This window comes from Procambarus clarkii, chromosome 8 (assembly GCF_040958095.1).
Source record: "Procambarus clarkii isolate CNS0578487 chromosome 8, FALCON_Pclarkii_2.0, whole genome shotgun sequence".
In the NCBI taxonomy this organism is placed as follows: Eukaryota; Metazoa; Arthropoda; class Malacostraca; order Decapoda; family Cambaridae; genus Procambarus; species Procambarus clarkii.
This window is the reverse complement of record NC_091157.1, coordinates 19,127,835-19,199,923: the sequence shown is the minus strand read 5'-3', so window position 1 is coordinate 19,199,923 and position 72,089 is coordinate 19,127,835. Positions and strand designations below refer to the sequence as shown.

Genomic DNA, 72,089 nt, shown 5'->3' with positions numbered 1-72,089 from the left:
GGGAAGAGATTATATGTTCCTTAATGGAGCCCTGTTGCTTATGCATCGTTAAACGCCTAGAAAGAGATGTTGTTGTCTTGCCTATATACTGGGTTTTTTGGAGCTTACAGTCCCCAAGTGGGCATTTGAAGGCATAGACGACATTAGTCTCTTTTAAAGCGTTCTGTTTTGTGTCTGGAGAGTTTCTCATGAGTAGGCTGGCCGTTTTTCTGGTTTTATAGTAAATCGTCAGTTGTATCCTCTGATTTTTGTCTGTAGGGATAACGTTTCTATTAACAATATCTTTCAGGACCCTTTCCTCCGTTTTATGAGCTGTGGAAAAGAAGTTCCTGTAAAATAGTCTAATAGGGGGTATAGGTGTTGTGTTAGTTGTCTCTTCAGAGGTTGCATGGCTTTTCACTTTCCTTCTTATGATGTCTTCGATGAAACCATTGGAGAAGCCGTTATTGACTAGGACCTGCCTTACCCTACAGAGTTCTTCGTCGACTTGCTTCCATTCTGAGCTGTGGTTGAGAGCACGGTCGACGTATGCGTTAACAACACTCCTCTTGTACCTGTCAGGGCAGTCGCTGTTGGCATTTAGGCACATTCCTATGTTTGTTTCCTTAGTGTAGACTGCAGTGTGGAAACCTCCGCCCTTTTCCATGACTGTTACATCTAGAAAAGGCAGCTTCCCATCCTTTTCCGTCTCGTAAGTGAAACGCAGCACGGAACTCTGCTCAAATGCCTCCTTCAGCTTCTGCAGATGTCTGACATCAGGTACCTGTGTAAAAATGTCGTCAACATACCTGCAGTATATGACCGGTTTCATGTTCATGTCGACTAAGACTTTTTGCTCGATGGTACCCATGTAGAAGTTTGCAAACAGGACACCTAGGGGAGAACCCATGGCGACCCCATCTACTTGCTTATACATGTGCCCATCCGGGCTCAAGAAGGGTGCCTCTTTAGTACAAGCTTGGAGTAGTTTCCTCAGAATACTTTCTGGCATGTCAAGAGGAGTACAGGCTGGATCACGATACACTCTGTCGGCTATCATTCCGATTGTCTCGTCCACAGGTACGTTGGTAAACAGCGATTCTACGTCCAACGAGGCTCTTATCCCTGTGGCCCGTGTGCCCCGCAGTAAGTCCACAAATTCCTTTGGAGACTTCAGGCTGAAGGCGCAAGGAACATTAAGGAGTCAGCAGGCCGTTGAGTCGCTTTGCCAGTCTGTACGTGGGTGTGGGTATCTGGCTAATGATTGGCCGAAGTGGGTTTCCAGGCTTGTGCGTCTTGACATTTCCATACGCATATCCAGGTTTATATTCCCCAGTGATCTTTGGCAGGTGGAGTCCGGATTTCTTGGCGTTTACAGTTTCGATCAGTTTGTTGACCTTTGCTTTTAATTCGGCTGTAGTGTCCTTCGTTACCCTTTGGAACTTAGTTTGGTCAGAGAGTATGATGTTCATTTTCGCCAGATATTCGTCTTTTTTAAGAATGACATATATTGGCGACTTGTCACCTCTCCTGACAACTATCTCCTTGTTCTCACGAAGGCTTTTAGCTGCCGCTTTAAGCTCGGGGGACAGTATGGTGCTTCTTTTCCACAGCTCATAAAACGGAGGAAAGGGTCCTGAAAGATATTGTTAATAGAAACGTTATCCCTACAGACAAAAATCAGAGGATACAACTGACGATTTACTATAAAACCAGAAAAACGGCCAGCCTACTCATGAGAAACTCTCCAGACACAAAACAGAACGCTTTAAAAGAGACTAATGTCGTCTATGCCTTCAAATGCCCACTTGGGGACTGTAAGCTCCAAAAAACCCAGTATATAGGCAAGACAACAACATCTCTTTCTAGGCGTTTAACGATGCATAAGCAACAGGGCTCCATTAAGGAACATATAATCTCTTCCCATAACCAAACCATCGCCAGAGAAATCCTAGTAAACAACACAGAAATCATCGATAGATACAGCGATAGCAGGCGGCTTGACGTTTGCGAGGCACTACACATCAAGAAGTCAACACCAGCAATCAACAGCCAATTATTGCACAACTATATTCTACCCACCTCAAGACTCCGCTCCAATATAGAAGCATCAAGAAATATGGACCAATAGGCTTTCTACAAACACTTCTATTCAATACCCATTGTTTCTGTTCTGTCTTGTGTTGATACTTTTAATACCCTATTAATATCCCCTCCTGTTCTGTCTTGTGTTAATGCCACATCACCCTTCCCACCTCACTCAAATGTAGATATAAAATCAGAGATACGTTCTAATCAGTTGTGTATTTGTGAAGTCTTTGAAAATGTAATAAGTTTTACGAAACGTGCCCGTGTCGCGTCAGACTAGAAATAAAAATGAATTTTGGAGAAGTGATTTTTGATTTACCTCCAACAGTGAAGCGTAATGTACGAAAGATTGAGAAAATTCGTGTTAGAATTATTAATCTTACTTTTTCGGTCATATTTAATAATATATACATATATATATATATATATATATATATATATATATATATATATATATATATATATATATATATATATATATATATATATATATATATATATATATATATATATATATATATATATATATATATATATTTATATATATATATATATATATATATATATATATATATATATATTAGTTTTTTGAAGGAACTGGGTTCTAGGCTCATTGAAACAACAAGGGACCCTAGAGCTGCCAGCTTTCTTTTCCAGCGCCTCAGCGTGGCGATACAGAGGGGAAATGCGCACTGCATCCAGGGTTCCTGCCCGCCATCTGAGGAGCTGGAGGAACTCGACAACCTATGATAACCATCTTTGTAACCTATATGTAACTCCTTTTTTGTAACAAGGTTCAAATAAAGCAAATATATATGTGTACATACAAAAGAATGGGGGTGGTAGGAGAAGATAATATTAGTGTTCAGTGAGAGACCACAAGGTCTCCTCTGAATACTTTTTATTATCTTCTCCGAGGCTATGGGTCCCCACATTGGCACCAGAGGTGGTACCCTCACAAATTTAAAAAAAAAATAATTATATATATATATATATATATATATATATATATATATATATATATATATATATATATATATATATATATATATGTCGTACCTAGTAGCCAGAACTCACTTTTCAGCCTACAATGCAAGGCCCGATTTGCCTAATAAGCCAAGTTTTCATGAATTAATATATTTTCTCTAATTTTTTTCTTATGAAATGATAAAGCAACCCATTTCATTATGTAAGAGGTCAATTTTTTTTAATTGGAGTTAAAATTAACGTAGAAATATGACCAAACCTAACCAACCCTACCTAACCTAACCTAACCTATCTCTATAGGTTAGGTTCGGTTAGGTAGCCGAAAAAGTTAGGTTAGGTTAGGTTAGGTAGGTTAGGTAGTCGAAAAGCAATTAATTCATGAAAACTTGGCTTATTAGGCAAATCGGGCCTTGCATAGTAGGCTCAGAAGTGAGTTCTGGCTACTAGGTACGACATATATATATATATATATATATATATATTATTAAATATGACCGAAAAAGTAATATTTTTTCGGTCATATTTAATAATATATGTCTACAGGAAAGACTGCTACCAAAATATACTAATATATATATATATATATATATATATATATATATATATATATATATATATATATATATATATATATATATATATATATATATATATAAAACCTAGAAGTGGTACCACCTCTGGTGCAAGTGTAGGGACCCATAGCCTCGGAGAAGAAAATAAAGAGTACTCAGAGAAGACTTTGTGGATCCCCACTGAACACTTTGATATTTTCTTCTCCTACCACCCCTATTCTTTTGGTACGTGTGTATATATTTATCTAACTTTATTTGAAAATGTCATTACAGAAAAAAAGTTACAATATTGATTACATGCAGGGTACAAGGCTGCTTGTCACAAGTTGAACACCTCCTCCAGCTCCTCAAATGGCGGGCAGGAACCGTGGATGCAGTGAGCATTTCCTCTCTGGATTGCCACACTAAGGCGCTGAAAAAGAAAACTGGCAGCTCTACGGTCTCTAGTTGTTTCGATTAACTTAGACCCCAACTCCTTCAAAAAGCTAGCAGCACTTTTACCCCAGGCACCAAGTGTCTCTGAGGCAATGGGGACAAAATTGTAGTGGTGCTCAAGGTCTCTGTATTTACGTGACTTGGCCGCTTCCCGGTGATTGGCAGCTCCTCCTGCTTGTGTAGCACTGAAGTCAACATAGGTATTGGCTAAAGTTGAAACGCAAGTGTAGTCCCACACCAACTGTCTACCATTCTTCCAGGGGTTCACCGTAATTCCGTCTGGGCGACCGACAGGCTCATCAGAGTTGCGGGACATTAGGTAACGGGGCTCTCTCTCTGCTGGACAACCGGCTGTGGTAAGGCTTCTCTTAATAATGGCATTAACCTCGCCGTGTCTTGCATGCCATCCTCCCGTCCTTTGGCAAAGAAGGCCATGCCGTCCATATCTGTCGGCCTCTGCCTCGCCGCAAATACACCTGTATTCGGTGTGGATTGGGGCAGCGAGGCGGAGAGCCACGGCAATTCGGAGGGCCTGCGGTGTTAGACGGGTGCCAGTGGCTGACATTGGGGTTGCTAATAGGAAATCACCTGCATGGGGAGCTGCTACAGCTCTAAGTCGGGCAGTGTCATGTGGTGTTGTTGCAGCTTCTTAGTCGGCAATGGGGCGATCCCAGCTGGATTGCTTAAGGGCTTCAGAAGGTGGTGGTTGGGGTGCTGGTCCTGCGAGAGAAACCCATTTGGTTGTGCAGTCTGTGAAGCTGGGATCATGCACCCCTGCCTGTTGAACTAGGTGCTCAGGTAGGATTTCCTTCACCAAGTTGTCAGACCCCACTGAAGAGGACAGGAACGCTGGTACAGCAATTTGTGTTGCTGTGCACACGCCAAGGCCCCCGAGTCTGACAGGAAGGGAGGCCTGTTTCCACTGTGAGTCGCTGAGGGAAAGATTGAGGGCTTTTTCCAGTGTTGATTTCAGCAAGCTGTCATACTCTTCTAATTTAATATTGTTGAAAGACGGCGAACATCTTAGAAAGTAGGTCAGCCTGGGGAGGGACAAGCATCTGGTGATGAGGTAAAGTGCATCATGAGCATCGATGTCTTCAATCCTCTCGTTCATCCTCTTCAGGTCAGTGATCTTCTTACCAAGGACCCCGTCGATGGCATTACTTCCAAGAGGAGCACCTAGGAGTGTGCTGTCCTCAGGGTTGGTTGTATGAATGTCAGGCAAAACAACCTTTATTTGCTCAATTATGTGCTGGTTGGTGGAGGTTATTTCGCACTTGGAAGGGTTCAGGGTGAGGCCTAGGCTTGCTCCTTGCTCCTGAATTATTCTTATGTCGTCCAAGAGTGAGGCTGGGGAGCCGGCTAGAGTACCATCATCCAAAAACCAAATGTTGAGCTCACTGGACAGGTTATCGGTGACTTCCTTGATAACTAGGCAGAAAAGAAAAGGAGCAAGGGGATCACCTTGTTGGACACCTTCTTGTGATTCAATTTCATGTTCTCCAAAAAGCAGAGTTAGATTCTTGCTGTAGCATGAGTTTACAAACGGGTAGAGGGAAGGAAAAAGGCGATGAACTGCACTGAGTACTGCATCCCTTCTAACCAGATTGAAAGCATTTTTGAAGTCCAGCTTTATCAGGGCTTTTTCATTCGTAATGTTGGCAATGTAGGCTCTAGCTGCATGAGCCGCTGCCTCACACCCTTGGGGAATGCCAAACCCAAGCTGTTTTGGCTTCAGCATGTCGGCTGCTGCCTGACTAACTGCTCTAGCAGCAGCCTTAGCGACGAGACGCCGGAGTGAATTGCCCACAGCTATCGGTCTGATTCCTCCATCTTTTTTCCTCAGGGCACAGAGGGTAGCGCCAAACAAGAGAGGCCGTATGGTCTCTGGTATGTTGCCAGCTAGACATGTGTTGGCGAATCTAGTTAGTTCCACCAGGAGGCCCTGTGCAGTGTCTCCCAGTGCAGGGTTGAGCATTTGTTTGATGTGGTTGGGTCGTAGTCCTGTGAACCCACCTGCTGATCCTGGTGGGAAGGATAAAGCTGCTTTGTGCACCATGGATTCGAGCACACACAGGGGTTCTGCTCTGGTGACACTGACTAGGGGAACACTGTCGTCACTAGGAGCTCTGGGTTGGTGTTTTTCCCTCAGGGCTTGTGCTGTATCGGCATATATATATATATAATATATATATATAATATATATATATATATAATATATATATATATATATATATATATATATATATATATATATATATATATATATATATATGTATATATATATATATATATATATATATATATATATATATATATATATATATATATATATATATATATATATATATATAATATCTCCACGCCTCATAATTAGTTGTTGAGGAGAGAAAATGAGGAAGAGACAGGTAAGGAGCCAGAAGAGAGGAGGGGAAAGATGGTGGAAGGAGTGAATCCTGAATTAGATTCTGTTTCCAACAAGGAAGAGATTCAAAATTAAAAACTCCTCCAACAACTCGAAGTGGTAATGAAAAAGTAATTTTCAATTTACATCGCTCTTTCAGCATTTACCTTCAAACACGCCCCCCTTTACAACCTGTAGACAACAGTTCTCATTATGTGGCTGTTGGTGGTGGTGGAGGATGGCGCTTACCTACAAGTGCTTGCAGGGGGCAGCGAGCTCTAGCTCCTCAGCCCCCGGGTATTGTCTTTGTTGTCAGTGGTGAATTAACCTGGTAGCAAAAGTATTTGCGCTACGGGACCCGCACTAAATGCTAGCAAACTGTCTCATGAAGTCAATGTGTGTTGGAAAAGCTGGCCAAGTTCAGAGGTATGCCACTAGGCTATTGCCAGAACTAAGAGGCATGAGGTACGAGGAAAGGCTACGTGAAGTGCACTTCATGTCGCTGGAAGACAAAAGAACTCGGGGGGGAGACATGATCACCACATACAAAATTCACAGGCGAATTGAGAGAGTAGACAAGGATGGAATATTTAACACGGGTAGTTCACGCACTAGAAGACACAGGTAGAATTTTTGTCCCCAAATGAGCCACAGACACATTAGAAAGAACTTTTACAGTGTCAGAGTAGTTAACAAATGGAATGCACTAGGAAGTGATGTGGTGGAGACTGACTCCATACACAGTTTCAAATGTAGATATGATAGAGCTCAAGAAGCACAGGAATCTGTACACTGGTAGATTGGCAGTTGATAGGCGAGTCCAAAAAGCCAAAAGCTCAACCCCAGCAAGCACAGCTAGGTGAGTACAACTCGGTGAGTACATTCCCAGGAAGCAGCCCGTAGCAGCTGTATATAACTCCCAGGTTCCTATTTATTGCTAGGTGAACATCAGGGTGAAAGAAACTAACCATTTGTTTCTGCCTCTGCCGGGAATCTAACCAGGGGCCTTAGGACTACGATCCCAGAGTGCTGTCCACTCAGCCGCGAGGCCTCTAAGAATACGTGGCCGCCAGGGGATCAGAAACTCTGAGAGCAGATGGGAAAACGATTGTGATCATGACACTCTACGATCCCCCGCCAAACAGTAGAAGGCCCAGGCAGGAGTGTGATGACAACAACAAGGCATGTATAGATGAACTGCAGAAAGCTGCAACATTAGTTCACAGAATTAGAGCGAAACTGCTGGTCATGGGGGACCTAAAGCATGGAGAGATCAACTGGGGAGCAAAGTTAGTAAACGTTATAGACAGGAATTTCCTAACACATCATTTGAAGGAAGACACAAGGGAAAGAGAAGGGAATACACCGAACCTTTTAGACCTGATTTTCACCCAGAATGTAGACGACATCGAGAATTTTGGAACATGAAATACCTCTAAGGGCCAGTGACCATTGCATCCTAGTCTTTGAGAACATGATGGAACTTAAGATTATGACCAAGGGACAAGAGGTCTGGGAAAGGAGAGTTGACTACAGGAAAGGGGACTACAGGAGGATAAGGAACTATCTGGGAAAACTGCCGTGGAAGGAAGAAATTAGAGGAAAAACAGTCCAAGATATGATGGACCTAGTCAAACGGAAATGCCAGGAGGCCGAAGAGAGATTTATACCAACAGTAAAAGAAAACGTAAGAGGAAATATAATAACCCATGGTTTAATAGAGTGTCAGAAAGCAAAAATGAGAAGCAGGAGGGAGTGGAGGAAGTACAGAAGACAAAGGACAGAGGACAACAGGATCAGATGCAACTGAGGTAGGAACGATTATATTAACATAAGAAAAGTACCGGAAAGAAATTATGAGAACCATATTACGATCAGAGCGAAAAAGCAACCTAATTTCCTTCATAGCTATACAAGAAAGAAAATATCGGTGAAAGATCAAGTGACAAAAATAAGGAAAACAAAAGGGGGGCATATACAGAAAGTGACAAGGAAATCTGCGAGGCACTGAATTCCAGTTTCCATAGTGTTCACAACCGAGCCTGAGCAGCTCCCATTGTTAGAAGAGATGACCCAAGATGAAAGACTCTCAAATATAGAGGTGACAGGAGAGGAGGTAATGAAATGGCTGACAACACTGGATGCAACTAAAGCAGTTGGACAAGATAATGTATCACCGTGGATACTAAAAGAGGCAGTGCAGGCCCTTAGCGTGCCTCTAGCAAGGATCTTTAATAAGTCACATGTCGGGAGAGTTGCCCATATGCTGGAAAAAGGTAAATGTGGTACCAATCTTCAAGAAAGGAGATACGGAGGAGGCCCTTAATTAACTATAGACCTGTATCACTGACAAGCATCCCCTGTAAAATACTTGAAAGAATAATAAGTTAAAACTTGTTGCACGCCCAGAGAACATTAGGGTTGTAAACAAACATAAACTTGTGTGTGTGTGTATGTGTACTCACCAAGTTCTACTTGCGGGGGTTGAGAATTGGCTCTTGGGTCCCCCCTCTCAACTGTCAATCAATTGGTGAAGAGATTCCTGAGCCTAATGGGCTCTATCATATCTACATTTGAAACTGTGTGGAGTCTGTCTCCACCACATCATTGTGTGTTTGTGTGTGTACGTACATCCGCCAGGGGAGCAGAAATCACGTATAAGGAGTAGACGAGGCGGAAGAAAAGAGAAAGCGAAAGAGAGATACTCAGCAGGAGGGTGGGCGCCGCAGTTAGAGATTACCTTCAGATTCACTCACCTTTTTTTTCCCTCCACTTCCCTCCCAGCCCAAACTCCCCACCCATCACACCGTATCAGTGGGTGCTACCCCCCCCCCCCCCCCCATTAATTAGCGCCCTACTCCTTGCCCATTAGCTGCTAGTTCCACGCAGCGTTTTAGTGTGAGTAGAAACAGCTACCTCTGGAGCTCTGTCGAAGGCAGGAATTCGGGAATCCGGGAATCCTGTCTTACTCGAGGGTTTCCAGGCGATTACCAGGGGATTTGTCGAGACCCGGAGTGTAATCCTAACCCTGCTCTTCTCCCTTGGGATTAAGCACCCCCCCCCCCTCTCTCTGTCTCTCCCTCCCTCCCATCCAGTATCCCAAACCCCCCCTCTCTCCAGGACCCAGAAGCATCACCCGATTTGTGGTGTTTGGAAATTTTGGCGGGAAAGGAAAATGTAATTTTTGGGCTTTTTGTCGTGTACCAGATTCTTGTAGTCTGGTTACGTATGGAAATCTTCACTACCATTTAAAAAGGACTTTTGTGATGGTCATTTAAATCCTGGCGGGATTACCTGGCGGGTTCAACTGCCGGATACACCTGGCCGGTTCAACTGGCGGGTTCAACTGGCGGGTTCATTTGGCGGGTTCACCTGGCAGGTTTACATGGCTGGTTCACCTGATGGGTTCAACTGGCGGGTTTACCTGGCTGGTTCACCTGGTATAGTACATGGTGACCTTGTTCCTATGGAGTCCTCTCCCCTGCACCTTTCCTGGCGGGTTCGGCACCTGTAGTTTGGTCAGGTCATCCTGTGACATTCTAAGTCATCCTCCATCCTTGTCTTCCTCGCTAGTCTAGTAATATTAGGTCCCGTGGTGCAATGGTCGGCGCGGTCGGATCACACCCGAAATGTTCCGAGTTTGATTCTCATGGCAGGAGACAGAGAGAGAGACAGAGAGAGAAGGAAAGAAGAGAGAGAGAGTCGCTGGCATGAATATCAGGGAACAATATGTTTGTGTATATAAAGGTCGCCGTAGTACAGTTGGGTTCGTTCTCAACTCACAATCGAGGTTCCCGGGTTGCGAATCCCGGGCGGAACAGGAAATGGTTTCGGCGCATTGCATGTCACCTGATGCTTCTGTTTACCTAGCAGTAAATAGGTACCCAAGGAGTTAGTCAGCTTGTTGTGTGACTGACAGACTGTTTATATATATATATATATATATATATATATATATATATATATATATATATATATATATATATATATATATATATATATATATATATATATATATATATATATATATATATATATGACGTACCTAGTAGCCAGAACGCACTTCTCTGCCTACTATGCAAGGCCCGATTTGCCTAATAAGCCAAGTTTTCATGAATTAATTGTTTTCGACTACCTAACCTACCTAACCCAACTTTTTCGGCTACCTAACCTAACCTAGCCTATAAAGATAGGTTAGGTTAGGTTAGGTAGGGTTGGTTAGGTTCGGTCATATATCTACTTAATTTTAACTCCAATAAAAAAAAATTTACCTCATACATAATGAAATGGGTAGCTTTATCATTTCATAAGAAAAAAAATGGAGAAAATATATTAATTCATGAAAACTTGGCTTATTAGACAAATCGGGCCTTGCATAGTAGGCAGAGAAGTGCGTTCTTGCTACTAGGTACTACATATATATATATATATATATATATATATATATATATATATATATATATATATATATATATATATAGGAGTACCACCACTGGTGCAATTATAGGCAATTATAGGGACCCACAGCCTCAGAGAAGGGAACACAGAGCATTCAGGGAAAAACTTGCCATTTAACTCTGAATACGAAAGAGTGTTCGCTTCTCCTACCACCCCCCTTTTTTTTTATTATGGTGTACACTTTATTATGCAAGGTTATACAGTTACATATCTGATTTTATACAAAAAATGAACATTAAGAGGACACAAGAAAAAGTTCGCTTCCTAGAGGCTGTAGATTTCCTCGAACTCCTCCGACGCCGGGCAAGAACCGAGGATGCAGCAGGCATTCCCCATCTGGATCGCGACACTGAGGCGCTGAAACAGAAAACTTGCCGCTCTAGGGTCTCTTGTGGTGTCAATGAGCTTGGAACCAAGTTCCTTAAGAAACCTTCTTGCACTCTCACCCCATGGGCCTAGGGTCTCAGACCCTATTGGAACGAAGTTTTATCGTTGATCTAATTGGCTGTACTTGACTGACTTTTGTTTTTCTCTGTGTGTTGCTGCGGCTCCTGCTGTGCCGGCAGAGAGGGTGATGTATGTCGTTGCCAGGGTGGATACGCAAGTATAGTCCCATGCCAACTGCCTGCCACCCTTCCACGGACGCAGTGTGATTCCGTCTGGTCGGCCGGCAAAGCTAACAGGGTCACGGTTCAGTAGGTTGCGGGGCTCTCTCTCCGCTGGACACTGAGCAGAGGCAAGGCTTCTTTTAATGATGTCGTTGACTTCGTCGTGTCTAGTGTGCCAACCACCCAATTTTCCACAGTGCAGGCCATGCAATCCATATTCGTCAGCATCTGCCTGGCCGCAAATACACCTGTGAACAGTGTGCATAGGGGCAGCAAGGCGGAGAGCGACTGCAATACGGAGCTCCTCCGGATCAAGACGTGTGCCTGTCGCAGACATGGGGACTGCAAGAAGGAAGTCCCCTGCATGGGGAGCCTGCACAGCTGTGAGGCGTGCACGATCACTGGGGGGTTGTTGCTGCCTCCAGCAAAGCTGTAGCTTCTTTGTCTACAATGGGGCTGTCCCAACTGGATTGTTTCTTGGCTTTCGGCATGGCTGGTCTGAGTGCTGGGTCTGTCATGGCACCCCATTTCGTGTCGCATTCCGTGTAGTGGGGGTCCTGTATCCCCGCTACATCACTCAGGGTGTCAGGTAGAATTTCCTTAACCAAGTCATCTGATGCTGAGGAGGAAGACAGGAAGGCTGGGACAGCAATTTGGGTGGCGGTGCGGACACCCAAGCCACCGAGCCTGACAGGAAGAGTGGCTTGTTTCCACTGGCATTCGTTGAGGGAGAGGTTAACAACTTTTTCCAGCATGGTCTTCAGTAAGAGGTCATACTCTTCAAGCTTTCGGTTGTCGTAAGATGGGGCGCACCTCAGAAAGTAGGTTAGCCTCGGAAGGGATAGGCATTTGGCGAGGAGATAAAAAGCATCGTGGGAATCGATGTCACCTATTCTGTCTTCCATCCTCCTAAGGTCTGTGATTTTCTTGTCGAAGATCTTCTCAATGGCGTTAGACCCGAGGGGGGCTCCAAGGAGGGTGCTGTTCTCGGCCCTAATGACATGGGCTCCAGGCAAGGCAGACCTTATTCTAGCTACGATGTCTGGGTTGGAGGAGACTACATCACACTTGGAAGGGTTCAGGACGAGACCCAGGCTTATATCTTGCTCCCTTATTTTCCTGATATCTAACAAGAGGTGGTCTATGGTGAGAGCTATAGTGCCATCATCCAAAAACCAGATGTTGAATTCGCTGGACAAGCTTTCGGTGATTTCTTTTAAGACTAAGCAGAAAAGAAGGGGAGCAAGAGAACCACCTTGCTGAACACCTTCACATGATTTGATTTCATGTTCACCAAAGAGCAGTTTTGACTCGCCACTGTAGCACGATAGTATGAACTGGTAGAGGGGCCAGAAATGGCGATGCACGGCACAAAGTACTGCATCTCTTCTTACCATGTTGAAGGCATTCTTAAAGTCCAGTTTGAGCAGGGCCTTTTCATCAGAAATGTTGGTGATGTATGCTCGTGCTGCATGGGCAGCCGCTTCACAGCCTTGGGGGATTCCAAATCCTAGCTGGATTGGTTTCAGCAATTCAGCCGCTTGCTGGCTGACAACCCTCGTAGCGGCCTTGGAAATCAGGCGTCGGAGAGTGTTGCCAACAGCGATTGGCCTAATTCCTTCGTCCTTCTTTTTGAGAGCACAGAGGGAGGCACCAAAAAAGAGAGGCCTGATGACCTCAGGTATATCACCAGCCAGGCACATGTTGACGAACCTTGTGAGTTCCATAATAAGATCTAGTGCAGCATCACCAACCACAGGATTTAACATTTGCTTGATGTGTTGAGGTTTTAACCCTGTAAAGCCGCCTGCTGACCCAGGTGGAAAAGAGAGGGCTGCTTTGTAGACCTCAGATTCACCAACGGTTAATGGGTCTGAAATGGTGTCGGCTGATGGCGGAACGATGTTGTCGCCATATTACATATATATATATATATATATATATATATATATATATATATATATATATATATATATATATATATATATATATATATATATATATATATAGGCAGCTCCTATTCTATAACCACCCAATCCCACTCATATACTTGTCCAACCCGTGCTTGAAACAATCGAGGGACCCCACCTCCACAATGTTACGCGGCAATTGGTTCCACAAATCAACAACCCTGTTACTGAACCAGTATTTACCCAAGTCTTTCCTAAATCTAAACTTATCCAATTTATACCCATTGTTTCGTGTTCTGTCCTGTGTTGATACTTTTAATACCCTATTAATATCCCCCCGGTTATGTCCATTCATCCACTTGTAAACCTCTATCATGTCACCCCTAACTCTTCGCCTTTCCAGTGAATGCAACTTAAGCTTTGTTAATCTTTCTTCATATGAAAGATTTCTAATTTGGGGAATTAACTTAGTCATCCTACGCTGGACACGTTCAAGTGAATTTATATCCATTCTATAATATGGCGACCAAAACTGAACTGCATAATCTAAATGGGGCCTAACTAGAGCAAGATATAGCTTGAGAACCACACCAGGTGTCTTGTTACTAACGCTGCGATTAATAAATCCAAGTGTCCGATTTGCCTTATTACGAACATTTATGCATTGATCCTTTTGTTTTAAATTCTTACTAATCATAACTCCCAGATCCCTTTCGCAATCCGACTTCGCAATCACAACACCATCTAGCTCGTATCTTGTAACTCTATCATCATTACCTAACCTCAGAACTTTACATTTATCAGCATTAAACTGCATCTGCCAATCCTTTGACCATTTCAAAACCCTATCTAGATCAACTTGAAGTGATAGTGAGTCCTCCTCCGAATTAATTTCCCTACCGATTTTCGTATCATCGGCAAATTTGCAAATGTTGCTACTCAAACCTGAATCTAAATCATTTATATATATTATAAACAACAGAGGTCCCAGGACAGAGCCTTGAGGCACTCCACTTACAACATTTTCCCACTCGGACTTGATTCCATTTATACTAACTCTCCGTTTCCTTTGGTATAGCCATGCCCTAATCCAGCTTAATATAGCACCCCCAATACCATGAGACTCTATCTTTTTAATCAGTCTTTCATGTGGCACTGTATCAAAAGCTTTGCTAAAGTCAAGGTATACAACATCGCAATCCTTACCACTATCAACTGCCTCAACAATGCTAGAATAAAAAGATAACAAATTTGTTAAACATGAACGGCCATTTATAAAACCATGTTGCGACTCAATTATTAATTTATGTTTTTCAAGATGAACACGAATTTTATTTGCTATTATAGATTCGAGTAACTTTCCCACAATAGACGTTAGGCTAATTGGTCGATAGTTAGACGCAAGTGATCTATCTCCTTTCTTAAAAACTGGTATCACATTAGCAACTTTCCAAAACTCTGGCACTCTGCCTGTCTCTATTGATTTATTAAATATGGTTGACAGTGGGTCACAAAGCTCCTCTTTGCATTCTTTAAGCACCCTGGCAAACACTTCATCCGGCCCTGGGGATTTGTTTGGTTTGAGTTTTACTATTTGTTTAAGAACATCCTCCCTGGTAACTGCTAAACTCGTCAACCTGTCCTCGTCCCCACCCACATAGACTTGTTCGGATGAAGGCATATTGTTAAGTTCCTCTTTAGTAAATACAGATACAAAATATTTATTAAAAATACTACTCATCTCTTCATCACTATCTGTTATTTGACCTGTCTCAGTTTTTAATGGACCTATCCTTTCCCTAGTCTTGGTACGATATAACTGAAAAAACCCTTTAGGATTTGTCTTTGCTTGCCCTGCTATGCGAACTTCATAGTTTCTTTTTGCTTTCCTTATCTCTTTTTTAACATTTCTAACCAGTTGTACGAATTCCTGTTCTAAAGTGACCTCCCCATTTTTAATCCTTTTGTACCAAGCTCTCTTTTTACCTATAAGGTTCTTCAAATTCTTTGTTATCCACTTTGGGTCATTAGTATTCGATCTATTCAATTTGTATGGTATTCTACGTTCCTGTGCTTTGTTTAGAATATTCTTAAATAAGTTATATATTGAATCCACATCGAAATCCCCATTTAAGTCACCTATCGCTGGGTTCATGTCTCGCTCCAAGACCGGCCCCCACCCCATACCCAAGACTTTCCAATCAATTTGACCCAAAAAAATTCTTAGGCTATTAAAATCAGCTTTTCGAAAATCTGGCACTTTAACAGAATTTTCTCCTACTGGTCTATTCCATTCTATGCTAAATCTGATTTCTTTGTGATCACTGCTCCCTAGCTCACTCCCTATTTCGATGTCATTAATTTGCGTTTCCCTGTTAGTTAACACTAAATCTAAAATATTATTTTCCCGTGTTGGTTCCTTAATGTGTTGCGTAAGAAAGCAATCGTCAATTAATTCTAGAAAATCTTCTGCTTCACTATTCCCTGTTTTGTTCAACCAGTTTATTCCGCTAAAATTAAAGTCACCCATGACATAAATACTGTTAGATCTAGATGCTCTAGATATTTCATCCCATAGATGCTTTGCTTCCATTCTGTCTAAATTTGGTGGCCTATATATTACTCCTATTATAATATTATTAGCTTTTTCGTTTAATTCAATCCAAATAGTTTCTGTGTGTGGCTCTGTTTTGATTCCCTCTTTGAGACTACATTTCAAATTGTCCCTAACATATATGGCTACTCCACCTCCTCGTCTAATATATCTATCTGTGTGAAATAGTTTAAATCCATATATTTGATATTCAGCTAATAGTTCTCTATTTTCTACATTCATCCACGTTTCGGTAAGTGCAATAATATCTATTCTTTCTGTGCAGACAAGAGCATTTAATTCGTTAATTTTATTTCTTAGACTTCTACTGTTAGTGTAATATACCCTAAGTGAATTGTTATTTTGCGGACCTTCTCTTTCCCTGATCGTTTTGCCAATTCCTTTCTCCCACAAACACATACTTTTGTTACCTCCTTCCTCCAAATCAATTCCCATACCTCTATCTACTAACAGTTTAAACCCAAACAAACACCTCTAACCACTTCTTCTAACGAGTTCGCAACAGCAACAACCCCAGCTCTCGATAGATGCACCCCATCACGAGCATACATTTCATTTCTTCCATAGAAGTGTTCCCAGTTGTCTATGAAAGATATTGCATTTGATTTGCAATATCTTTCCAGCCGGCAATTGACACCAAGTGCCCTCGATATCCATTCATTTCCCACTCCCTTTCTTGGAAGAATGCCACATATGATCGGGATTCCTCCCTTGCTCCTAACTAACTCTATGGCTGTTTTATACCTCTGAATCAGTTCCTCACTCCTAACTCGACCAACATCATTTCCTCCCACGTCTTCTTGGTTTTGTAGAATATTATCAGGTTTATGTTTTGGTTAGGAGAATTTTGGATATTCTACAAAACCAAGAAGACTTCCGAACTCCTTATCAAAAACAGCCCGAAGCCGACGGAGAACCCTCTACAGCAGTCAAGCGTTGTATACATGTACACTTGCCCCCACGAAAGATGTAACCTTCAATGTAAGTACATAGGTATGACGTCGACCAAGCTGACGAGGCGTTTGACATGCCATCTTCAATCTGGTGCCCCTAGGAATCACATGAGACAAGCCCATGACATTACTCTAACAAGAGAAATGTTGAACAAGAATACTTGCATAATAGACAAAACCCAAGATTCAAGAAGATTACAAATTCTTGAGGCAATTCACATAAGAATAGAGCGACCTACCATGAACACCCAAATCACGGAACTATTTACTCTACCCACCATGAGAGTAAGGACAAGACAAGAACATATCGATGCCAACACAGAAGACAATGTCCAACATAACAGGCCAATTACACTCGATTAATCTTTGTGTTTGGATAGGAGATGCCTCGTATGGGCCAATAAGCCTTCTGCATCCCCTATGTTTATCCCTTATGTATCCCCCCATGTTTTCACCTTCATTGTATTATCACCTGACCTAATGCGGGTATAAAATATATATATATATATATATATATATATATATATATATATATATATATATATATATATATATATATATATATATATATATATATATATATATATATATATATATATATATATATATATATATATTGAAGGCATTCTTAGTCGCCAATATATGTCATGACAAGTCGCCAATATATGTCATTCTTAAAAAAGACGAATATCTGGCGAAAATGAACATCATACTCTCTGACCAAACTAAGTTCCAAAGGGTAACGAAGGACACTACAGCCGAATTAAAAGCAAAGGTCAACAAACTGATCGAAACTGTGAACGCCAAGAAATCCGGACTCCACCTGCCAAATATCATTGGGGAATATAAACCTGGATATGCGTATGGAAATGTCAAGACGCACAAGCCTGGAAACCCACTTCGGCCAATCATTAGCCAGATAACCACACCCACGTACAGACTGGCGAAGCGACTCAACGGCCTGCTGACTCCTTATGTTCCTTGCGCCTTCAGCCTGAAGTCTCCAAAGGAATTTGTTGACTTACTGCGGGGCACACGGGCCACAGGGATAAGAGCCTCGTTGGACGTAGAATCGCTGTTCACCAACGTACCTGTGGACGAGACAATCGGAATGATAGCCGACAGAGTGTATCGTGATCCAGCCTGTACTCCTCTTGACATGCCAGAAAATATTCTGAGGAAACTACTCCAAGCTTGTACTAAAGAGGCACCCTTCTTGAGCCCGGATGGGCACATGTATAAGCAAGTAGATGGGGTCGCCATGGGTTCTCCCCTAGGTGTCCTGTTTGCAAACTTCTACATGGGTACCATCGAGCAAAAAGTCTTAGTCGACATGAACTTGAAACCGGCCATATACTGCAGGTATGTTGACGACATTTTTACACAGGTACCTGATGTCAGACATCTGCAGGAGCTGAAGGAGGCATTTGAGCAGAGTTCCGTGCTGCGTTTCACTTACGAGATGGAAAAGGATGGGAAGCTGCCCTTTCTAGATGTAACAGTCGTGGAAAAGGGCGGAGGTTTCCACACTGCAGTCTACACTAAGGAAACAAACATAGGAATGTGCCTAAATGCCAACAGCGACTGCCCTGACAGGTGCAAGAGGAGTGTTGTTAACGCATATATCGACCGTGCTCTCAGCCACAGCTCAGAATGGAAGCAAGTCGACGAAGAACTCTGTAGGGTAAGGCAGGTCCTAGTCAATAACGGCTTCTCCAATGGTTTCATCGAAGACATCATAAGAAGGAAAGTGAAAAGCCATGCAACCTCTGAAGAGACAACTAACACAACACCTATACCCCCTATTAGACTATTTTACAGGAACTTCTTTTCCACAGCTCATAAAACGGAGGAAAGGGTCCTGAAAGATATTGTTAATAGAAACGTTATCCCTACAGACAAAAATCAGAGGATACAACTGACGATTTACTATAAAACCAGAAAAACGGCCAGCCTTCTCATGAGAAACTCTCCAGACACAAAACAGAACGCTTTAAAAGAGACTAACGTCGTCTATGCCTTCAAATGCCCACTTGGGGACTGTAAGCTCCAAAAAACCCAGTATATAGGCAAGACAACAACATCTCTTTCTAGGCGTTTAACGATGCATAAGCAACAGGGCTCCATTAAGGAACATATAATCTCTTCCCACAACCAAACCATCGCCAGAGAAATCTTAGTAAACAACACAGAAATCATCGATAGATATAGCGATAGCAGGCGGCTTGACGTTTGCGAGGCACTACACATCAAGAAGTCAACACCAGCAATCAACAGCCAATTATTGCACAACTATATTCTACCCACCTCAAGACTCCGCTCCAATATAGAAGCATCAAGAAATATGGACCAATAGGCTTTCTACAAACACTTCTATTCAATACCCATTGTTTGTGTTCTGTCTTGTGTTGATACTTTTAATACCCTATTAATATCCCCTCTTGTTCTGTCTTGTGTTAATGCCACATCACCCCTCCCACCTCACTCAAATGTAGATATAAAATTGGAGATACGTAAGTTCTAATCAGTTGTGTATTTGTGAACTAAAGTCTTTGAAAATGTAATAAGTTTTACGAAACGCGCCCGTGTCGCGTCAGACTAGAAATAAAAATGAATTTTGGAGAATTGATTTTTGATTTACCTCCAACAGTGAAGCGTAATGTACGAAAGATTGAGAAAATTCGTGTTAGAATTATTAATCTTACTTTTTCGGTCATATTTAATAATATATATATATATATATATATATATATATATATATATATATATATATATATATATATATATATATATATATATATATATATATATATATATATATATATATATATGTCGTACCTAGTAGCCAGAACGCACTTCTCGGCCTACTATGCAAGGCCCGATTTGCCTAATAAGCCAAGTTTTCATGAATTAATTGTTTTTCGACTACCTAATCTACTTAACCTAACCTAACCTAACTTTTTCAGCTACCTAACCTAACCTATAAAGATAGTTTAGGTTAGGTTACGTAGGGTTGGTTAGGTTCGGTCATATATCTACGTTAATTTTAACTCCAATAAAAAAAAATTGACCTCATACATAATGAAATGGGTAGCTTTTTCATTTCATAAGAAAAAAATTAGAGAAATTATATTAATTAAGGAAAACTTGGCTTATTAGGCAAATCGGGCCTTGCATAATAGGCCGAGAAGTGCGTTGGGGCTACTAGGTACAACATATATATATATGTCGTACCTAGTAGCCAGAACGCACTTCTCAGCCTACTATGCAAGGCCCAATTTGCCTAATAAGCCAAGTTTTCATGAATTAATTGTTTTTCGACTACCTAACCTACCTAACCTAACCTAACCTAACTTTTTCGGCTACCTAACCTAACCTAACCTGTAAAGATAGGTTAGGTTAGGTTAGGTAGGGTTGGTTAGGTTCGGTCATATATCTACGTTAATTTTAACTCCAATAAAAAACAATTGACCTCATACATAATGAAATGGGTAGCTTTATCATTTCATAAGAAAAAAATTAGAGAAAATATGTTAATTCAGGAAAACTTGGCTTATTAGGCAAATCGGGCCTTGCATAGTAGGCTGAGAAGTGCGTTCTGCCTACTAGGTACGACATTATATATATATATATATATATATATATATATATATATATATATATATATATATATATATATATATATATATATATATATATATATATATATATATATATATATTTAATATATATATATATTTATATATATATATATATTTAATATATATATATTTAATATATATATATTTAATATATATATATATATATATATATATATATATATATATATATATATATATATTTAATATATTTATATATATATATATGTCGTACCTAGTAGCCAGAACTCACTTCTCAGCCTACTATTCAAGGCCCGATTTGCCTAATAAGCCAAGTTTTCCTGAATTAATATATTTACTATAATTTTTTTCTTATGAAATGATAAAGCAACCCTTTTCTCTATGTATGAGGTCAATTTTTTTTTATTGGAGTTAAAATTAACGTAGATATATGACCGAACCTAACCAACCCTACCTAACCTAACCTAACCTATATTTATAGGTAAGGTTAGGTTAGGTAGCCAAAAAAAGCTAGGTTAGGTTAGGTTAGGTAGGTTAGGTAGACGAAAAAACATTAATTCATGAAAACTTGGCTTATTAGACAAATCGGGCCTTGAATAGTAGGCTGAGAAGTGCGTTCTGGCTATTAGGTACGACATATATATATATATATATATATATATATATAATATATATATATATTTATATATATATATATATATATATATATTTATATATATATATATATATATATATATATATATATATATATATATTTATATATATATAAATATTCTCGAAAATATATATAAATATATATCTTCGGTTATATATATATATAACCGAAAACTCTGAAGTGACTCAAACCCATACTGCCAGAAGCACTAGCAACTGGTGTACAGGACACCTTAACCACTAGACCATCACGACCGGACATATGATGGTGGCAGCCGAGGCTATTTCCCCATCATCCAGTCGGCACTCTGATGGTATTTTTGTGCATAGTACTTTATCAAATTACCTCATTCTTTGGGGCACGCATGAGGAACACAAATGCGAACAAGCCTGAATGGTCCCCAGGCATATATGCAATCAAAAATTCAGGTCGAGTGGTTAAGGTGACTTGTACACCAGTTGCTGATTATTAAAATTATTAATCTTACTTTTTCGGTCATATTTAATAATTATATATATATATATATATATATATATATATATATATATATATATATATATATATATATATATATATATATATATATATATATATATATATATGTCGTACCTAGTAGCCAGAACGCACTTCTCAGCCTACTATGCAAGGCCCGATTTGCCTAAAAAGCCAAGTTTTCATGAAATAATTGTTTTTCGACTACCTAACCTACCTAACCTAACCTAACCTAACTTTTTCGGCTACTTAACCGAACCTAACCTATAGAGATAGGTTAGGTTAGGTTAGGTAGGGTTGGTTAGGTTCGGTCATATATCTACGTTAATTTTAATTCCAATAACAAAACATTGACCTCATACATAATGAAATGGGTAGCTTTATCATTTCATACGAAAAAAATTAGAGAAAATATGTTAATTCAGGAAAACTTGGCTTATTAGGCAAATCGGGCCTTGCATAGTAGGCTCAGAAGTGCGTTCTGGCTATTAGGTACGACATATATATATATATATATATATATATATATATATATATATATATATATATATTATATATATACAGTAGTAGATTGTAACAAGGCCCCCCCTTCCCCTCCCCCCACCACCACCCAAGGTAGAACAATTGATATAAAAAATATAAATAACATAAAACGGCAAATAGTACTAAAAAGGCAAATGCATAATTTAATAGTTTACTATTAAATGGTACCCTATTAAAAAACAATGAATATTCCTACAGGTTCTTCCTCCAATATATCAAAGAGGGGGAAAAAGGAATTGCTTTTAATACCTGAATACCAGAGTTCGAACTCCATCTTGCCCTGGTGTGGAAACTATTCCAACTAGAGCTGATGGTGTTTGATCCGGGGCCTTAATTAGCGAGGAGTTAAAGTTTTAGCCCCGCGGACAGGCATTTTGACAGAAGGAGTTGCCAGGTGTCGCTATCCTGTGGCCCGGCCCCTGGGACACCCCCCCACTGCTGGGTGTAGTCAAGGGTGGGAGTGTGTTGTCAACGGTGGAAGGTTGTTGTCAGCGATGGGAGAGTGTTGTCATCTATGAGAGGGTGTTGCCAAGGGTGGGAGGGTGTTGCCAGCAGTGAAAGGGTGTTGTCAAGGGTAGGATGGTGTTGTCAGCTGTGGAAGAGTGTGACAGTGGTGGGAGGGTGTTGCCAGTGGTAGGAGGGTGTTGCCAGGGGTGGGAGGGTGTTGACAGAGGTGGGAGGGTGTTGCCATGGGTGGGAGGGTGTTGACAGCGGTGGGAGGGTGTTGTCAGCGATGGGAGGATGTTGTCAGCGGTGGGAGGATGTTGTTAGGGGTGGGAGGGTGTTGCCAAGGGTGGGAGCGTGTTGTCAGTGTTGGGTGGAGTGTTGCTAACGGTGGGAGTTTGTTGCCAGCAGTGGAAGGGTGGTGTCAGCGGTGGAAGTTTGTGACAGTGGTGGTAGGGTGTTGGAAGCGGTGGGAGGGTGTTGTCAGCGGTGGGAGGGTGTTGTCAGCGGTGGGAGGTTGTTGTCAGGGGTGGGAGTGTGTTGCCAAGGTAGGGAGGGTGTTGTCAATGGTGGAAGTTTGTGACAGTGGTGGGAGGGTGTTTCCAGCGGTGGGAGGGTTTTGCAAAGGGTGAGCGGGTGTTGCCAGCGTTGAGAGGGTGTTGTCAAGTGAGGGAGTGTGTTGCCAGGGGTGGGAGGGTGTTGTCATGGGTCGGAGGGACTTGACAGCGGTGGTAGGGTGCTGTCAGTGGTGGGAGGATGTTGTCAGTGGTGGGAGGGTGTTGCCAGTGGTGGAAGGGTGTGTCAATGGTTGGAGGGTGTTGCCAGTGGTGGGAGGGTGTTGCTAGCGGAAGGAGGATGTTGTCAGTGGTGGGAGGGTGTTGCCAGCGGTGGAAGGGTGTGTCACTGGTGGGAGAGTGTTGTTAGTGGTGGGAGTGTGTTGCCAGGGGTGCGATGGTGTTGCCAGCAGTGGGAGGGTGTTGTCAGCAGTGGGAGAGTGTTGTAAGAGGTGGGAGGGTGTTGCCAGCAGTGGGATGGTGTTGTCAGCGGTGAGAGGGTGTTGCCAGTGGTGGGAAGGTGTTTTCAGCTGTGGGAGGGTGTTGTCAGTGGTGGAAGGGTGTTGTCAGGGGTTGGATGGTGTTGTCAAGGGTGGGAGGGTGTTACCAGCAGTGAGAGGGTGTTGTCAGGATTGGGTCGGTGTTGTCAGCTGTGGAAGTTTGTGACAGTGGTGGGAGTGTGTTGCCAGAGGTAGGAGGGTGTTGTCAGTGGTGGGAGGGTGTTGTTAAGGGTAGGAGTGTGTTGTCAAGGGTGGAATGGTGTTGCCAGCAGTGGGAGGGTGTTGTCAGCGGTGGGAGTGTGTTGTCAGCAGTGGGAGGGTACTGTCAAGGATGGGAGTGTGTTGCCAGGGGTGGGAGGGTGTTGTCAGCGGTTGGAGTGTGTTGTCAGGGGTGGAAGGGTGTGTCACTGGTGGGAGGGTGTTGGCATCGGTGGGAGGGTGTTGTAAGTGGTGGGAGGGTGTTGTCAGCTTTGGGAGGGTGTTGTCAGGGGTGGGAGAGTGATGCCAAGGGTGGGAGGGTGTTTTCAGTGGTGGGAGAGAGTTGTTAACCGTTGGAGTGTGTTGTCAAGGGTGGGAGGGTGTTGCCAGCAGTGGGAGGGTGTTGTCAGCGGTGGGAGCGTGTTGTCAGCAGTGGGAGGGTACAGTCAAGGATAGGAGTGTGTTGCCAGGGGTGGGAGGGTGTTGTCAGCGGTTGGAGTGTGTTGTCAGCGGTGGAAGGGTGTGTCACTGGTGGGAAGCTGTTGCCAGTGGTGGGAGGGTGTTGCTAGTGGTGAAAGGGTGTTCTCAGTGGTGGAAGGGTGTTGCCAGCGGTGGGAGGGTGTTGTCAAGGGTAGGAGTGTGTTGCCAGAGATGGGAGGGAGTTACCAGCGGTTGGAGGGTGTTGTCAGCGGTGGGAGGGTGTTGTCAGGGGTGGGAGGGTGTTGTTAGTAGTGGGATGGTGTTGTCAGGGGTAGGAAGGTGTTGTATTATAGACTGTGGGTTGGTTGGTGTTGTCTTCGTTGATCCTTCTCTACGGACAACCCAACCCACAACTCGGTAGAGTGCTTATACTAGGAGATCACCCTTGGCGCTTCTGGCTCTTGGAGAGGGGCTCAACGTCACACGTTTAGGGGATGCGGCTCCAACATTTAGCCTCGTTGTCACGTGCACACACCCACTCGAGCCGCTGTGACTCCCCACTCTCTCCCTAGGTGATATGATCTCCTCAATCCCCTTTTTGACTTATTAGTATTACCTTTTACCCTGTCCACAGCAGTGGTTCTTGGCTCTTTCTCTCTCTCTCTCCTTCTTCACTACTTCCTGGGAAGCCTCACTAGGACAAGGGCAAACACCAGCAAATTGTGACACATTTACTGAACAAAGCACATACACGATACATACACACATATAATAATAATGAATCCTATACTCTATAATATCACAATCAGGTTGCACTCCAATACCATCAGAACTCTATTATCAGCTTACCAAGTGGTATCCTATCTCCTGGTTCACCACCTGATACTATTAACCTCCTCAAGTTGGTCCAGCCTACATACACTGTTGCACTATCAGCAAGATAATATATATATAGAAAATCAGCATTTGAATGCAATAACATATATCAGTATAAATGTTAATTGATACTTCAGTATAAAAAAAACTCCTTGACATAAGAATGCCAACAGTCACTCGCCTCTCACTGCGTCTTGCACGCTAATGACAACCAAACATTATCAACTCCCTACTAGTAATCCACCAGAACTTCCCCTTCCACCTCTGGAAGTTCACTACCCTAATATCTTTAGGTTCTTCCGGGCTTCACTACCAGGATCCTCTGCAGCTCCTCCCGGCTGCTATCATGAAGTTTCCTTGTGCAACTACGGTGCTTCACCCTTCTGTTAGGTTCTTCCACAGCTCTCTTGGCTGCTACACCACCTCTACAGAAGCACGTGACACTCCTCTTCTCTGCTGCTTCTCCTCACAGCTCGAGGTCCTCTGCTCCACTACCTTTGGAGTCTCATCAATTACTTCATCTGCTGGCTTCGAAGTTCTCAGCAACTTCTTCCCCAAAAACAAACCTGCAACCCATCGACATTCCAATAAAATGTTCCCCTTTAACACATAAACAAAAATAACCACACAATATGCTTGCCTCAAACCTCTATCTGTCCTCTACATACAGTGAGAGTGGACTCCCCCGTTTTGGGCGGGTCCATACTCCACCTCGCCTGGCGGCGGTCCTCACTCGCTGGGAGGGTCTTCCTACATCCGGAGCCAGGCTCCCTCAGTCGTCCGCCAGCGCTCAGAGGGGGCGGACGTCGCTCCGTGTTCCTCCCTCTTCACTCTCCTAATTCAGGCCTTCTGCCTTATTAAAACATGTCTAACTTATAAATAAACATTGCTACTGTCGCTGGGCACACGACCAACTACAAACAATCACTATGAACTGGCGTATATCGTGCTCACCACAGATTAATTGGTCGAGGGCGCTTTCCCTCTGACGGCGTCTGGTCAGGGCGCTCCCACGGCCCACAATAATGCTTCTGGGCGATTTAATATCTGCTCGTCGACCAGGACTTGAGACCACAACGTTCCCAGCTCGATTCCACAGCTGGTACGTCCGCACACTTCTCTTCTCTTCGAGATATATCACTAGGGGTTCCCTTCTGGCGGGAGCTCAAACGGAGCGCGGCTTCCCCCTGCGATGTCTGGCACTCAAGTGAGGTCAAGGTCCTCCAGAAGCGAGCCTCACGCCTCCAGCAAAATGTCCACATCTCCTAGCCCGTCATTTATCTATTTTCTTCTGCATTGCCCATAATCTTAAATTGTTTTACATATCCAACCAGCCATTTTTCATATGGGTTATCACCTCAAATTTTGCTAGACCTTCTAGTTAGGTCAGGCTTGCTGAATAACTCTCAAGAAGGGAGACTCGTTTCTCCTGTAGGCTGAGATCATAACAGTTGCCAGCAGTGGAAGGGTGTGTCAGTGGTGGGAGGGTGTTGCCAGCGGTGGGAGGGTGCTGTAAGCGGTGGGAGGGTGTTGTCAGCGGTGGGAGTGTGTTGTCAGGGGTGGGAGGGTGTTGCCAAGGGTGGGAGGGTGTTTTCAGTGGTAGGAGGGTGTTGTTAAGGGTGGGAGTCTTTTGTCAAGGGTGGGTGGGTGTTTCCAGCGGTGGTAGGGTGTTGTCAAGTGTAGGAGTGTGTTGCCAGTGGTGGAAGGGTGTTGCCAGCGGTGGAAGGTGTTCTCAGCGGTGGTAGGGTGTTGTCAGCGGTGGGAGGATTTTGTCAAGGGTAGGAGAGTGTTGCCAGCGGTTGGAGGGTGTTGTCAGCGGTGGGAGGGTGTTGTCAGGGTTGGGAGGGTGTTGCTAGTGGTGGGAGGGTGTTGTCAGGGGTGGGAGGGTGTTGCCAGCAGTGAAAAGGTGTGTCAGTGGTAAGAGAGTGTTGATAGCGGTTGGAGGGTGTTGTTAAGGGTGGGGAGTGTGTTGCCATGAGTGGGAGTGTGTTGCCAGAGGTGGGAGTGTGTTACCAGAGGTGGGAGTGTGTTGCCAGAGGTGGGAGTGTGTTGCCAAGGGTGGGAGGGTGTTGTCAGAGGTGGGAGGGTGTTGTCAGTAGTGGAAGGGTGTCACAGTGGTGGAAGGGTATTGCCAGCAGTGGGAGGGTGTTGTCAAGGGTATGACTCTGTTGCCAGAGTTGGGAGGGTGTTGCCAGCATTCTGAGGGTGTTGTCAGCGGTGGAGGGTGTTGTCAAGGGTGGAAGGGTGTTGTCAGCGTTGGAAGGGTGTGGCAGTGGTGGGAGGGTGTTGCCAGCGGCGGGAGGGAGTTGTCAGGGGTGGGAGGGTGTTATCAACGGTGGAAGGGTGTTGTCAAGGGTAGGAAGGTGTTGCCAGCGTTGGGTGATGCCAGCGTTGGGTTGGTGTTGTCAGCGGTGGGAGGGTGTAGTCATCAGTGGGAGGGTGTTGTTAGCGGTGCTAGTGTGTTCTCAGAGGCGGTAGGGTGTTGTCAAGGGTTGGAGGGATTTCCCAGCAGTGGGTGTTGCCAGCGGTGGGAGGGGTGTTATCAGCGGTGGAGGGTGTTGCCAGTGGTGGAAGGGTGTGTCACTGGTGGGAGGGTGTGGGGGGTTTTCTGTTTTGCTTTCCCGACTGCATTGCGTACGTCGCCAATGTACATGTGGCAGACTCTTCTCGAAGCTGTCGGAATCAGCTGAAAAAGTACAAGGGCAACCGTACAGCGCCTTGGAGCAAGGTCGAGTTAGAGTCCTTGAGGGTCTCTTCGCAGACTAGTCTCACCTGGTCCTGCTCTACGTTGATCGTTGGAATCTCCTCAATGATTTAACACTTTAAGGGACTCCTAGGGTTCTCATCACATTTATAGTTTAGTGAATATAGGCAACTCAGTGTTGAAGACACCTAGAGCTGTAGGCTTGAGTAAATAGTTGGCAGTATTCAGAAGTGGTTCAACAGAAACACCGCATAAAGCTTAACAGAAGTTTATTTACTAACTTAACCACTAATACAAAGGGTGCTTGATTTACTTTATATTGGCGTCAGAAAGGTTATGGTTGTATTAGCTAGACTCTTGATGAGTGGCTAATGGATTCGGATCTACTCGCGGAAAAACACCTAACTTAACACAGTTGACAGCCAATCATTAACACGGTAACCTAACTGCCGGTATGCGAAGGGATCACAAGAGTTCCAACCGGATACTCGGGTAATGATGATGCGCATTAAATCACACATACACTGTCAATGGAACAGGTAATAACACGCATACACCGCCAGGTGTCTTCACCTATAACTTGTGTCAGGTATGAGTAGGTGAGAACTGTGGTTGATCCCTCAGATCAACACAGACACAATAAAACAATGACAAGATCTTGTACTTACAGGTGGGGTACCTCTCTTATTCACTCACTCACTCAGGCACACTTATGCAAGAACTCGTAGATGACCTGACAGCTGGTTCTGCTCGTCACATCGTGAGACCATTGGCGACATGCTTTCCCACAAACCGTACATGACACGGGGGTACTCGCAGGAGGGTGTGCTGTGTGTCTAACTGACACATGCACAAACTTGGTGGCACTGGCGATGGATAAGTGTGGAGACGCCAGGTAGTACAGTGAGGGCGGCGGCTGGGGGGCTACATGCTCGGGACAGAGTGGCGGCTGGCGGCGGCTGACTATATGGTACCATGTGGTACACTTGTGGTAAAGTCACACACAGGTTACTTAGGCGGTGGCACTGCCTTAGTTCACTCTTGGTCACTCACAGACGATCTCTATTTAACACCAGGGGTTACCTGATACCAGTCTGTTTCACTCTGGTGATTTGTCACTACTAGGCTTCTGAACAATATAGTCACAGTCGCGAATCCGGGCTAGTGTTGGTATATCTAAGAGACACTGAGTTTAACTTGACGGTGAGGAATAGACAGTGTTGTTCTGCCTATTGGCCGATAGACAGAACAAGACACATCCTCTATGCAGGGGCTCTCTCACGTGAATGCTTTTGCAAGAGATTGCAAGACCAATGACATTGCAGCAAAAGAGCGGAACCAATTATATTGGTTATTCCCTGATCAGTAGCAGAGGTGACGTCATGAACACGTCACGACCACGTCACAATTCTTATTCTCCATCGCGCCGATTGAGGCTGACTCCAGTGGTCAGACTATCCTGTTGCCTCGCTGGCATCTCTCTCACGCTGGCACCAGCCAATGTACTCTCTGACCCTATGGCCAGTAACTTCCCTGTTTCTACTTCTTGCCTGGACATACAGCGGCCTTCGTATTATAAATGTATTCCTGGTTAAGTGGGCAATCTGTAGATACCCAACATGCCAGTTTACTATCCAGGGTTAACAGAGATAGGGCTTGTGCACGAAGATCAGTGCACTGTGCACTGGTATGAGCCATTCAAGTAAACTGTGGGAAAATTGTTATGGCCACAATGGGTCGCAACCAGGTTTTTTGCTGTTGGAACTAAAGTTCTGGTATCCGGCCCCAAGTTCGTAGTGGCTTTCAAGGAGTGAGCTCGGTAATGCAAGTAAAACACAATGGGGGAGGTGCATTGAATAAGACACTTCATCAATTATCAATATATTCACATATAATCACTTTCCCATCACCTCATGTATAATCCTGAAGGAAGTATTACTACAATTAATATGTACACAAGTGTCTCTCTCTTATAGGATACTAAACGCTCCTCGATGCAGTCTTGTCAGCTACTGTGTTTCCTCAACACAGTACCGTCCTCAACCAGTACTGGGAAACACCAACGAGTCTACCCTGGCCACGGGCCAGCCAAAACACAGTCTCACTAGGTGCTCTTCGTGCACGCCTACAATCACTCTCCAGCCTGGTGCTGGCAGAGAACATCAGCCTCGCGCTGCTGGGCCTCTTCACGAACAAATACAAGGGTAGCAAACCCCTGGCAGGAGCTTCTTGCAACTCACTGGTTACACTCCTCCGTAGGATCTTACTGTCAGTCATCTCCTCCGCTAGCCAGTCCCCGGGTACGCCGAATTCTGTCACTGCCATGTCACAGACAGACAGTAGAACACTACACAGTTCTTCTCCGGCGGCGGCTCACTGCTTCCGTAAAGCAGAATGGAGTAGAGAGATATTGGCTGCCCCGGGTAGACTGACTGTCCTCGTACCACAGCAGCCCTACGTCGACTCTGTGGATACAGACACGTCATCAGTACACTGGTCAGTACATGGGACACTGTGAAACATCACTTACATACTCTGACATAGACATACAACTCCTCCTATAATAGATGGCGCTGATTTTCTAGGCACCACCTCACCAGAGGTCAGCGCCAGCTTTCTCTCGAGCTGACTAGGACAGGAATCTAGCGCCTCTTGCTGGTATAATCCTGTCACCACTAGATGGTGTCGTCCAATTTGTGGGGGATTTCTGGAGCGGACTCACAGATGGCATTGACTTTCTGCTCCATGCTCCGACAATGTAATCGGGTTCATAACAAAAATCCCGAGAGACCATTCTCTCACATCACCCCCCAATGAAAGATTGAGCACCACAGAATGATGACTCGTTCTACACTCTCACACCACTGCCATACTTGCACGTACTGAGTTCACGTGGTGCGGCCGGGTCGAGCGGACCCCGTTTTCTATACTGCTAGGCGAGGCGGGTCCTTGTCTAGAATATTTCCTTCTGGTAAGTGAGGAATTTCTTCAGTCACCGGGTAACATGTGGCTATCTGTTCAGGTCTTGAGCAGGCACTGTGGTCGGACGGGGCTCCAGCTCTGGGTCGACTCAACACCTCGAAACCCTGAGTGGCACTAGTCTGTCCACTGCCTCTCTCCACCTGTGTCATGCCTGAAACATCAGAGGCACACTGGTAACTAGTGTCCGGCGATTCGTGTTGCACTACCTCACTCATGTCTCCCTCGGTCGAGGTTTCATTAATCACCCCTAACCTACTCAACCAATCAGCACCTACTGCTGAGAGCAGAGGGTGGTCGATCGGCCCTTTCGATGTCGAACCCCGTGGTCCTCTCCTGTTCTTACATCTTACATGCTTCTTCGGCTTTGTGGATACATCTACAGGAGGGTCCTCGTAGCGTTTGAGCATGTTGACGTGGTACTTCTTCCTGGCACCATCGACGTCGAGCACGTCGTTTAACGAGTGCGAGCACTCCACTACCATGAATGGGCCCCTCCACTACAGCAAGAGCTTGTTCCCGCTGGTGGGAAGTAGCAAAAGTACCTTGTCATCCAGACTGAACTTGCGTTCTTTTGCTTTTTTGTCGTATGTTTGCTTCTGGTACTCCTTTGCAGACACTCCCTGAATGTCTCGGAATTTCAAAGGTTTTTCTGGGTGAGTCGGCTTGTTGCTCTGTGACCTCGTGGTGACAGCTGCCACAAGCGAGTTACCTGTTAATGGAGTTGCTGTCGCTTCAACCGGCGGTTTTGCTTCCCTCTCTATAACTTCACAGCATACTTTCTCTTCCTTATTCTTCAGCTGGGTGAGGGTGTGGTCACTCCCTGTGACGTCACCCCCGAGCGAGTCACCCGTGGCATCAGCTGACTGAGGGCGGCTGCACCCAGCTGAGGCTGCTTCCGCACTCTCCCCCGTTTTCTTTGAGGATGGACTTGGGCAATCAGAGACTCACAGAACATTTCCCAATAAAAGTCCATATGCAGCACGTTCCTGTTGAATGGCACGAATTTTACCTTTGATGTAAGGTGTGTCGACCCACACATACACCTCCATCATCTCCTTAGTATAGCCATTTGGGAATTTGACATAGATGTGTCTACCTGTCTCAGATCCTGGCTTTACTAGGATTTTTCTTACCATGTGGGTGGTGGCGCCTTTGTCACGGAAGATTTTCGCTGATTTTCCGTTAACATTTCCGTCCACCACCTCAAGGGTCCAAGCTAGTGGATCCTTTCCGACGTTGGGATGTTTCTTACCACTTGAGCTCACACCTGCTATGTAACCTGATTTCGGTTTTGCCTTGCAATCAGCTGCACGATGACCTGGCTTACCACAGCTGTAACACTTGTGCACATGCTTGTTGGAGGAGTTTCCCTGCTCTCCCGACACACCAGTCTTAGGCTTAGCTCCCTCGCCAGTACCTGTAGCATGATGCTTCTCATGCGGCTTCACCCCTTTCACCTGTCTCCTGGCCCCAGCCCACAGATCAGCTTGCTTGCCCATAGACAGATTTGACACAACTTCCTGCTCTTTGAGCTTGATGCACAGAGACGATTCACATGCTTCTAAGAACTGTTCGCGAATCATCAGTTGATAGAACTCCATGCTCCCAGGGAGCAGTCTCCATGAGTTTACAGTCACGGTTTAGACTCGATTCTAACCGCTGTAACATTAGCACATATGTCTTCCCTTTTTTGCAATTGAGCTCTATGGAAATTATCTAGCATCCGGTCTGCAGTGATGCCAAAACCGTTCAGTAGCGCTGTTGTCAATGCCTCGTAATCTCCGCGCTGGTGCGGACCCAGACAGTGGTAGATAGTTAGCGCCCTACCCTTTAACAATGCACTAAGAGCGAGTGCCCACTATGATCTTTCCCACCCGCAATCAGCTGCGTGACCTTCGAAGTGCTTGTTGTATGCATCCATCGAGTCGCCCCTTTCATCAAAGTTAGCTAGTTTGGGTAATTTGACAGTCTTACCTTGTTCAACGTTAGTCTCTGTTGAACGACCATTTGTCTGATCATCCTGCCTCGCTTGCAACTGCATGAGAGCTATGCATTCAGTACTCTCTCTGTTCTGCTGATCAGTCCAGCGTTTGTTTTCTCTCTCCTGCTGATCAGTCCAGAGTTTGCTTTCTCTGTCCTGCTGATCAGTCCAGCGTTTCATAGCTTACTCTGCTACTTTATTCCCTTCGAATCCCAACCCCTTAACCTGGTCGCAGTATTTCTCTAAGGTGAATAAATGCGAGCCTGTAATACCTACTCTTTGAGCTGGCGTCGTCCCCAAGGACCTTTTGGGTAGAGATTCTTCCCCGTAAAATCCCACCAACAAAGTATTTATTGGGCTAGATTCCCGTGTGACTCCGTTTTCTCTCGCAGCGTGTGGGATACTAGTGACATCATTCTCAGTGACGTCACCCACAGGGGTCTCTACCTCCAAGTTGTCTCTCACTGGAGTCACTCCCACTGTGTTATCTCTCACCGGCGTCTTACCACCGATAGCCTCATCCAGTATGATGAGACTCGTACACGCCACCTTAGTACTACCCTCTTCCACGGCCCTCATGTGCTGCTCCACTCGTTCCTTACACTATTGCTCAGTAAGAGCAGTCAAGCGGTCAAGGCCAGGCAAAGATGCAGGTAGCGCTGTTTGAACTCGAACTCTCCACACTCAGACATACTGGTGGTTTGTGTACCTAACAGGGCGTTAAACGTCTTCTGAATACTGCTCGTCACTTTTGAATTTTCAGGGAAAATTTAAGTGCGAAATTTTAATTTACAAGCGAGCTCATAGGTTCCAACTAAGCCAATCACATTGGGCGCCAGATGTGGGGGTTTTCTATTTTGCTTTCCCGACTGCAATGCGTACGTCGCCAATGTACATGTGGCAGACGCTTCACGAAGCTGTCTGAATCAGCAGAAAAAGTACGAGAGCAACCGTACAGCGCCTGGGAGCAAGGTCGAGTTAGAGTCCATGAGGGTCTCTTTTCAGACTAGTATCACCTGGTCCTGCTCCACGTTGATCGTTTGAATTTCCTCAATGTTACGGCCCTCTAGGGTCGCAACTGGGTTCTTTCTCTGATGTTAGTAGAGTTTGGGTATCCGGCCCCAAGCTAGTAGTGGCTTTCAAGGGGTGTGCTCCGTAACGCAAGTAAATTAAAGGGGAAGGGAGACAAAGGCAAAAACTTAATAATATAATTATCACCATCACCATAAATAATATATAGATTATCACACGGGGAGGTATAAACACTATTATGTACAACGTGGACTTCTTCTGAAGACTCTGGATGTTCACGGTGCTCAAGATAAGTGGTCCTGGTTCTCTTGTGGCCTCACGATGAATCCTTTGATTCCCTCGACAAGTCTATCCCGGCCACAGGCCAGCCAAAATACAATCCTACTGGGTGCACCGTCGTGGAGGCCGTCAACCACAAATCCAGCCTGTAGCTGGCAGGTTCCAATCAGCAACGCTGCATAGGCCACTCCACGACCGATACTAGGGTTGCGAGCCCTAGGCAGGAGCCTCGTGTGATTCCACAGATCACTCTCCTCACCATAACACCCCAGTGGTTAGTCTTCTCCACCAGTCAGTCCCGGGTACGACAATTCCTCAACTGCCACGTCACAGGCAGGCTAACACCACAGTGTTCATCCGGGGGGGGGGGGGGTGACTCACAGCTGCTGCAGCAAACACATGGAGAGTCTTCGGCTGCCTTGGGTTGACTGATCCAACTTCCATTACAGCAGTCCCAGGTCGACTCTGTAATCAGACACGTCATCAGTACTAGTTACCCTCTGGGGCACCTCACTTACAGGCTTAGACACAAACGCCCACCTATCCACTCCATAGATGGCGTTGCTGTCTAAGCGTCACCTCAGAGGTCAGCAGCGGCTACGTCACGAGCTGATTAGGATGGGAAACTAGCCCTCGTGGCTGGTATTTCCTGTCCTCACTAGATGGCGCCGTCCATTTGGAGGGTGTTTCAGGAGCTGACCCACAGATGGTGCGGTCGTCACTGCCCCGTGCTCGGACGCTGGGCTCGGGTCCGTAACACTCAATGATTTAACACTTTAAGAGACTCCTAGGAGAGACTTAAGAGACTCATCACATTTATAGTTTAGTGAATATAGGAAACTCGGTGTTGAAGACACCTTGAGTTGAAGGCGTGAGTAAATAGTTGGCAGTATTCAGAAGTGGTTCAACGGAAACCCCGCATAAAGCTTAACAGTAGTTTATTTACTAAGTTAACCACTAATACAAAGGGTGCTTGATTTACTTTAGATTGGTGTCAGAAAGGCTATGGTTGAATTAGCGAGACTCTTGACGTCTGGCTAATGGATTCAGATCCACTCGTGGAAAGCACCTAACTTAAAACAGTTGACAGCCAATCATTGACACGGTAACCTAACTGCCAGTATGCAAAGGGATCACAAGAGTTCCATCCGGATACTCGGGTAATGATGATGCGCATTAAATCACAGATACACAGTCAATGGGACAGGCAATAACATGCACAATAATAATATCACACAATACAAAATGTGTGGTGCATGTGAAGCTCACATTCACAGACGAGTGTAATGTCGTGATAGGACACAGATAAACACGCATACACCGTCAGGTGTCTTCACCTATATCTTGTGTCAGGTATGAGTAGGTGAGAACTGTGGTTGATCCCTCAGATCAACACACACAGACACAATAAAACATTGACAAGATCTTGTACTTACAGGTGGGGTACCTCTCTTATTCACTCACTCACTCAGGCACATTTATGCAAGAACTCGTAGCTGACCTGACAGCTGGTTCTGCTCGTCACGACGGGAGATCATTGACGACATGCTTTCCCACGAACCGTACTTGACACGGGGGTACTCGCAGGAGGGCGTGCTGTATGTCAAACTGTCACACGCACATACTTGGTGGCACTGGCGATGAGTTAGGGTGGTGACATCATGTAGTACAGTGAGGGCGGCGGCTGGGGGGCTACATGCTCGGGACAGAGTGGCGGCTGGCGGCGGCTGACTATATGGTACCATGTGGTACACTTGTGGTAAAGTCACACACAGGTTACTTAGGCGGTGGCACTGCCTTAGTTCACTCTTGGTCACTCACAGACGATCTCTATTTAACACCAGGGGTTACCTGATACCAGTCTGTTTCACTCTGGTGATTTGTCACTACCAGGCTTCTGAACAATATAGTCATAGTCGCGAATCCGGGCTAGTGTTGGTATATCTAAGAGACACTGAGTTTAACTTGACGGTGAGGAATAGACAGTGTTGTTCTGCCTATTGGCCGATAGACAGAACAATACGATCTCTATGCAGGGGCTCCCTCACATGAATGCTTTTGCAAGAGAATGCAGGGCACCTCGTGGGACACAACACAAGGGACTACAATTTGACCAATGACATTGCAGCAAAAGACAGGGGATCCAGTCATATTGATCGTTCCCTGATCAGTAGCAGAGGTGATGTCATGAACACGTCACGACCACGTCACTGTTCTTATTCTCCATCGTGCCGGTTGAGGCTGACCCCAGAGGTCAGACTGTCCTGACATTCTGTAGATATACAACATGCCAGTTTACTATCCAGGGTTAACATAGATAGGCCTTGTGCACAAAGATCGGTGCACTGTGCACTGCAATGAGCCATTCAAGACTGCTGTGGGAGAATACTGAGAGACAATTCTCTCACAGAGGGTGTTGCCAGTGGTGGGAGGGTGGTGCCAGCGGTGGGAGGGTGTTGTCAGCTGTGAGAGGGTGTTGTCAGCGGTGGGAGGGTGTTGTCAAGGGTGGGAGTGTGTTACCAGGGGTAGAAGGGTGTGGCCAGCGGTGGGAGGGTGTTATCAGGGGGGTGGAGGGTATTGTCAGCGGTGGAAGGTGTGACAGTGGTGAGAGGGTGTTGCCAGCGATAGGAGGGTGTTGCCAGGGGTGGGAGGGTGTTGTCAGCGATGGGAGGGTGTTGTCAGCGGTGGGAGGGTGATGTCAGCAGTGGAAGGATGTTGTCAAGGGTAGGAGAGTGTTGCCAGCATTGGGTGTTGCCAGAGTTGAATTGGTGTTGTCAGCAGTGGGAGGGTGTTGTTAGCAGTGGTAGGGTGTTGTCTGCAGTGCGAAATTATTGTCAGCGGTGGGAAGGTGTTGTCAAGGGTTGGAGAGTGTTGCCAGCAATGAGTGTTACCAGTAGTGGAAGGGTATTGTCAGATGTGGGAGGGTGTTGTCAAGGGTGGGATGGTCTTGCCAGTGGTTGTAGGATGTTGTCAGCGGTGGGAGGGTGTTGTCAGCGGTAGGAGGGTCTTGCCAGCGGTGGAAGGTTGTGTCACTGGTGGGAGGGTGTTGCCAGTGGTGGAAGGGTGTTTGCCAGAAGTAGGAGGGTGTTGTAAGCAGTGGGAGGATGTTGTCAGTGGTTGGAGGGTGTTGTTAAAGATGGGAGTGTGCATCCAGGGATGGGAGGGTTTTGTCAGAGGTGGAAGCGTGTTGTCAGGGAAGATAGAGTGTTGTCAGCTGTAGAATGGTGTGACAGTGGTGGGAGGGTGTTGCCAGAGGTAGGAGGGTGTTGTCAGGGGTGAAAGGGTGTTACCAGTGGTGGGAGGGTTTTGTCAGTGGTAGAGGGTGTTACCTGCGGTGGGAGGGTGTTGCCAGCGGTGGGAGGGGGTTGTCAGCGGTGGGAGGGTGTTGTCAGCGGTGGGAGGGGGTTGTCGGTGGTGAGAGGGTGTTGCCAGCGGTAGGAGGGTGTTGTCAGCGATAAGAGGATGTTGTCAGCGGTGGGAGGGTGTTATCAAGGTAGGGAGTGTCTTGCCAGGGGTGAGAGGGTGTTGCCAGGGGTGGGAGGGTGTTGCCAGCGGTGGGAGGGGGTTGTCAGGGGTGAGAGGGTGTTGCCAGCGGTAGGAGGGTGTTGTCAGCGATAAGAGGATGTTGTCAGCGATAAGAGGATGTTGTCAGCGGTGGGAGGGTGTTGTCAACGGTGGGAGGGTGTTATCAAGGTTGGGAGTGTGTTGCCAGGGTTGGGAGGGTGTTGGCAGCGGTGAAAGGGTGTGTCAGTGGTAGGAAGATGTTGCATGTGGTGGTAGGGTGTTGGCAGCGGTGGGAGGGTGATGTTAAGTGAGGGAGTGTGTCGCCAAGGGTGAGAGGGTGTTGCCAGGGGTGAGAGGGTTTTGTCAGAGGTGGAAGCGTGTTGTCAAGGGAGATAGTGTTGTCAGCTGTGGAATGGTGTGACAGTGGTGGGAGGGTGTTGCCAGTGGTAGGAGGGGGTTACCAGGGGGGGGGGAGGTGTTGTCAGCAGTGGGAGGGTGTGGTCAGCAGTGGGAGGGAGTTGTCAGGGTGGGAGGGTGTTATCAGCGGTGGGAGGGTGTTGTCAGGGGTTAGAGGGTGTTACCTGCGGTAGGAGGGTGTTGTCAGCGGTGGGAGGGTTTTGTCAACGGTGAGAGGGTGTTGCCAGCTATTGGAGGGTGTTGTCAGCAGTGAGGGGGTGTTCTCAAGGGTGGGAGGGTGTTACCAGCGGTGGGAGGATGTTGTCAGCGGTGGGAGGGTGTTACCAGCGGTGGGAGGGTGTTGTCCGGGGTTAGAGGGTGTTACCTGCGGTAGGAGGGTGTTGCCAGCGGTTGGTGGGTGTTGTCAGCAGTGGAAGCGTGTGTGAGTGGTGGGAGAATGTTGCCAGATTTAGCTGGGTGTTGCAAGTGGTGGGAGTGTGTTGCCAGCGGTGGGGGGGGGGGGTGTTGTCAGCAGTGGGAGGGTGTTGTCAGCACTCGGAGGGTGTTGTTAATGGTGGGAGTGTGTTGCCAAGGGTGAATGGATGTTGCCAGAGGTGGAAGCGTGATGTCAGGGGAGATAGAGTGTTGTCAGCTGTAGAATGTTGTGACAGTGGTAGGAGTGTGTTGCCAGAGGTAGGAGGGTGTTACCAGGGGTGGGAAGGTGTTGTCAGCGGTGGGATGGTGTGGTCAGCAGTGGGAGGGAGTTGTCAAGGGTAGGAGGGTGTTGTCAGCGGTGGGAGGGTGTTGTCCGGGGTTAGAGGGTGTTACCTGCGGTGGGAGGGTGTTGCCAGCGGTGGGAGGGTGTTGCAAGCGGTTGAAGAGTGTTGTCAGCCGTGGGTGGGTGTGGATTAGGGTGGGAGGGTGTTGCCAGCATTGAGGGTTGCCAACGTTGGGTTGGTGTTGTCAGCGGTGGGAGGGTGTTGTCAGCAGTGGGAGGGTGTTGTCAGCGGTGCGAAGGTGTTGTCAGCGGTGGGAGGGTGTTGTCAGCGGTGGGAGGGTGTTGTGAGTGGTAAGCGGGTGTTGTCAGGGGTGGGAGGGTGTTGCCAAAGGTGGGAGGGTGATGCCAGCATTGGGTTGGTGTTGTCAGCAGTGGGAAGGGTTTATCAGCAGTGGGATGGTGCTGTTAGCGGTGCGAGAGTGTTGTAAGTGGTGGGAGAGTGATGTCAGAAGAGGGAGCGTGTTGTCATGGGTGAGAGGGTCTTGCCAGTGGTGGGAGGGTGTTGCCAGCGGTGAAAGGGTGTGTCACTGGTGGGAGGGTGTTGCCACCGGTGGTAGGGTGTTGTCAGCGGTGGGAGGGTGTTGTCACCGATGGAAGGGTGTTGTCAAGGTTAGGAGTGAGTTGCCAGGTGTGGGAGGGTGTTGTCGGCGGTTGGAAGGTGCTGTCAGGGGTGGGAGGGTGTTGTCAGGGGTGGGAGGGTGTTGTCAGAGCTGGGAGGGTGTTGTGAAGGGTGGGCGGGTGTTGCTAGTGTAGGGTGTTGCTAGCGTGGGGATGGTGCTGTCAGCAGTGGGAGGGTGTTGTCAGCGGTGCGAAAGTGTTGTCAGCAGTGGGAGGGTGTTCTCAGATTTGGGAGGGTGTTGTCAAGGGTGGGAGGGTGTAGTCAGCGGTGGAATGGTGTGTCAATGGTGGAAGTGTGTTGTCAGCTGTGTAAGTGCGTGACAGTGGTGGGAGGGTGTTGTTAAGGGTGGGAGTGTGTTGCCAAGTGTGGGAGGGTTTTGCCAGAGGTCGGAGGGTGTTGCCAGTGGTGGTAAGTTGTTGTCAGCGGTGGAAGGGGTGTTGTCAGCGGTTGGAGGGTGTTGGAAGTGTTGGGAGGGTGTTGCAAGTTGTGGTAGTCTGTTGGCAGCAGTGGGAGTGTGTTGCCAGTGGTAGGAGGGTGTTGCCATGGGTGGGAGGGTGTTTTCAGTGGTGGGAGGTTGTTATCAGTGGTGGGAGGGTGTTATCAGGAGGGGGAGAGGTGTTGACACCGGTGAAAGGGTGTGACAGTGGTGTGAGGAAGTTGCCAGCGGAAGGAGGGTGTTGCCAGGGGTGGGAGGATGTTGTCAGCAGTAGGGGGGTGTTGTAAGCGGTGGGAGGGTGTGGTCAGCGGTGGGAGGGTGTTGTCAAGGTTGGGAGGATGTTGCCAGCATTGGGTAGTGCCAGCGTTGGGTTGGTGTTGTCAGCGGTGGGATGGTGTTGTCAGCAGTGGGAGGGTGTTGTGAGCGGTGCGAAGATGTTGTCAGCGGTGGGAGGGTGTTGTCGGTGGTGGAAGAGTGTTGCCAGCCCTGGGAGGGTGATATCAGCAGTGGCAGGGTATTGTCAGCGGTGCGAAGGTGTTGTCAGCGGTAGGAGGGTGTTGTCAAGGGTTTTAGAGTACTGCCAGCGGTAGGAGGGAGTTGTCAGCGGTGGGAGGGTGTTGTCGGCAGTGGGGAGGTGTTGTCAAAGGTAGGAGTGTGTTGATAGGGGTGGGAGGGTGTTACCAGAGTTGGGTGGGTGTTGCCAGCGGTGGGTGGGTGTTGCCAGCGGTAGGTGGGTGTTGCCAGAGGTGGGAGGGTGTTGCCAGGGGTGGGAGGGTGTAGTCAGCGGTAGGAGGAAGTTGTCAGCGGTGGGAGGGTGTTGCCAGTTGTGGGAGGGTCTTGCCAGCGGTGGGAGGGTGTGTCACTGGTAGGAGGGTGTTGCTAATGGTGGGATGGTGTTGTCAGCGGTGGGAGGGTGTTGTTAAGGGAGGGAGGTTGTTGCCAAGGGTGGGAGTGGGTTGCCAGTGGTGGGAGTGTGTTGTCAGCGGTGGGAGGGTGTTGTTAAGGAAGCGAAGGTGTTGTTAAGGGTAGGAGTGTGTTGCAAGGGGTGGGAGGGTGTTAATAGCGGTGGAAGGGTGTGTCAGTGGTGTAGGGTGTTGTTAAGGGCGGGAGTGTGTTGCCAGTGGTGGAAGAATGTTTCCAGCGGTTGGAGGGTGTTGATAAAGGTGGGAGTTCCCACCTCCCTCTCACCTTTGATAACACCCTCCCACCGCGGGCAACACCTTCCCACCCTTGACAACCCCTTCACACCACTGACAACACCTTCCCACCGCTGACAACATCATCCCACCACTGGCAACACCCTTCCACCAGTGACACACTCTTCCCCCGCTGGCAACACCCTCCCAACGCATACAACACTCTCCCAACGCTGCCAACATCCTTCCCCGCTGGCAACCCACTCCCACCCTTGACAACACACTCGCTCCCTTAACAACACCCACCCACCGATGGCAACACCCACTGCCGGCAACACCCTTCCAACCCTGGCAACACCCTCCTACCCTTGACAATACCCTCCCACTGCTGAAAACACTCTCCCACCCCTTCCAACAAACTCCCACCCTTAACAACACTCTACTACCGGTGACAACACCCTCCCACCGCTGACAACATCCTCCCACAGGAGGCAATACCCTCCCACCACTTGCAACATCCTCCTACCAATGACACACCCTTCCATCACTGACAACACCCTCCCACCGCTGGTAACACCTTCCCACCGCTGACAACACCCTCCCTCCGTTGGCAACATCCACTGCTGGCAACACCCTCCAACCTTTGACAATACCCTCTTACCGCTGACAACACGCTCCCCACTGCTGACAACACCCTCCGACTAATGACAACACCCTCCCACTGCTGACAACACCCTCCCACCGCTGGAAACACCTTTCTACCTCTGGCAACACACATCCACTCTTGACAACACCCTCCCACCGCTGACAACACCCTACCACCGCTGACAACACCCTCAATTCCTTGACAACACCTTCCCACCACTGACAACACCCTCCCACCGCTGACAACACCTTTCCACCGCTGAACACTCCCTCCCGCCGCTGGCAACACCCTCTAACCATTGGCAACACACTCCCACCCTTGACAACACCCTCCCATCGTTGACAATATCCTCCCACCCCTGACAACACCCTCCTAAAGCTGGCAACACCCTCCCAAACATGGCAACACTCTTCCACCCTTGACAACACTCTCCCACCCTTGACAATACCTTTTCACCTCCTACAACACCCTCCCCCCCCTGGCAACACCTTCCCACCCCTGACAACACCCTCCCACCGTTGGCAACACCCTCCCACCTCTGGCATTACCCTCCTACCACTGAGACACCCTTCCACCGCTGGCAACACTCTCCCACCGCTGGCAACACCCTCTCACCTTTGGCAACACCCTCCTACAACTGACAACACCCTCCCGCCATTGGCAACAGCCTCCAACCACTTGTAACACCCTTCCACTGCTGACAACACCCTCCCCCCACTGGCAACACCCTCCCACCCCTGGCAACACCCTCCCACCACTGGCAACACCCTCCCACACTGGCAACAGCCTCCAACCACTTGTAACACCCTTCCACTGCCTGACAACACCCTCCCCCCACTGGCAACACCCTCCCACCCCTGGCAACACCCTCCCACCACTGGCAACACCCTCCCACCACTGGCAACAGCCTCCAACCACTTGTAACACCCTTCCACTGCTGACAACACCCTCCCACCACTGGCAACACCCTCCCACCCCTGGCAACACCCTCCCACCACTGGCAACACACTCCCACCCTTGACAACACCCTACCACCACTGACAACACCCTCCCTTCGCTGACAACACCCTCCCTTCGCTGACAACACCTTCTCACTGCTGGCAACACCCTCCCACCAGGGACACACCCTTCCACCGCTGGCAACACCCTTCCAACGGTGACAACACCCTCCCACCGCTGACAATACACTACCACCACTGGTAAGACCCTCCCACCCTTGACGACACCCGTTCACAGCTGACAACTCCCTCCCACCGCTGGCAACACCCACTGCTGGCAACACCCTCCAACCCTTGACAACACTCTCCCACCGCTGACAACACCCTCCCACTACTGACAACACCCTCCCACTACTGACAACACTCTCCCACTGCTGTCAACACCCTCCCACAGCTGGCAACACTCTTCCACCGTTGACAACACCCTCCGACCCCTGACAACACCCTCCTACCTCTCACAACACGCACGCACCCCTGGCAACACCCTCCCACCCCTGACAACACACTCCCACTGCTGACAACACACTCAGACCCCTGACACCACCCTCCCACCGCTAACAACACCCTCCCACCGCTGACAACAACCACCCACTGCTGACAACACCCTCGCACCCTTGGCAATACACTCCCACCCTTAACAACACCCTCCCACTGCTGACACCACCAACCCAACGCTGGCAACTCACAACGCTGGCAACACCCTACTTCCTTTGACAACACCCTCCCACGCTGACAACACCCTCCCACCCCTGGCAACACCCTCCCACCACTTGCAACGCTCTCCCACCTCTGACACACCCTTCCACTGCTGGAAACACCCTCCCACTACTGTCACACCCTTACACCGCTGACAACACTCTCCCACCTCTGACAACACCCTCCCACAGCTGACAACACCCTCCCACAGCTGACAACACCCTCCCACCCATGGTAACACCCCTCCCACAGCTGACAACACCCTTCCACCTCTGATAACACCCTTCCACAGCTGACAACACCCTCCCACAGCTGACAGCACCCTCCACCCATGGCAACACCCCTCCCACAGCTGACAACACCCTCCCACCTCTGATAACACCCTCCCACAGCTGACAGCCCCCTCCCACCGCTGGCAACACCCTCCCACCCATGGCAACACCCCTCCCACCTCTGACAACACCCTCCCACCCATGGTAACACCCCTCCCACAGCTGACAACACCCTCCCACCTCTGATAAACACCCTCCCACAGCTGACAACACCCTCCCACAGCTGACAACACCCTCCCACCCATGGCAACACCCCTCCCACCTCTGACAACACCCTCCCACCTCTGACAACACCTCGTACAGCTGACAACACCCTCCCACCTCTGATAACACCCTCCCACAGCTGACAACACCCTCCCACCGCTGGCAACACCCTCCCACAACTTTCACACTCTTCAACTGCTGACAACACCCTCCCACCCGTGGCAACATTCTTCCACCACTTGCAACACCCTCCACACCACTGACACTTTGGAATCCCCCCCCCTCCTCCCCAAGTGTTTGGGGAGCATTCCATTTGATTGTTGCCGCAAGAGGCGGCTTATTTATTGTGCACCCCATAGTCATCCTGTGAGCGCTAGCGTAAAAGGCATTACAGAGGGCACAAAACGTCTTTATCAGACCTCATCCTAGATTATTACATAATCAATTTCATCTATCATTCACACCTTAGAGTTACAATTTCAGCTAGATACAGACAAAGTGCTATTTCAAGAGCTATATATTTACAGTAAGTCATTATACATTAATGGTATGTCCTATCGCTAATACATAATAGTTTGACCAATGGAGATATTACAGAGTCAAAGGGGAGCTTCTGTTTATTATTAGTCTTCATAATACACTACTTGTTTCTTAATGTCATATGTCGTTTATCTACTGGAAGCGACATATGGATACCGTCAAAGGATTTCAGGTAATTTATCCAAGGAAGTAAGATAGGTAGCCATATCATACAGAGTGAGCTTAGATTTATCTCTATATGGCTAAATTTTACTACAATCCAAGATATTTTTTTTTTTTTTTTTTTTTACATGCAGAGCATGCAATTTAAATACAATAAAAACAATACAGAATACGTAACAAAGGAAAACAATAGACCACCGGCCAGAAGCACAGCATAGCACAACAAAACACATACACGAGAAAAACATGAAAAATACAGCATACATCAAAGCACAAAACATAATACAATGGCAAACTAGCAATCACAGTAACATCACAAAACAAAACCTCCAGAAAAACAAAACATACATCAAGAGGCATAGCAGGAAACATAACAGGACAAACACAATACATTCCAAACAAAACATAAAGAACAAACATGTACAACAGGTAAAGCAATATAAAAACAATACAGTAATAAAAAACACACACCAAGCCATCCGCCCCGTAAACAAAAGGCGAGGCCAAAATAAACAATAATAATAAACAAGCAAAACACGCACACCTGAAAACAAAACAGGCACAAACACAACAACATACATTCACTGGCCTGAAGGACCGAGAATAAAACAACAAAGTACATCAAGAAACAGAACAAGACACTTCAGCACAAAACAAATCAATACAAATTTATACAAAGACACTAAACACTGGCCTGAAGGGCCGACAACAAAAACAAACATTGAAAAATACAACAAAACAACGTTCATGAGAACAAACATAACACCAGCCTGAAGGGCGCACAATAGGTACAACACATTGCAAACAAACCACAGGTCCAAGCACACACCAAACACACAGCAAGCACACAGACTACTAAAATTTCTCATACTTATCCGGCCACTCTGCCGCCGGGAATCGAATACAATACGCCTCCCAAAGTAACATGACGTCCTCCGTAACAGGGTCATTACGAACCGTACGAGGATCAGGCATTAACTCCGGCAAACCCACAATAAAACACCGAGCCCGTCGAATCCAGATGGTAGAAGGGCACCACGGAACAGGACGCATGTGGTCAACAATGTCAAACCGCAAAGGATGCTCATCATCATGCGGCACTCCGGAGGCCAAGACGATAGGGAGAGGCTCCTTCCCACGAGGCCGGGCAATGGGCAGCGCACTGGGAGCCTCCTCGGCTGCCTCACAGGGCCCCGCGTCAACCACCGAACGTTGTACCTGCTGGGACCCCCCACGCTTGGCATCCTTCTTCAGCACCAGCTTGATGCCTCGGCTCACACCAGAACTCACACCACCCACGTCTGTAGGAGCAACCACCTCCCACTGCGTAGAACCTTCTGCAGGAGAAACAACAGGAGGTAAATCGGACGCACAACCATCGTCAACGGCAGACACATGGACATCAGCCACCACCAGCGACGTAGAGCGCGAAGCACCCGGAATCGCCACATCATCGCCCGAAGCTCCACCTGCGTCGTAGTCCTCCACATCAGCCCAAGCAGTAGAAGAACGCCTGGAACGCTTGGGCACTGGCCGCACATCCTCACAGCCGGAGGCGGACCCAGAACCACGGGCCACAAGAACCGGGCGAACCAACGCCCGTCGCAGAACGGCAGCAGCCTCTACCACAGGGGGAACTGGACCACACACAGCAGGAGGCACTGCAGCCACCCCATCACCCAGCACAGACGGCGAGGGTGCAGGGACCAGGACAGACGCAGCAGAGGACGAACCTGAAGACGAGGGGCCCGAGCAGCTGGCAGACGGAAGAGGCTCAGGAATGGCAGACGGAAGAGGCTCAAGAACACCAGCCGGAACAGGCGGAGCTCCAGGGGAAGACACAACCACCGGAGGAGAGGCGATAACAACAGGCAGAGCAACAGCTGAAACAGAGGGCACCTCCTCAGCCGAAGAGGAGGTGCCACACATCCACCGAATCATCCACCACAGGAAGTGGCGGAAAATCCTCCTCACTGAAGAGATTCACTGGTGCAACGGCAGGCGCAGAACAGGCAGCAGCCTGATGGCCCAAAAGACCACAACGATAACACGTCCGCGGCTGGCGGGCGTAAAACACCCGAACGTTGTACCCCATAAGGCGCACAGAGGACGGAATATCCACCTGGAGTCTCATGCCCAGGGTGCGAATGTTAGACCTCACACCCTTAAGTGGACTAGAAGACACCCCGTTCACCCTCACACTAACTACTGCGCAAAACAGGCCGAAATACCGCCGTAGCAGAGCCTCTGGAAACTCCAAGGGAGCCCCATGCAAACTGATGTAAGTAAGTGCACCACTTCTATCAGAGAGGGTTACAGTGCCCGCACCATCCGGCAGGGGTAGTGTCCGCCCCTAGTATCGCCGGAGAAAATCACGATACACCACCTCCTCTGTGAACTTCACAATCGCCCTACGGGCCGTTACCAACTCGACCCCATAAATCTCAAACACAGGGACAGAGAGCATCTCACAAGCCAGCGCAATCTCCGGGTATCCAGCCCGCACAGAGAACTCTAGTCCCACAGACTGAGCCCGGACGACAGGGGGTAGAGCGACCCCCATCGTAACGCCACGTCAGCACAGGCGGGCAGAGACACACCCGCCCACAACCGGCCGAAACTGGCAAACAACACCAACTGCTGGAGCGCCGAAGCAACACGTCTGTCCCCTACCGAAGCTAGGGCCAAACTCGCCATCAATCCAAGATATTGTGTTCGAGTGTGTGTCCCTGTCTTTGTTCACACACTTTACTTCATCTAGATCCCTATACCAGCCGAACTGCCTGAGATACTTATACTCAAGTCTTATACCAGCTGTGAAAACAACTGTTAGTCTATTTACTTTGCTACTTGCCCCATACACATGTTTTATTTCACACAGTTCAATGTGATGAACAATGGACCTGCTAGTTCCAGTTTGCACTGTTCTACTTTCTTCAAATTCATCCAGTAATTCTCGTCTAATGACACTTTTAAGGGACTTATTTGATAACTCAAGATTTCGTTCAATACTGTCTATATTTAGTGTAGTCTTAGCAAGGGCGTCAACTTTGTCATGTTGCTGCAGGCCAATGTGAGAAGGAATCCACAACATTTTTATATTTACCCTCTTGCTAATTATTTTTATATATCTTCGTCTAGCTTCTCAGACAAGCACATTATTACTTAATTGCAAACTGTTTATTGCTCGTAGTGAGGAAAGGGAATCGGAAATAATTAAGCTGTTTACTTCAGGGTTGTCAATAATTTCGAGTGCTACCAGTATTGCTACAACTCAGCTTGCATTGTGGATGCTCAGTTACTAATTCGGATATTTTTTTGAATTGTGCTGCCATCGGGCTGATGAACAATAACAGAACTTCCCGCCCACCCAGTAGCTGTATTGAGTGATCCGTCAGTGTATATGGTCTCTGCTATGTTGTTTTCAGCTAGTATATTGTGAATGTGTTCTATGGTGCTTAATTTAGCAGCAAGCTGAGCATGAGGGTTATTTGTGGTTAGTTTCTTGGCGGGGTATGCAAGGGTCAGGATGTCAAAAGGTACTATCTGCCAGGGCGGAAGGAAGTGCTGTACTCTTTCATCTGTATATACATCATGCAGTCCCATCATTTTAATATTAGTGGCTGTTCTTTGAATCCATGTAGACTTGTTGGTTCCATTTCGTATGTGTTCTAACAATTCAACAGAAACAATGTTATTTTTGTTATCCCGCAGAAGCTTTAGTCCCATAATAAGAATAATTTCAAATATTCTATCTCGAATGGTAAGTATATTTAATTTATTCCGCATGTTGAGAACTTTGGTAGTTATAGGACAGCCAAGTTTAATTCTGAGTGCTTCATTTTGCATTTTTTCCAGTCTATTAGTACTTTTGCAATTTTGCAGTACTAAAGCTGGTGCATGATAGTCTATCAGAGATCTTATATATGCTAAATACATCATTTTTGCTATTCTAATATTAACACTGTATTTAGGGATGTACCCCACTGCACTTCTGAAAGCCTTGAGTCTGTCTCTACATAGATGATGTAACTTATTGACTGCAGTTGAGGTACAAGGGACAGAGACACCAAGGTATTTGAAAGAAGAGACATAGTCTATTGGTATGTTATCTATCTTAATTCTCGTGGTCCACTTTTGCGGTTGCCAATTTGTCTGTTAAATACCTTAGTTTTAGCAGCGTTGATTACAAGACCAAGGCTCTCACAAGCTGTATGTATACAGTTTAAGATGGTTTTGCATTTCACGGTGGGTTTTAGTATGCACAAGGATATCATTTGCATAACTGATAGTGATGTTTGCCGGACTAGTTGGGATTGATTTTAGTAAGGCATTAATTAGAACATTTCATGTCTGCCATCGACCGGGATTAGGGACCCAGAAAGGTTGACATAATAAAATAGAACCCACTTGGTAGGAAATTGCAACCAAAGACTGAACAGAGAGACAGAACTTTCCCAAATTCCAAAGAAACAAGCAAACGACTGGTTCCCGATCAGACTTAGCGAGGTTCTGTTATGAACTTTACATCCGTGTGTGGGTTTTTAAGGATCATCTGCAGCTTTGGTGGATGCCAATTGCCATATTTTCTGCCTCTACCAAACTGCCTGTTAGGTGAACTTTTTTCATCCTTTGGCTTGCTTATCATTGTTGGATTTCTGCATTGGCTGTGCCATCATCTCAGGGCATGGCTTATCAAATAGCTACCACCTTGTAGTATAGGGCTGTCTGTTTCTGTGTGCGTGGGGGGGGGGGGGGGTGCTGGGGCAACGTGGATGCCCCGCAGTTGGAGATACAGCTGTGTTTTGACTTGTAACTCTCTGGACCATCTTTGGAAGAGATGGTCCACCTAACTATTAGGTGGCAGAGGCATTTCCTGTCAGAATTCCATTACCTTCCATCCTTGGGGGGGGGGAGGTTGGATCGTGGATTCTCCCTAGTGTAGGGATGCCTGCTTACCCTCTCCAACATTTAACATGGATCCTGGCTTGTCCTGAAGGTCTATAGTTTCTGGGATCAGGGCTGATGCTCTTGTTTGAGAGGTTGTCACTCTGCATGGGAGATTTTAAATATTTACCTAAATTTACCTCAGCATTTACCTGAGGGCCACCAACACTAGTGGCCTCGATGATGACAGGAACCCGGCAGCCTGTTCCAAAGGTCCCCCCCTCCCCCTATTTGCCCTTTTGATCTTTTCCAGCAGTATTTTAAAACCCAGCAAAGTTTTGGCATTTACTGCTTGGGCAGGTAGGCGGTTCTATGGGTTTACAATCCTTTGGGTGAAAAAGCATCTCCAGTTTTCTGTCCTACATTGCAGCTTGTTGTTGGAAGGTAGCTAATGTGGTACCAATTTTTAAGAAAGGAGATAGATCACTTGCGTCAAACTATCGGCCAATTAGCCTAACGTCTATTGTGGGAAAGTTACTTGAATCAATAATTGCAAATACAATTCGTCTCCATCTTGAAAAACATAAATTAATAAATGAGTCGCAGTATGGTTTTGCAAATGGCCGTTCATGCTTATCAAATTTGCTAACTTTTTATTCCAGCATAGTTGAGGCAGTTGATAGTGGTAAGGATTGTGATGTTGTGTCCCTTGACTTTAGCAAAGCTTTTGATACAGTGCCACATAAAAGACTAATTAAAAAAAATAGAAGCTCATGGTATTGGGGGTGCTATATTAACTTGGATTAGGGCATGGCTATTCCAAAGGAAACAGAGAGTTAGTATAAATGGGGTTAAGTCAGAGTGGGATAATGTTGTTAGTGGAGTACCTCAGGGCTCTGTCCTGGGACCTCTGTTGTTTATAATATATATAAATGATTTAGATTCAGGTTTGAGTAGCAACATTTGCAAATTTGCCGTTGATACGAAAATCGGTAGGGAAATTAATTCGGAGGAGGACTCACTATCACTTCAAGTTGATCTAGATAGGGTTTTGAAATGGTCAAAGGATTGGCAAATGCAGTTTAATGCTGATAAATGTAAAGTTCTGAGGCTAGGTAATGATGATAAAGTTACAAGATACGAGCTAGATGGTGTTGAGATTGCGAAGTCAGATTGCGAAAGGGATCTGGGAGTTATGATTAGTAAGAATTTAAAACAAAAGGATCAATGCATGAATGTTCGTAATAAGGCGAATAGGACACTGGGATTTATTAATCGAAGCGTTAGTAATAAGACACCTGGTGTGGTTCTTAAGCTATATCTTGCTCTGGTTAGGCCCCATTTAGATTATGCAGTTCAGTTTTGGTCGCCGTATTATAGAATGGATATAAATTCCCTTGAACGTGTCCAATGTAGGATGACTAAGTTAATTCCCCAAATTAGAAATCTTTCATATGAAGAAAGATTAACAAAGCTTAAGTTGCATTCACTGGAAAGGCGAAGAGTTAGGGGTGACATGATAGAGGTTTACAAGTGGATGAATGGACATAACAGGGGGGATATTAATAGGGTATTAAAAATATCAACACAAGACAGAACACGAAACAATGGGTATAAATTGGATAAGTTTAGATTTAGGAAAGACTTGGGTAAATACTGGTTCAGTAACAGGGTTGTTGATTTGTGAAACCAATTGCCGCGTAACGTGGTGGAGGTGGGGTCCCTCGCCTGTTTCAAGCGCGGGTTGGACAAGTATATGAGTGGGATTGGGTGGTTATAGATAGGAGCTGCCTCGTATGGGCCAATAGGCCTTCTGCAGTTACCTTTGTTCTTATGTTCTTATGTTGAGCTTGAACCTGCTGCTCCTTGTTCGTGTTACATCTGACCTTTCGAAGAAGTTGTCCAGATCGACATCTACTAAATTGTTCAGTATTTTAACTACCATGCTGCGCTCCCTTAAAATATGACACACCCGTCGTGGGCCGAAAATAAATTCTTTGCAAAAAAAATTTTCATTCCTAAATTGTTTAACACCCACTCCTGATCACATATATGTTGAAAATATTGCAGAAATTTACCAACTTTGGCTGCAGTAGTGTCCAGAAAATGGCGTGTGATATAACGGCTCGGTTGTCGCTCGTGGCGTAGACTCCTGGAGGCAGTCGCGCGCCATATTCAACAAGCGCGAGTTTCTACAAATATTTTTATGTTCATTTTTTCCGCACAATTACAAATGCCTTTTTTCTGGTTTATCCTATGTATATTGAACAGGTTTACAATAATAAGCCAGTAGAACATCCGTACTGTTCAAAGAAGTGTATTACATGTATCACAAACTTGTCCACAAACATTGTTTATATTTTCTATATTACATGTTCAGTTAATTACATTTACAACTTATTTACACACTGTACACTATTACAGGCTATATACATCACTTATCAACATACTTAGAACAGCACGAGTGTGTGATAGTCACTAAAGCAGTCAACGTAGCACAATGGAACTTTGCACTCAACGCATCTAGTGCCAATGGATCTTTGCTTCTGTTCCTTATGTTGCGTATTCTTGCAAACAACACAGGAACGTTTAACCTTTTCACGTATTCCTCTGTTTGGAATATCAACCAAACTTGTGTACAGCAAGTTAATCTTTTCACCTAAATCTGTCAGGAAGTGCATGAGGCATTGTTGCAGGCACCCCATGTGGCACAACACTGCCCTCCACCCCATATTTCACCAGCAGTTGCGACTCTAGAGCAATACTGAATGTACGGGTTGGTGGTGTTTTGTCAGATTTCACGAGATACTTGTTGTAATAGTTCAGCTACATACTCAGAGATAGCTACAGGGAACCACCATAGAGCAAAGCCAAAAATCTCCCATTGAATGTAATGAAAAATTTTCATTTTGGTGAGCCCCTCGGTGGCTTCCTTATTCCTGACCTTTCCTTCACAGGGAGCTTCAGTTATTGTCAGTCTGGGCCACCTTCAGGCAGTGAGGAGTTGTAACTAGCGGTAGTAGCTACTTCACAAACATTTTCTTGTTTTTTAGGTGTACTTTACCTATTTTTGGTGATACTTCATCTTGGCTTTGATCAGTACTACTTGATCTTGGCTACAGTACTCACCTATTTGTTCTCCCCTATTTATGCTTGTGGGGGTTGAGCTCTGGCTCTTTGGTCCCGCCTGTCAATTGTCAATCAACTGGCGTACAGGCTCGTGAACCTATTGGGCTCTATCATATCTACACTTGAAACTGTGTAAGGAGTCAGCCTCCACCACATCACTGCCTAATGCATTCAATATGTTAACCACTTTGACACTAAAAAAATTATTTCTAATATCTCTGGGGCTCATTTCGACATTCAATTTCCACCTGTGTCCCTTAGTGCGTGTGCCTCCTTGTGTAAAATTGCCTGTCTTTATCTACCCTGTCAATTCCTCTGAGAATCTTGTACGTGGTGATCATGTTTCCCCTAACTCTTCTGTCTTCCAGGGACGTGATGTTTACTTTCCGTAGTCTCTCCTCGTAGGTCATTCCTCTCAGCCTGGGTACTTGTCTAGTGGCAAACCTTTGAACCTTTTCCAGTTTAGTCTTATGCTTTACTAGATATGGGCTCCATGCTGGGACTGCATACTCCTAGTTTGGTCTGACATAGGTGGTATACAAAGTTCTGAATGATTCCTTACACAAGTTTCTAAATGCTGTTCTTATGTTTGCCAACCAGGCATATGCTGCTGATATAATCCTCATGGTATGGGCTTCAATGGACAGATTTGGCGTGATATCAACCCCCAAGTCTTTTTCTCTCTCTCTGACTCCTGAAGAATTTCATCTCCCAAATGATACCTTGTAACTGGCCTCCTGATCCCTACACCTGTCTTCATTACATTACATTTGCTTGGGTTAAACTCTAACAACAATTTGCTCGACCATTCCTTCAGTTTGTCTAGGTCTTCTTGAAGCCTCAAGCTGTCCTTCTAAGTTTTAATCTTCCTCATAATTTTGGCATTGTCAGCAAACATTGAGAGGAATGAGTCTATACCCTCCGGGAGATCGCTTGTGTATTTCAGAAATAGGATAGGACCGAGTACAGAGCCCTGTGGGACTCCACTGGTGACTTCCCGCCAATCTGAGGTCTCACCCCTCACTGTAACTCTCTGCTTCCTATTCCATAGATATTCCCTTCCCCAATGGAGCACTTTACCAGTTACTCCTGGCTCTCTCTCTAGCTTATGTATCAACCTTTGACTGTGTCAAAGGCTTTCCGACAGTCAAAAAAAAAATGCATTTCGCCCAGCCTTCTCTTTCTTGCTTAATCTTTGTTACCTAGTCGTAGAATTCTATTAAGCCAGTAAAGCAAGATTTACTCTCCCTGAGCTCATGTTGGCGATTCGTCACGAAGTCCCTTCTCTCCAGATGTGTTACTAGATTTTTTCTCACGATCTTCTCGATCACTGGGAGCCGGTCGGCCGAGCGGACAGCACGCTGGACTTGTGATCCTGTGGTCCTGGGTTCGATCCCAGGCGCCGGCGAGAAACAATGGGCAGAGTTTCTTTCACCCTATGCCCCTGTTACCTAGCAGTAAAATAGGTACCTGGGTGTTAGTCAGCTGTCACGGGCTGCTTCCTGGGGGTGGAGGCCTGGTCGAGGACCGGGCCGCGGGGACACTAAAGCCCCGAAATCATCTCAAGAGATCACCTTGCATGGTATACAAGTCAAGGACACTGGCCTGGAGTTCAGTGCCTCTTGTCTGTCACCCTTTTTGTATATTGGAACCACATTTGCCGTCTTCCATATTTCTGGTAGGTTTCCCGTCTCCAGTGACCTACTAAACGATATGAAGAATGGCAAGCAGAGTGCCTGTGCACACTCTTTTAATACCTATGGTGAGATCCTGTCTGGACCAACAGCCTTTCTCACATCCAGATCCAACAGGTGTCTCTTGACCTCCTCTCTCGTAATTTCGAACACTTCCAAGGCCGCCTAGTTTATTGCCCCCTCTCCTAGTGCAGTGACCTCACCTTGTTTTATTGTGAAGACCTACTTGAATCTCTTGTTGAGTTCTTCACACACCTCTTGTCCTTGTCTTTCACACACCTGTTTGTCTTCACACACCTCAACTGTTGTCTTTCTTCTGATGTGGCTGTGCAGTAATTTGGGTTGGGTCTTAGCCTACTTGCTACGTCGTTTTCATATTGCCCTTCTGCCTCTCTTCTTATGTATTCATTCCTAGCTCTCTGGTAATCTTCTCTGCTCCACAAGTGTCCTGTTATTTCTGTAGTTTCTCCATGCTCTTTTACTTTGCTGCTTAGCTAGCTTACATCTCTGATTAACCATGGGTTTCTCATCGGCATTTCATTTTTTACCTTTTCGGCCGGGATAAACTTTCTGCCGCCTCCTTGCACTTCTTCGTGATGTATTCCATCATGTACACACAGAAATCACAATTGCGTGATGCATCAAATTAACAAATCCACAATGGCCGTGACGAGGATTCGAACCTGCGTCCGAGAGCATCCCAGACACTGCCTTAATCGACTGAGTTTTGACATGGTCAAAAGGAGTAGAAACCGAATTGATACTGAACTTATTGGATTCTGCAGCCTCTCCGAGGCACAAACTAGGGTTTTACTCAACTCCCCCCATGCACTCGGGCTATGTCAATAGGCCGTTCTCCCTCTTTGCCCTTACTTCATTACACCTATTGACATAGCTCAAGTACATGGGGTGGATTTGTGTAAAACCCTGGTTTGTGCCTCGGAGAGGCTGCAGGATCCAATAAATTCAGTAGAACTTCGGTTTCAACTCCTTTTGACCATGTCGTAGCTCAGTCGATTAAGGCAGCATCTGGGATGCTCTCGGACGATGTTATATCCGTTAGGAATTTTCTTATCTCCTCGAAATTTCCCTTACAGAATGCTAGCCTTTTGCTTTCCGTTCCCTTTCTCGAATACTTTAGCCCTTCTTCGACCAGATACTCAAACGTCAGTACACTGTGATCGCACATTCCTACTGGGGCCTCGAAGTAAATTTCTCTTATGTCGGAGTCATTCAGAGTGAAGACTAGGTCGAGTCTCGTTGATTCAATATTTCCTAGTGGGTTTCCCTGACATTTTGACTTAGAAAGTTTCTTGTCGCCACCTTGACAAGTTTGGCTCTCCATGTATCCTCTCTTTCGTGTGGTTCCTCGTTCTCCCAGTCTATCCTTCCTTGATTGAAGTCTCCTATGATGAGCATATGGGATCGATTTCTACAGGCAGCAAAGGCTACCCTCTCAATTATGTTATTAACTGTCCTGTTGTTTCTGTCATACTCTTGCCAGGGTCTTTTGCCATTTGGTGAAGGGTTATACATCACTGCTCCAACTGCTCTTGGTCCTCCCATCGTCATGGTGCCTGTTATGTAGTCTCTAAACCCCTCACAGGCTGGGATAACCATCTCCTTGAAACTCCATTCTTCTCTCATGAGTAGGGCCACTCCGCCTCCCCCTTACCCTCCCTCTCTTTCCTTATTACAGTGTAATCCTGGGGGAACACCGCATTTGTTATGATTCCTGAAAGTTTTGTTTCCATGAGTCCAATTACATCTCGGTTTACTTCTTGTGCTCTTTCCCTAAGTTCACTCGCATTGCTTGTAATCCCATCTATGTTCGAGTACATCACCTTAAAGCTGACTCTTTTCTGTACATCCTCAGTTTCTGTTGATTCCACTGGAGAAGGTAAACATGGAGGGTCTGGAATAGGGAGGGGGATGGGGGGCCCTGAGTTTTCACGGGGGCTGAGGGTGAGGGGGACATGGGTGGTGGGGGGGGGGCTGGGAGGATCTGGTTTGGAGAGGGTAGGGGCAAAGTGAGGGCTTGGGGGGCAGGGAGAAGGGAGGGCTTGGAGGGATGGGGAAAAGAGGGACATTGGGGGGGAAGGGGGGACGGCAAGGGGGTGGTGGAAAAAGGAGAGATTGGGGGAGAGGGGGAGGAAAGAGAGTATGTGGGAGCAGGAGCGGAGGGAGGATTTGGGGGGTTGGGGGAGATAGGAGGGCATAGGGGGGTGGGGTAGGAGGGAGGGGATGAAATGAGTCACGAGTTTTGTGTGTGTGTGGCAGAGGGATAAGGGTGAGGGGAGTGGGAAGGTGTTGGGGGGGGGGTTCTGGTGGCGACTACTTTCTCACCTATGTGCAAAAACTAGTCCCATATGAGACGTATATTTCTCGAGTTTCGTTTCAATTAATTTACTTATATCCAATCCTAAATTTGTTACTAAATGAACACTGTACACCGTTAGATTGACACAAGAAGCTGACACCTAACGGCTGCTTCAACCCCCAAGTGCACAACTAGGTAAGTTTATGAAGCAATCCGCGTTCTGTAGGCCTTGTTTGTGCTCACACCGCTGCCAGGCACCAGGTCTTCCTCCGTGACCCAGATGTCGTACTTCTTGCTTACTTGCTAAGTAGCACTATCAGTCACAGTCACTGAAACAACTATTTCCTATCAGGAGTATTACTTTGTAATACAATTTTGCAATGGTTTTCCTCTGTATCACTCAGATGTCTCGAGTTATGAATACTTTTTCGAGGAGCGCAGCAAAAGCGTGTCCCTCCCCTACCGTATACCCGTGTGTGTCTAAATGTAGGCAAATGCGTGCGTGCGCGCATGTGTGTGGGTGTGTATACTCACCTATTTGTGCCTGCGAGGGGGGTTGAGCTTTGTCTCTTTGGTCCCGCCTCTCAACTGTCAATCAACTGGTATACAAATTCCTGAGCCTACTGGGTCTATCATATCTACATTTGAAACTGTGTATGGAGTCAGCCTCCACCACATCACTTCCTAGTGCATTCCATTTACTAACTATTCTGACACTGAAAAAAATCTTCCTAATGTCTCTGTGGCTCATTTGGGTACAAAGTTTCCATATGTGGCCCCTTGTTCGTGTTCCACCCATGCTGAAGAGTTTGTCTTTGTCCACCCTGTCAATTCCCCTGAGAATTTTGTAAGTGGTTATCATGTCTCTCCTTACTCCTCTGTTTTCCAGGGACGTGAGGTTCAGCTCATTCAGCCTTTCCTCGTAGCTCATACCTCTCAGTTCCGGGACAAGTCTGGTCATGTGTGTGTGTGTGTGCGTGCGTGGTGTGTGCGTGTGTGTGTGCGTGCGTGGTGTGTGCGTGTGTGTGTGCGTGCGTGTGTGCGCCAAGTAGCTACCCCGAGGAGGCACAGCCCGTCTTGTTTAGGAAGCTCAAGTCCCCAGCAGCGTCACCCCACTGATGAAACACCACACAAGCCTCACCCCACAGACGTACGTGAGACATCCAAGTCTTCTAACACTTATCTTCCTCTCATCATTTGTCATAATAATTTTACCTCCTGTCACAAAATATAGTTGAAAATCCGGTTTAAAAAAAATCGTGGGAAGATTGAGATTATATCTGGAGGTGATACGGGTTCAATACTGGTGGCCCACGTACCTTAGCACCCGGAGCGGAACACGCATACTACCACAAGAACGTGTATGAGGGCACAGAATAAACGCTGGAACCACCACCAATACACGCTAACACTGCTTCTGGCCAAGAGAGCACACAGTGCTCTCACAGTGCATTCTGGCCACAGTGTCTCTGCACATGTATTGAGTGGACCAGATTTAGTTTCTTGTTTCTGGTAGGCTGAAATGACACGCCAAGGCCTGGATGGTGGTGCATGATAGGTTTGGACAACATCCATTCCATTCAACAGTGATTTTTTTCCCTATTCAGTTGATACTTCCCATGTTGTCGAAGTACTGTAGTTTTGCTGGTGTTAAGTGGAAGGAGATGACCGTTTCTGAGCAGTACATCTTCCCTGTTTGCTTTTTGGGTTGGGCCTTGAAGCGTGGATGGGCACTTTCCTCATTCCAGTTGTACTAGCTAGTATTCACCTAGTTGTGCTTGCAGGGGTTGAGATCTGCTATTTCGCCTCACCTCTCAACTAACTATTACCAACTACCTTCTTTGTTTTTTCACACACACACACACACACACACACACACACACACACACACACACACACACACACACACACACACACACACACACACACACACACACACACACACACACACACACACACACACAAACACCCATACACACCCAGGAAGCAGCCTGACTAACTCCCAGGTACCTATTTACTGCTTGGTAACAGAGGCCTCAGAGTGAAAGAAACTCTGCCCATCTGTTTCTGCTAGCGCCGGGAATCGAACCCGGGACCACAGGACTACATATCCAGCATGCTGTCCACTCAGCCACCAGCGCACCCTAGGGCTGTTACTTTGTTGTTAGTGTAGACGTAACCCAGTGGGCACCATTGGTTGAAAACGACTGATATTGCACACTGGGTAGTATGTCACTTTAGTTACTTTCAACCAATGGTGCCTGCTAGGTAGTTTTTAATTAGGTACTTCAGAATTAGCATTGGGTTTCTTAAAGGTCCTAGTGATTGTTTGGAAAGATTTTTGAGTGGTGTGATGTGTTCTTTTGGTGTTAACGAGCCGCTATTCAACCGTGGTGGACTGAGGCATGTTCTCCACTGCCTCTCACCCCTTGGCAGTGGAACATGACCATTTGACAAGTTATTTATCTGCGTGGGGCGCAAAGTCAATAAGAGCCTAGCATATTAGCCTAGCATATTAGTAACTGCATAGAGGGCTACGGCTGTGTGTGCAGGCGATGAGTCTCATTTACGTGGCTGAAGATATGATGACTAAACTACACACCAGAAGAGGAAGAGACGACGATGTTTCGGTCCGTTCTGGACCATTAGCAAGTCGATTGTTGCTCTGAATGTCAGTTGTGACTATGGCTCTGAATAGCAATCAGTGGTCACAAAGAAAAGTGCATTTCATTCCACTTCACACTATTTATGTGTATAAGAGATAAATTAAGCACTTTCTTATCACAAATCACATCCTTAATAATAATTAAATATTCCCCGACCAGTCATGAAGATACACGTACTGGTAGTACAGTCAGGTTCGTTCTCGACACACAATCGAGAATTCCAGGTTCATATCCCGGGCCAGAAATGGTTGGGCACATTTCCTTTCACCTAATGCGTCTGTTCATCTAGCAGTGAGTAGGTACCTAAGAGTTAGTCAACTTGTTGTGGGGTTTGCATCCAGGGCGGGGTTAGTGAATCGACCTTGGGGGTGGGAGGATCTCGATAAAAGCCTAACATGAATGAATACACTCTGGCTTCCTGTCCCCCTCCCCCACAAAGAATTTTTATGAATTATAAATCTTCACAGCAATTCCCCACTCTTCTCATGAGCTCTCTGAGAGCAAATCAACTTTTATGAATTATTCACTAGATATTTTAGGTTTTGCAAAATTCTCTTTTATAACTGCATATGAGGTTTTTATCCAATTTAATTACCTATGGGACAATTATATATTAGTCTATTTTAATGTATGCAGTAGTGAGAAATATTTGTTCTCTGAAATTTTACTGGAAGAAGTAAATTACTTTCAAGTACATCCTTGTGAGTAATGTGGAGGAATTATGAAGCCTGAAATAGTATTCTTTGGTGATAATGTTCCAAGAAGTCGTGTGAATGAAATTCAGCAAGAATTGGCCACCTGTGATGGTCTGTTAGTACTTGGATCATCATTGTTTGTTTATTCAGGTTACAGGTAGGTTTCTGTTTTTGAGTGTGACACTTTATACTTTTAAGTGCTAGTGTAAAGTTTGTATGTAAGACAGTGGATGGGATACCCACTGTGCCCACAGGTAAAGAAAAGTTCTTCCTTCCCCCCCACTTCCACTCCCCTCACCTCTCTCCCCTTACTTCCTCTCCTCTCCCCCAAAACTCATTCTCTCCCTCAACATTCCCCCTCTCCACCAACATTGCTTGTCTTCTCCCCTCTCCCCCAGCATTCCCCATCTCCTTCCCTCTCCCCCAGCATTCCCCTTCTCCTCCCCTCTCCCCAGCATTCCCCCTCTCCCCCAACATTCAACCTCTCCTCTCCTCCAACATTCCCCCCTTTCCTCTCATCTGCCCCTCTCTCACTCAACATTCCCCCTCTCCTCCCCTCTCCCTCAACATTTCGCCTCTCCTCCACTCTCCCCCAACATTCTCCCTCTCCTCCCCTCTCCCCCAGCATTCCCCTTCTCCTCCCCTTCTTCCTGAACATTCCCCCTCTCCTCCTCTCTCCCCTAGCCTTCCCCTTCTACTCCCCTCTCAACCAACATTCTCCCTCTCCCCGTCTATCCCTCAACATTCCCCCTCTCCTCCCCCTCTCCCCAACATTCTGTCTTTCTCTACCAACATTCCCCATCTCCAACTCTATCCCCCAACATTCCCCTTCTACTCCTCTCTCCCTCAACATCCCATCTCTCTCTCTCTCTTTCCCAACGTTCCCCCTGTCTCCTTTCTCTTCCAACATTCCCCCTCTCCCCAATATTCCCCTCTCCTCCAACATTCCCCCTCTCCCCCAACATTCCTCCTCTCCCCCAACATTCCCCCTCTCCCCCAACATTCCCCCTCTCCCCCAACATTCTCCCTTTCCTCCCCTCTCCCCAACATTCCGCCCTTATTCCCCCTCTACCCAAACTTTCCCCTCTCCCCAAACATTCCCCATTCCCCCCTTTCCTCCCCCTCTCTCCCAACATTACCCCTCTCCCCCAACAGTCTGCCTCTCTCCCCAACATTCGACTCTCCTCCCCTCTACCCAAACATTCCCCGTCTCTCCCATCGTTCCCCCTCTCCACAACATCTCCCTATCTCTACCTTCTCTTCGCTCTCCCCTTATTCTTCCTTCTCCCTGTTACGAATCCATATATTTGATTCTAACATTTAACATGATAAACATGCATGTCCATTATTTCTTTCCTCAGTTATTTAAATTAACCATTATGTCCAGTTGTGTTCCAGTATATATATGTTTGATTTAAATGTAGCATGCTGTAGTGTGCCTGTATTTAATATTTTGTTAATGCTATTGCATGTTCATTCCTGTGGGGGAGACCGTGGCGTCTCATGGGGGGATGACCATATTTGTGATGTTCCAGTATGCGTGCAGTGAATCAAGCTACCGTCACTGATTCACCCCTGTAATTATTCCTGTTTATTGATTGTACTAATTTCTTTATTACACCTTAGCAGTGGCATATGCATATAAGTTTAGTTATAATTATGTTCTTAAGTATTACTTTCTGATAGCAGAGTATCTAGAGGTTTCATGTGGGTTTTAGTTTGTAACTTGTAGACACCATGTCGTGCATGCTCCAGCAACGCCAGTGGCGTGGGTGGAGCTGGCTGGTGTGGACATGTTGGGAGATAAGTCTGTGGTACTGGTTTATTGTTTAGTAACGTAGCTAATTTCTTGGTTAGACCATTAAGTGCATACCCATCTATCCATTTAAAGTTTTAAAATAGTGATCAATGCTTATATAATGATATTGTGTTATTGTATTCTGGTGCATTAATATTTCTGGCTGTCGGTATTTCCATTTATATGTTTGTTTGTTCTTTGTTACCCTTACTTTAAGTATATTGCTTTGTTGAGTAAGCAGTTGAATTATTTACCCTAGACACTTTTAGTAGGCAAGGCCGTATTATTATATATATATTTTACAACAGCAAAAGCAGAGGAACCATACCCATAAATCAAGGGTCATAACAAAATGAGGGCTTATGTCCGGGAGATTTAATTCCCATTATTTAATGTACTAAATAGAGGTGCATATTATTAATTGTTAATGCCTTCTAAGTACTGTGTGGTTAACTAGTAATACCAAACCAACCCTGTGTACCATATCTCCGTTCATTCTGTACTGCTTGTGGACGTTTTCTCAACACTTCATGACTGAGGTAAGTGTACAGTTTGTGCCAGGGGCCAAGCAAACCTTCATTGTTGTTGTAATTGCTAGTTGTGGTAATTAAGCTGACAATGGAGGAACAAGTTGCTGTGTTGGTGGAGCAGCCAAATTTTGGTGAAATTAAAGACTTGAAGAAGTCTGGGTTGTTGTACATGGCTGATAAATTAAATCTGACAATTTCCAGGAGAATGTTAAAGACTTAGCTAGTAAGAGTCATTGTCACACACTTGGTGGAGGAGGAGAAACTTGACGAGGAGTGGTTAGAGGAAATAGAAGAGGAGTCAAGTGACCAGGTGGCAATTCTAAACTTAGAGATGGAATGTAAAAAGGGAGTTGGTTAGATTAGAAGCAGAGAACAGAGGTTGGAGATGCAGAACCGCCAAAAACAACTTGAATTGGAAACTCAGCAGCAGATGCTTGAGGCTCAAAACCAACAAAAACAAGTAGAACTAGAAGCACAGAGCAGAAGAATTGAAGCTCAGTTGCAACTAGAGGAAGTTAGGCGGCAGCAGTTGGAAATTCAACAGAGTATAATAAATAATAAATAATAACAGACTAGAGGAACAGAGAATTGCAGGACATGATGACACTAGTAATCATACAGATAGTACTGATAGCTCTTTAAAGTTTGGGAAAAATGTAGATTTACCTCAATTCAATGAGGAGGACCCAGAAATATTCTTTTTGTATTTCCAGAAGTTAGCAGTCAGTATGAATTGGCCTGTGGATCAATGGGTTGCCATTATGCAAGGATAATTTAAGGCGAAAGAAAAGGAAATTTTTGCATCTCTTCCTGCCACTAATTCTTTTGATTTTAAATTTGTCCAACAAAGCATCTTAAATGCATACCATCAGACCCCAGAGGTCCATAGACAGATATTTAAAGGTATAAAGAGAGCACATAATCAGACCATTTCTGATTTTGCAAGAGTTAAAATTAATCATTTTGATAGATGGGTAAAAGCACTTTCCATAACAGATTTTGAGACTTTGAGAAACATCATAGTGACAGAGGAGATTTTAGGTTATCTACTAGAGAAATTAGCCTTGTTTATAGCTGAACATAAACAGACCAATGACATTATGAAACTAGCCAAGCTAGCAGACGAAAATGAATTACTCACTAAGGTGCCTTTTCGAGCACAATCAAATAATTATAATTCTAAGAGTAATTATCATGTTCCCAAATCTTATGTTTTCCAGGTCAGACCAGCTAACTCACCTACTCCCCTGAACTCTTCTCCTGTAAAGCCAAAGATTAAGAAAAAGCAGACAGGGTTGTCACCGTCAAATAATGTAGTGTCTAAACCTGCAGTTGGTTCGGTCGTTTCGACCACTGGCAGATATTGCACCCATTGCAGGAGAAGAGGTCATGTGGTTAATTCCAGTTATTCCTTGCACCCTGAGTTGAGACCTACTGGTCTGATTATGAGAAGGGGTTTGCAAGCAATTAATTCTAATTTTGTTCCAGTCAAGGCAAATTGGATGACTGATTTTAGTCCTTATATCTTTGCTGGTGACGTACTTTGTACTAGTGGAAGCTGGAAGCCAATGCAGTTATTGAGGGACACTGGTGCTTCCCAATCTCTAATTTTTCACTGTGATCTTGCTGATGTTAGCACAGACGACACTGGTGAGGTGGTATTATTGCAGGGATTTGGAGGTCATGTCCAGCGTGTACCATTAATTAAAATTCCCCTGAAATCAACTATTACACCGGGTTGGTGCACTGTAGCAGTTAGTGAGCAGTTGCCCATCCCTGGGGTTTATGTTATTGTTGGAAATGATTTTGACAAGTGTCAAGTTAATGGGACAGAGTGTCCTATCCTGTTTAATAAACCTAGTTGTTTGCTGGTCCAGCCCGATGCAGAGGATGGTGTTATCTACCCTGCCTGTGCTAAGTCCAGTTCCGTGAGTGAACAGCCTGTTGCAGTGGATGGTGTAACCTACCCTGCCCGTGCTGAGCTCAGTTCTGAGAGTGAACAGCCAGTTGTAGAGGATGGTGTTATCTACCCTACTTGTGCTGAATCCAGTTCTATCACTGTTCCAGATGTCAGTTCTGTTACTACCAAGGTATTTGTTCCAGAGTCCAGGAACCCATCAGAGGTGAAGCAGGAGGTGGATTTCCAGGATATATTTGTGACCAACCTGGTTGTTGAGAGTGAGTCTGGTACCCCGATTTATTCTAACCAAGTAGACGGTTTGGAACAGGAAGTCCGTGTACCAGTTACTAGCCCGCTCGCTCCAGAGGTTGAGTTAGGTGTCGAGAGTAAGTCAGTTGTAGCCTTGACCCCGATTTATTCTAACCAAGATGGTTTGGAAAAGGATGTCAGGTTGCCAGTTAATTGCCCGCTCGCTCCAGTTTTAGAGTCATTGCCTTTGTGTACGTTAAGTAGGACTAACCCCAAGATACCTGAGAGTAGTAAGGAGACAGTCCGTGATGTAGATCCATTGTTGGAGAGTGTGGGAGATCATCCAAGGGATCAGCTTCTGTCGAACAGATGGAGACCTATTGAGCCTCTCTCTTCAGTTGACTGTGAGGGTGTGACTCAGCTTAGTAAGTTTAGTGATTGTAAAGAGACAGTACTCCAAACATCTCAAGATTATGTCATGGGAGGACAATTTGGCAAATTGTGTGTAACAGATAATAATGACACTATTTTTTCTAAGCTTAAATTGCAGTGTGGTGTGACCAGTTATTCTTGTTCCACGTGGATCAATTCTTTAACATTGTGTAATGCGAGTCAGAGGGTTCTGAGGGCTTTAATGCAAACTGTTATTGTTCCACAGAACCCATACTCCCTTGTATGGGAGTATGGGTTCTGGGTTTAATGGACTGTATACCATCTATGTCCAGAACATGTGTTAGGTTCAAGTGTTGTACGGTTTCTCAGAGGCAGAGTGGTGTTGTATGATTTTGTCAGACTTTGAAGCAGAGGTTCAAGGTAACAGATGTGAGTTCCAAGCTGTAGTGGAACGTGGATATCCCGCCTATTTTGTTTGTTGATGAGTGTGTAGGGCTATTAGTTGTCCTTGGGTGGTTCGCAGGTAATCTAGTTTTCATCTACCAGGTGATAAGACCCCCTTAACACTGTTGTTGAATTGCTTGATGTCACCAGGAGGTAAACACTTGCTGCGTGAAGTTCACAGTAAGTGTTGTCCACGCATCAGAGTGAGTCTGATACTTTCATGGGAGGCCGAAATGGCTATAAAGGATTGTGTGGTGATAAAGTTCACAGTTAGGAGGTGTGAGCTTGTTCTTGTGTTGTTACCTTGTTTGGGAGCTTTCTTATTCTATCACTCTGAGGGTTCTTGCAGAGTCAGGAAGAGACTCAATGATTTGTCCAACACTGATTGTCACCTGAGTCACTTCAGAAAGGTGCTCCTTGCACTTTTCCTAGTTGTTCTTGTCTGTTTCAACAGGCATAAGAGGTCAACGTCTAAGTCCTGTTGTATTGTTGGTGGCTCCAAGAGTGAAGACGTTTCGGAGTTGTCGGAGTGGTCTAACCCTGCTTTCTCTACTTTTAGTGACATTTCGCCGAGGCTGTTTGTGTCACAAAAGATCCAGAGTGTTGGAGACCAGAGGTTCCTGATGGGTTTATGCCAGATCAACCTCATTCACAAGAAGAATTCCCTCAACCACCCCTCATCTGTGCCAATTCATCTCAGTGTATTAACTCTACAGAAACAAACCGTTCTCGCAAATTCGTAAAGTCAATATTGACTTATTAACTACGTGCATAGGTGATATACTAAACATAATAGATACCCTTAAAAAGATTCATAGAAAACACCGACCTTACCTAGCCTTGTTAGTATCTTAAGATAAGCATCTTATTGCTTCGTAATTACAATTATTACTTAACCTATACCTATTATAGGTCAGGTAATAATTGTAATTACGAAGCAATAAGATGCTTATCTTAACATACTAAGTAGGTTAGGTAAGGTCGGTGTTTTCTATGAATCTTTTGAAGGGTATCTATTATGTTAAGTATGTCACCTATGCACATATTTAATAAGTCAATATTGACTTATTAAATTTGCGAGAACGGGTTGACAGAAAAGGAGTGGAAACCAGTGGAAAACCTATCCACTCATACAACCCAGGATGATGCAGCTCAGGAAGTGTTTATGGTATACTAAACTGAGTTGTAGTTGTCATAGTTCACTACATCCAAGTCAAGGTAACTTATATCTACTTATTGAAGTGCTCCAGGATAAAAATTGTTGGATCTGTATTATCTGTTTGCATAAGGTAGTGCAATTTAGGATGTTGAGTAAGTACTTTATCTTGATGTGCTGGTGTGGTGTAACCTGCTCCTTATTAATAAAGTGTGCATTGTGGTGTTATTGGATTACTACCAGGTTAGCGGTGAAACCAGTTAAGTGGAAACCTTCTACATTAGATTTTGTTGTCCAAACTGTCATTTATTTTTATGTATTAATTGTACTAAAGTCATATGTGAATCTTGCTAGGTGTGTATAGTATAAGCAAATGTTATAATGAGCAGAGAGTGAGAATTTACCTCAGGTATTTGGGTGTACAAAATAAGATAGTGTCCTGGAGAGATAACAGTGTTGAGAATCCAAGGTGTTCAGTTATAGATACACTAAAGTGGGGAGATAGTGTTTCAGAATGTAATGATGAAAATGTGTATTGTATAGTTGCTACAGTGAATTGTTCTTACATAAAGAGTGTAATGTTAACTATTGAACTTTGGATTATTTCCATATTTAGTTATTTCATTCCATTGGAATTAATGAACTCACTACAGAAGTTAAGATTCAAACTGTTCTTTTCTTGCAAGGAGATGTACCTTGTTAAATATTATATTAGTGATTTTTTACAGATTGTGCATGAATGTTGTTTATGTATTTCTAATTGTATTTCAATTGTCGTATACCTTTTACATATTGGTTCAGAATGTAATGTTTTCATTAGGAAGTTCAATGTCAATAATTATGATTTGATTATGAGTGATCAGTATTGTACTCACCTGCAGTCAAAAAATTAAATCACCCTTCAGTTAATTTCATTTTTCTTTAAGGACAGGGAGGGATGTTACGAATCCATATATTTGATTCTAATATTTATCATGATAAACATGTATGTCCATTATTCCTTTCCTCAGTTATTTAAATTAAACATTATATCCATTTGTTTTCCAGTATATATGTTTGATATATATGTAGCATGCTATAGTGTGCCTGTATGTAATAATTTGTTAATGCTATTGCATGTTCATTCCTGTGGGGAAGACTGACGTCTCATGGGGGGATGACCATATTTGTGATGTTCCAATAATGCGTGCAGTGTATCAAGCTAGCGTCACTGACTCACCCTTGTAATTATTCCTGTTTATTGATTGTACTTAATTTCTTAATTACACCTTAGCAGTGGCATATGCATATTAGTTTAATTATAATTATGTTCTAAAGTATTTCTCTCTGATAGCAGAGTATCTAGAGGTTTCATGTGGTTTTTAGTTGATAACCTGAAGATTCCAGGCCTGCATGCGGGAACTCGCCAGGGGCGTGGGTAGAGCTGGCAGGGGTGGACATGTTGAGATAAGTCTTTGGTACCTCTTTATTGTTTAGTAACTTTGCTAATTGCCTGGATAGACCATTATTTGCATACCATCTATTCATTTAAGTTTTAAAATAGTGATCACTGCTTATATAATGATATTGAGTTATTTTATTCTGATGCAATAATATTTCTAGCTACCTGTATTTCCATTTATATGTTCTTTGTTACCCTTACTTTAATTATATTGCTTTGCTGAGTAAGCAGTGGAATTATTTACCCTAGACACTTTTAGTAGGCAAGGCCGTATTATTATATATTTTTTACAACTGCAAAAGCAGAGAAACCATACTCAGAGGTCAAGGGTCATAACAGGTGGGCAGGTACATGTTGGTATATATGGTGGGCAGGTACCTGTTGGTATATATGGTGGGCAGGTACCTGTTGGTATATATGGTGGGCAGGTACCTGTTGGTATATATGGTGGGCAGGTACATGATGGTATATATGGTGGGCAGGTACATGTTGGTATATATGGTGGGCAGGTACCTGTTGGTATATATGGTGGGCAGGTACCTGTTGGTATATATGGTGGGCAGGTACCTGTTGGTATATATGGTGGGCAGGTACATGATGGTATATATGGTGGGCAGGTACATGTTGGTATATATGGTGGGCAGGTACATGATGGTATATATGGTGGGCAGGTACCTGTTGGTATATATGGTGGGCAGGTACCTGTTGGTATATATGGTGGGCAGGTACCTGTTGGTATATATGGTGGGCAGGTACCTGTTGGTATATATGGTGGGCAGGTACATGTTGGTATATATGGTGGGCAGGTACCTGTTGGTATATATGGTGGGCAGGTACATGTTGGTATATATGGTGGGCAGGTACATGATGGTATATATGGTGGGCAGGTACCTGTTGGTATATATGGTGGGCAGGTACATGTTGGTATATATGGTGGGCAGGTACCTGATGGTATATATGGTGGGCAGGTACCTGTTGGTATATATGGTGGGCAGGTACATGTTGGTATATATGGTGGGCAGGTACATGATGGTATATATGGTGGGCAGGTACCTGTTGGTATATATGGTGGGCAGGTACATGTTGGTATATATGGTGGGCAGGTACCTGATGGTATATATGGTGGGCAGGTACCTGTTGGTATATATGGTGGGCAGGTACATGTTGGTATATATGGTGGGCAGGTACATGTTGGTATATATGGTGGGCAGGTACATGATGGTATATATGGTGGGCAGGTACCTGTTGGTATATATGGTGGGCAGGTACATGTTGGTATATATGGTGGGCAGGTACCTGTTGGTATATATGGTGGGCAGGTACCTGTTGGTATATATGGTGGGCAGGTACCTGTTGGTATATATGGTGGGCAGGTACCTGTTGGTATATATGGTGGGCAGGTACCTGTTGGTATATATGGTGGGCAGGTACCTGTTGGTATATATGGTGGGCAGGTACATGATGGTATATATGGTGGGCAGGTACCTGTTGGTATATATGGTGGGCAGGTACCTGTTGGTATATATGGTGGGCAGGTACATGTTGGTATATATGGTGGGCAGGTACCTGTTGGTATATATGGTGGGCAGGTACCTGTTGGTATATATGGTGGGCAGGTACATGATGGTATATATGGTGGGCAGGTACATGATGGTATATATGGTGGGCAGGTACATGTTGGTATATATGGTGGGCAGGTACATGATGGTATATATGGTGGGCAGGTACCTGTTGGTATATATGGTGGGCAGGTACATGATGGTATATATGGTGGGCAGGTACCTGTTGGTATATATGGTGGGCAGGTACATGATGGTATATATGGTGGGCAGGTACATGTTGGTATATATGGTGGGCAGGTACATGATGGTATATATGGTAGGCAGGTACCTGTTGGTATATATGGTGGGCAGGTACATGATGGTATATATGGTGGGCAGGTACATGATGGTATATATGGTGGGCAGGTACCTGTTGGTATATATGGTGGGCAGGTACATGTTGGTATATATGGTGGGCAGGTACCTGTTGGTATATATGGTGGGCAGGTACCTGTTGGTATATATGGTGGGCAGGTACATGATGGTATATATGGTGGGCAGGTACATGATGGTATATATGGTGGGCAGGTACATGTTGGTATATATGGTGGGCAGGTACCTGATGGTATATATGGTGGGCAGGTACCTGTTGGTATATATGGTGGGCAGGTACATGTTGGTATATATGGTGGGCAGGTACATGATGGTATATATGGTGGGCAGGTACATGATGGTATATATGGTGGGCAGGTACATGATGGTATATATGGTGGGCAGGTACATGTTGGTATATATGGTGGGCAGGTACATGTTGGTATATATGGTGGGCAGGTACCTGATGGTATATATGGTGGGCAGGTACCTGTTGGTATATATGGTGGGCAGGTACCTGTTGGTATATATGGTGGGCAGGTACCTGATGGTATATATGGTGGGCAGGTACCTGTTGGTATATATGGTGGGCAGGTACATGATGGTATATATGGTGGGCAGGTACATGATGGTATATATGGTGGGCAGGTACCTGTTGGTATATATGGTGGGCAGGTACATGTTGGTATATATGGTGGGCAGGTACATGTTGGTATATATGGTGGGCAGGTACATGTTGGTATATATGGTGGGCAGGTACATGATGGTATATATGGTGGGCAGGTACCTGTTGGTATATATGGTGGGCAGGTACATGATGGTATATATGGTGGGCAGGTACATGATGGTATATATGGTGGGCAGGTACATGTTGGTATATATGGTGGGCAGGTACATGTTGGTATATATGGTGGGCAGGTACATGTTGGTATATATGGTGGGCAGGTACCTGATGGTATATATGGTGGGCAGGTACATGATGGTATATATGGTGGGCAGGTACATGATGGTATATATGGTGGGCAGGTACATGTTGGTATATATGGTGAGCAGGTACCTGTTGGTATATATGGTGGGCAGGTACCTGTTGGTATATATGGTGGGCAGGTACCTGTTGGTATATATGGTGGGCAGGTACCTGTTGGTATATATGGTGGGCAGGTAAACTTACTTGGTGACGTATGATCTTAGCCATGCTAATAATCTTCTTAACCACATTTCATTTCCTTTCCCTTCAGCCAAATTTCTGTTCCTCATTTTCACTTTTTACTCCTCATCCTTTCCCCTCCTATTCATCCTTTCCTCCCCCTCACACCTCACCCCGCCCCTCATTCCGCCTCCAGCAACAGGTTCTTCGAGACAATAATTCCCTCACGATTTGCCGACGATTACACAAAAAATTGCAATTCGTTCCACTTTTTTCCTTTCGCTTGAGGCCTGGGAAAACCTGAAATACTTTTGGCCTTAATTTGTGTCTCGTCTTTGGTTTGGCCACCTGGTGATGGTAGAGCTCTCTTGTTGTGAGTCTGTGTGGCCACCTGGTGATGGTAGAGCTCTCTTGTTGTGAGTCTGTGTGGCCACCTGGTGATGGTAGAGCTCTCTTGTTGTGAGTCTGTGTGGCTACCTGGTGATGGTAGAGCTCTCTTGTTGTGAGTCTGTGTGGCCACCTGGTGATGGTAGAGCTCTCTTGGTGCGTGTCTGTGTGGCCACCTGGTGATGGTAGAGCTCTCTTGGTGTGTGTCTGTGTGGCTACCTGGTGATGGTAGAGCTCTCTTGGTGCGTGTCTGTGTGGCCACCTGGTGATGGTAGAGCTCTCTTGGTGTGTGTCTGTGTGGCCACCTGGTGATGGTAGAGCTCTCTTGTTGTGTGTCTGTGTGGCCACCTGGTGATGGTAGAGCTCTCTTGGTGTGTGTCTGTGTGGCCACCTGGTGATGGTAGAGCTCTCTTGTTGTGTGTCTGTGTGGCCACCTGGTGATGGTAGAGCTCTCTTGTTGTGTGTCTGTGTGGCCACCTGGTGATGGTAGAGCTCTCTTGGTGTGTGTCTGTGTGGCCACCTGGTGATGGTAGAGCTCTCTTGTTGTGTGTCTGTGTGGCCACCTGGTGATGGTAGAGCTCTCTTGGTGTGTGTCTGTGTGGCCA

The 72,089-nt window shown here is 45.7% G+C and overlaps 1 long non-coding RNA gene across 1 annotated transcript; it reads right to left on the bottom strand.

Annotated features, from left to right (window-relative positions):
• Positions 1 to 25,151: 25,151 nt before the first annotated feature.
• LOC138361780 (uncharacterized) lies at positions 25,152 to 26,401 on the bottom strand. The gene is made up of 2 exons (XR_011227183.1): positions 26,265 to 26,401; positions 25,152 to 25,876 (listed from the first exon to the last, which is right to left on the bottom strand). It is a non-coding gene; the product is annotated as an uncharacterized lncRNA (long non-coding RNA).
• Between the last annotated feature and the right edge of the window lie 45,688 nt (positions 26,402 to 72,089).